At 43.7% G+C, this 62,891-nt stretch overlaps 3 protein-coding genes and 1 long non-coding RNA gene across 7 annotated transcripts; all 4 read left to right on the top strand.

Annotated features, from left to right (window-relative positions):
* Window positions 1-12,399: 12,399 nt before the first annotated feature.
* Window positions 12,400-13,647, top strand: LOC144383795 (uncharacterized). Its single transcript, XR_013451242.1, has 2 exons — window positions 12,400-12,554; window positions 13,221-13,647. It is a non-coding gene; the product is annotated as an uncharacterized LOC144383795 (long non-coding RNA).
* A 5,360-nt stretch (window positions 13,648-19,007) lies between these two features.
* Window positions 19,008-25,439, top strand: skor1b (SKI family transcriptional corepressor 1b). Of its 4 annotated transcripts, none has more exons than XM_040164056.2 (8): window positions 19,008-19,284; window positions 19,754-21,516; window positions 21,805-21,898; window positions 22,020-22,124; window positions 22,220-22,279; window positions 22,639-22,713; window positions 24,348-24,422; window positions 25,027-25,439. In XM_040164056.2, the coding sequence occupies exons 2-8, from the start codon at window positions 19,771-19,773 to the stop codon at window positions 25,119-25,121; spliced, it is 2,250 nt and encodes a 749-aa protein (XP_040019990.2). In that variant the 5' UTR covers window positions 19,008-19,284; window positions 19,754-19,770; the 3' UTR covers window positions 25,122-25,439. The 4 variants fall into 4 exon arrangements, with proteins under 4 accessions (XP_040019990.2, XP_040019989.2, XP_040019991.2 ...); XM_040164055.2 differs by having other exon boundaries at window positions 25,024-25,439; XM_040164057.2 differs by lacking the exon at window positions 22,220-22,279 and having other exon boundaries at window positions 25,024-25,439.
* A 945-nt stretch (window positions 25,440-26,384) lies between these two features.
* pias1b (protein inhibitor of activated STAT, 1b) lies at window positions 26,385-34,818 on the top strand. Its single transcript, XM_078083425.1, has 14 exons — window positions 26,385-26,455; window positions 27,806-28,238; window positions 28,396-28,480; window positions 28,645-28,692; window positions 28,864-28,954; window positions 29,061-29,195; window positions 29,300-29,405; window positions 29,753-29,826; window positions 30,492-30,652; window positions 31,686-31,819; window positions 31,906-32,083; window positions 32,205-32,344; window positions 32,894-32,931; window positions 33,031-34,818. Exons 1-14 carry the CDS (start codon window positions 26,411-26,413, stop codon window positions 33,391-33,393), a joined length of 2,031 nt encoding a protein of 676 aa, XP_077939551.1. The 5' UTR covers window positions 26,385-26,410; the 3' UTR covers window positions 33,394-34,818.
* A 2,141-nt stretch (window positions 34,819-36,959) lies between these two features.
* Window positions 36,960-41,534, top strand: morf4l1 (mortality factor 4 like 1). Its single transcript, XM_040163623.2, has 12 exons — window positions 36,960-37,150; window positions 37,871-37,917; window positions 38,017-38,084; window positions 38,169-38,255; window positions 38,599-38,676; window positions 38,799-38,824; window positions 38,931-39,022; window positions 39,231-39,332; window positions 39,777-39,865; window positions 39,959-40,131; window positions 40,895-40,979; window positions 41,063-41,534. Exons 1-12 carry the CDS (start codon window positions 37,111-37,113, stop codon window positions 41,145-41,147), a joined length of 972 nt encoding a protein of 323 aa, XP_040019557.1. The 5' UTR covers window positions 36,960-37,110; the 3' UTR covers window positions 41,148-41,534.
* Window positions 41,535-62,891: the final 21,357 nt, after the last annotated feature.

The raw sequence follows: 62,891 nt of genomic DNA, 5'->3' as shown, positions 1-62,891 counted from the left end.
TTGATGCCATCACTGCCCTCAGAGCGCGTTTAACCCCCCCCCCCCCCTCCTCTCTCCTCTCCAAATCCTATCTGCAGTTTTAAAGCCATGAGTGGGTTTCGTTAACGGTCTCTCCTGTTTATGACACCATAATTAGAGTTGAGGAAAGACACCTAACTACCACGGTTCCACCATACTGAGAAAGTCAATAATGCAAGCGCAACAACTTCTCACACAATTGAGCCCCGTGGAAAATCCATATGCTCTGCTGCCCTATGTCTTTATGGTGCTGTGTGAGAAGAAGCCACCTGATTTGTTAGTGTTTTGTCTTCCACTTTTAACTAATCCCATAGAATTGATTAGTAACAACAGCAGTATCATTTAGCTTCCAGCAGCCCCCACAGAATAGATGTGAGGGATGTGTCTTCGTGCGGTGACACCATGTTTAGAACGGAACGCGAGGCCGGGCCTTGTGGCCATTTACCCGCTTTATATCATTTGTTTTGTGCACCACCTCGTGTACATGCAGAAACTCCTGGAAAGACCCAGCGAGGTTGACCGCTACGCCTGGCTTGTTTGTGTGCAGCAGGTCGCGGGGGATATTACATTAGATTGCTTTCCAAGAAAATAATTCTGCCACGTGGTCTATTGGGCTTTTCTCCGTGTATTTGTCAGGCGGGATCGCATGCGGCAGCACGGAGAAAGAGAACTGTTTGAATACACACAAATACACCCTGTTTTCTTTTTTTTTAACTCACCCATCTGTCTTTTTAATTAAAACAACAACAAGAAACCGCTATGGGAGTCCCCGTGCTCGAAAAAGAGTATGTCGTTTTGCAGGCTGCACCTTAGACGATGAAAGAAATATGTTGCTTTATTTTACAAGCTGGTATCAACTGAACATTTGATCAGCGGGAACGTAAAGTCTATCGTTCAGGAACCACTCCGACACTTCAAAATAATTTCCCAGTCTGGCACTTGTGTCAAGCTCTTGATGTGTTCATTGTTTTCTCTATAACAGGTTGGTGGTGTTGAACAAAAAGAGCCTATGTGGTCTTTAAACGCTCGGCAGACGGTGTTCCTTTCAAATAGAAACATGTTGGGTTTTTATTTTTTTTTCCAGTGTAGAGGAAACAAATTCTGAAGTAAGATAAGCCCCTTCTCTCCGGGGTCACGACTGTCATCTGATGGGTGCTTTAGAAAGCACCATGAATAGTTGATGTCAGAGTGTTCGCCGCAGCCCGGACTTGAATGTAAATAAGATGCAGGTGACCGGGGCACCGTTTCAAGGATCAGGCTCACTCTGGGTCTGTTTCACGTGGCTTTGCTATTTTTCACATTTCCCGCAGGCTTTAGGGAAACGAGACGGCCGTATTCAAACCGCAGCCCTGCGCCCAAAAAGAAGTGGAGCCATCTCACTCATTCGAATGTGAAAATGTCTCCGGCAAAGAAAGAGCAATGTTGCTCGACGAAAGAGTTGAAACTTTGCTGCAATGCGAGGCACGTGCGTGAAAACAATTTGTTAAACTTGTTGTCTCTGTGTGCAAAGGAATTCATTGCCGCTGTAACTTTCCAAAGCTTTGACATAAATGTCTCATAGTGTTACAAGTATTGTTACGTCCCAAACTCCCAGGTGTGTTGCTCGGACTCCAACCTCCCGGATCAAATTTCAGGTGTCACTGGTGTCTGTAGCAGTAAGAAGCGAGCTGAATGGCTGCAAACCGCGGCATTCTTAGATTAGCATGCCACCATGCTAACAATGTTAAGACGGCGATATGTAGCCGGGAATGTTCATGGTGAGTTGAGCATGCTTGAGTTTGCTAATTACTTACAAATAACCTGTATTCTAAGAAGCATCCTGTCTTGATGATGGCTCCAGAGGACAGGATAGCAAGTCAGTAGGATGCATCCTCCTGAGACAGCCAATGTCTCCAACTTAATTTGCAATCCATCCAATAGTTTCAGGGCAGCGCGAAAAGCTGTTGACAATAATTCCTCTTGATTCCTCGAAATGCTAATCGCCCTGCTTCAAGTTCTACCTTATAGGTAGTGCTCTGGTTGCATTATGACGCCGTGTTAATGAGGCCAGGAAAACATGTTGAGATGACAGCAGTCTAATGACTTCATGACAGTATACAGGCACTGGTGTAATCACAACTAAATGTCAGACACCATAAGGCCTGCTGCATAATGGCTCCAGATTGATATCTCCCTCTTGCTTTAATTAAGAAATGCATTTTTTCTTCTTCTCAAAAGGTATTGATTGTAGTTACAAGAAAAAGCAACCCATCAAACTAGGAAGTAAAGAGCGGACCCCGGAGTCATAACAGATTGAACAGCGTGGGGGGAGGAGGGTGGGGGGGGGGGGGGGGGTTTGCTCTAAAAAAAAAAAAAAAGACATGCAACCACAAGCTGTTTGCATACATTGTTGTGTCTTCCTTAAGATGAAGCAGAGGTTAAGTAAGCACTGTAACCGTCAGGGCTGGGTTGATTATCAATTATGATAGTCTCCACTCAGGGGCAGACGTTGGCCATTAATCAAAGCGTGCAGTCTGGAACCTGTGAAGCATTTATCTGAGTAACTGTATCCCCCAGAGTGAGGTGCGTCACTGACTTTGCCGAGCAGGAGATGAAGCGGTGAGGGTAGCAAGACAGTGGATAGTTATATATCATGAATAAACTAGGCCTGAGAGAGTAGCGACAGGAGGCATAGCTACGCACAGCCGGGATGGGACGTTTCCCCCCGCGCGGACCCTCTGGCCGGCCTTCCAGGGAGATTAAATGTTACATCCGACGCGTGCTTCTGTAAGCGTAAACCAAACTTGGCTCATATCACTTCGCCCTCGACTGGAAACCTAACCTCAGTGACTGAATGAACCGCTATCATAATTAAGTCATCAGCGCTTCGCTTTTACCGCGCCTGCAACCCTAACCACAGCAGGGGAGCGGTAAGAGGAGCGCGGCTCTGCCGGGCCGCTGCTGACAGTGTAACCGTGAGCTCAGTACCTCCAGTGTATGGTGGAGCATGGCGGGAGCTGGTGGGGGCAACAGCCACCCACCTAACACCCACTCGGACCTTATCTGGATATCTGTGCTATCGCTCCCTTAGTTACTCCTACATTGTCCTTACTTACCGCGCTGCTTCTTAAACGTTGATCATCACCTTTTGAGAAGGCGTTTGCAAATATCGTTGTGAGCCATTTACCTTCACGTTCTTAAATCTACACCAGCCTTTCTAATGCCGTCAGATAGCGAAGCATCGTAAATCCCTGCGCTCCCCAAACACACAGCGCTGTTCCTGCAGAGACTCACAGTTCTCTACGTTACTCTGTTGCACTGCATCTGTAATGACTGTGGAGCTATCAGAGCTTATCCTGTCCAACAGAGGATATTAAGAGGGGGGCAGTTACAAAGGCCAGACTTTAATTTGACCTCTGCGTGCCCTCTTCCCCGGCGAGGTGCCTCGGAGAAGCAGGCCGGTGGTTTGGCCGCTCGGTGATGAATGACTGTATTTGGTGGGCAGATTGTTACAGTTCCACACTAATTGAGGGGTCAACACAAAGAGCAAATGTGGTAATTGAGTCACTTGCTTGGCTGTAGAGCTTAACACAGCTCGTTTGACCCTTCAGCTTACCGTGGAGTCAACAACAGAGGACTCTACCGTCGCCTGTTTTCATTGTGCTTTCCAACGGATATCGAAACCTTCTTTATTGTTTATTTTCAGGTCTTCGGTCTCAATCTACCAGTAGCTTTTTTTTCCACGGAAGTCACTCTTTAAACACGGTGTGCAGCTCAAGGATTCACCGTCCTTGATATTGTTTAACTGTTACATCAATGAGCAAACCACAAACACAACCATAATAAATCTAAAGTGTTAATGTTCTGCTATTCACCTGATTGCCCTGTTTAGGGCCTTGCTTAATAATTCATCAATCCAGTTCCCTTTCCACTCTTACCGTGTCTGTATTATGAATCAACTGCTGCAACTAAGGATTCTTTTCTTTACCGGTTAACTTGCCAGTTATTTAGTCTAAAAAAATCCCTGAATTGTTTGTGCTAGAAAACATCTGAAAATGCTTGTCGTGATTCCCAAACGTGTCTACTTGTTTGTTTGACTACAGTAGCGGTTTCTTGCCAGTTCACCTATTTCCCAGGTGCATAGAAATAAGGTGTTCTGGTATAAGCTCAAATAACACTTGTAGGATTCGGTTGACCAAAAGCAGGGGAGGAGGACAATTATTTCCTACAGTGTTATGCTTAAAGATATTTTGTTTTAAATAATGTAAAACAAATCAGAGAAGTTGAAATCCAGAGAATTGTTGCAATTTTTTTGCAACAATTAATTATTAATTAATTACATTTTTTTATTATAATTAATTAAATTAAATTAATATAATTTATTATATTTATTTATTTATTTATAAAATGTATTTATACAATTATTATCTTTTGGCAATTTCTTTTCTCTTGAACTGAAAAAAAAGAAGATGCTTTTTCCTAAGAGTACTAATAATGATATGGCACAGTGTATTCAGTGGTTGACCAAACGTGTGTGAGCCTCATACGGGTGTTCGTGCACCAAAGAAGGTCACACACTGTTTCCCCCCGTGTTACTGCGTTGAGCTCAATAGATCTGTTGGCCTCTGCATTTGCTTTGCTGCTGAAAACATGTGCTCAGCTGAGAACGCCATCCATTTACACCTGATGGCCGTCGCCTTTGAATGTGCTGAGTTGTGAGTGAAAAGCTACAAGGACAAATGCATTCTGCATTCAATGAGTGTGGGCAAAAGGGAACCTGGGTAGTTAAAACTGAGAGTTGGCACGACTATTTTGTCCCTTGTTGCTTGACCTTTAAACTGCAACATGTCACGAAACTACTGCGATGCTCTCACAGATGTAGAGGCCGCAGTCCTGTGTGAGTGCGATTGATGGACCACGTTAAACTCTGAGCTTCATCCTGCTTAAATGCTTTTGCACTCTAAATCTTTTCTGCTATATCACTGTGGGAAGACCACACACTGGGGGATTTATCCATGAGATTGTTGGATTGTCACTGTATATTGTTGATTATGTGGGTTGGCTATCACCGGCAACGTGTGTGTGTGTGTGTCTATTCATGTCATGGAATGCACCCGCTTGAGATTTCTTTGTGTAGCCCGCGCACATCCTCCCTGCAGTCCGTTTAAATGTCCACCCTTCTCCCTAACGCTCCTTGCTCCTGACTAAAATTTGATTTTTTTTTTTTTGTGCACCAAAATGTGGATGTTGTAATTACCATTTGCAAGCAAAAGACAGCAGCTTCATTGATATGCTGCCGCTGATAAGGCAAGAGCTTGGCAGCGAGACAATGGTGGAGGCCACCAGGGGCTCGCCAGCAACCAGGGACACGGGACCGTCCTGCCTTCTTCGTCAATGCAGACAACCAACAAAAGCGGCCTGTCATTCACCCCACACTAGCGTTTTTAATTAATTTTCAGTCGGCTCTCCTCGGAGTGCCTGTGTGGTGACGTTGACCCTTAGATCCGCTTCATGAATGTCGCTTTCTCCTCAGCCGCGGCTGTCACCAGGTCAGCGGTGCAGGCTCCCCGAGCACCAGGACCTTTTTCTTTGCTGCTGGACTCAGGAGGCTGTGACCCTCGTCCTTACAAAGAGGGCAGATGTGTTTGAGAATATGTATGTGATTGAGGTCAGGTAAGGGAAACGGCAGTTTGGACTTGTATAAGGCCGTGGTACAGATGATGATGAGCATTGTTTTTGTATGTGATGGCTTTTCAGTAGTGCTTGACCCCTATTTTGTCAGTTGCCATGGTAATTGTCTGCATCATAGCTGAAGTTACTGTCAAAACCAATAACCTATTAAGCTTCAGAAGGACGGAATAAGTTGTCACATCCTCGAGTTGCACCAACACTCCACTGTGAGGAGTTCAGTGCTGCTCTTGCTCTCTATGCATGAGTCCAAATCTGTGTGGCTTGCAGATAAGCCGGATCAGAGTTGATCAAATTGCTATTGTCTTAAAGCCATTCTAATTTGGATTAATCCACAGGAGTGGTCACACCCGCTTGGCCTGTAAATCTAAAGGTCCTTATGTCTCCACCTGCCCCCCTGCCCTTTGTGATCTGCGAGGTTCTGCAGGATGAAAGGAGGTGGGACTTGAATCTTTGTTGACAGTGTCAACTGTGTTCAAAGGGGCTTTTTAAATAAGTGCCCTTGACTTTAGGTTTATCCCAGTCTTCATGTTACCCCTCTTTTGTCTCCATAGGAAGCTGCATTTAATCTGATTCACTAATGGCTAAGATGTTATTAGAATCGAGGGTTTTTGAGGGACTGCAGAGCTGTCCACAAAGCTTTGTCGTCATGTTGATTTCTCTGTTCGGCTTTCAAGCAGGAAATTAGGCACGTGGTTATCTGCCCATTAAATCTCACTGACGGATATGAAGTGGTTTTTTTGGTTATATACTCTTCTTTTTTTCACTTTTATTACACCTTTCTTTCTTTTTAATGAAGCCTAACTCCAGATTTAAAGGAATTTCCAAGGTACATCCACTGGATATGTATTTGGTGTACCTTAAAAAAAAAAATCAAACATTGCAGGTAACATTTTTGGCTAATCTAGGATGGCACTATTTCAGCAATCTTTTGAATTTGGCCGCCGCGGCTGGGTAAGATGTCCTCTAATGGTGGACCATTTTGCTCACAATTAATAGAGCTCCCCAAGAGACCAGGAGCCTACAGACTTGTGGAAATACTGTAGCAGCCTTCAGGCAGCTGGCTGAATGTGGCTTTCTTCCCCGTCACTCACATTTGTCGTAATGGCACAAGAGCCTCACTGGCTATTCCCCAATGCTGTGTGTATGCATGAGCGTGTGTGTGAGCCCACTGCCCCAAGCATGTCTCATTTCAAAGTGCTGTCACTCCCTGCTTCCTGGCATCTATTAACACCCACCATTATCATGCTAATCTACATTGTATGATTACATAAAGTAATTTATGCACAGTTCTATTCCACGGCTGCACAGCGATGCATGCATCTATTGTTGAATGTTTTAAAAAGAAAATGTTATGATCATCAGGTTTCTTTTATTGTTTTTTCCTCCTTGAATTTGGTCTGTTTTGCTTCCTTGTACTTTTTGCACTGGTCTTCTTACTTTTCACATACATAATCCGTTTAAGCTCTAGCAAAGATCGGAGCGCATCTGCCTACTGAGAAAATAATAGCTAGAATCGTCAACTGAGCCATGCTGCTTTGCTCATGAAGAGACGATGAGTTGAGATCACTTTCCTCACAGTACTCTTTAGCACCATATTGGAAATGGTAAGAATGTGTTTTGTGTTGAAAGCAGAGGGAAAGAGATGAGCTCTCGTCCTCATTTATTCACAGCTAGTGGAGTAATTAGGAATGCAGAGGGCTGTTGAATTAAAACTGAATTGCACTTATTAACATTTTAACTACCAACCCCACCCTCTTTAGGCACTAAACAAGGACGGTTTCAGCTCTAATATGCCTGAAGAATCCCGCCGAGGGGACTGTTTATGTGTCTCTACAACAAAGACGTCCTTTAAAGTAAGATCTCCCTTTTGTTTAAACAACCGGGCGTTTAACATTCAGTGTAATATGCCAGCGCTCCCTCCATGCTGTCAGGAGACGCACCGCAAGAGCGTCTCAAACTCTTTGCCTAATGGAACACTATTTGTGGTCAGATTGGAAAGCTAATGGTGGTCCCTTTGAGGGTAACTCTCCAAATTAAATAGCATGGATTCACATCTGTCAGACAAAACCAGGAGGCTCTTTGTAATCAATGACCCAAACCAAGAGAGGCTCCATGGGGGGCGCCTCCGCTACGATGGCAGCGAGCATAAGGAGCCACCAGGGATGCAGGCAGCTCACCTGCACTAACAGCCACTGTGCTGGGCTTGTGTAGCAGGCTAGAACCTGCAAGGGAGCACCAGCAGGGTTAATGTACATTTATAGAACAGGTCAAACTACTTAGGCCAGGCACTGATTTATAATGGAGAAGTGTGACTAAACTGTAAAGGGAATTCTTGTTTTTCTGTGCAAACATTGCCGTCGGTGTTGTGTTAAAATGTTGAACCCCATTAATTTTATCACTCCCCCTCTCTTGTTTCTCTAGGTCTTTAAATTTTGTTTGGAGGAGAGACTAGCAAGGCCTCCCGCTGTTCTGGAGAATTTCCTCTCGTTGTTAATTTTCCCTGCTCCATATGGCGCCACAGACACTTCACCTGCAGGCTGTAGCAGGCCGTGCGGCAGCCAGCACACGTCCTCCGGCTCAGGCTGTCATTTACACAGGCCCGTGCATCTGCCTGAGCAGTACACGGCACAATAGGACAGAGACAGCTCTTCCTTTCGCCTCACAACGAGTCCTGCACCATTCACCAAACAGAAATGAGATAATGTTTCTAGGAATGATGCAAAGAGGAGGAGGCAGGTTAACACAAGATCTCCATCGAAAGGCTCGCATCCTCAGACATAGTTTTGGAAAATTCCGGCTGAAACGTAGCCAGAGAGATGACACCAGACGTCCGTGTGTGTGTGTGTGTGTGTGTGTGTGTGTGTGTGTGTGTGTGTGTGTGTGTGTGTGTGTGTGTGTGTGTGTGTGTGTGTGTGTGTGTGTGTGTGTGTGTGTGTGTGTCAGTCTGAGCAGTGTGCACATCCGTGCATGTGTGTATATGCGTATCGGGGGGCTTGAAGTTAGCCTATGGCTGAGCCATGGAAGAGAGGGTTTCATCCTGGCTTGTCATTGATTAGAGAAGGGTCTAATTCCATCCCACCCCATGTTGTGATTCATTTGCATTCTGTGTCAGGAGCTAATGGAGTTTTGCTCCACACTTTGCTTTGAAAATCTTGAAGATGAGGTCTAATGTGCATGCAGCCGCTAGCAAAGAGCGTTCTGATTTATTATGTCTCTTGTGTTTGCTAATTTGTCCCCATCTTCCTTGTCTTGGGGTAGGACTTTGTGCTCTCCAATGGGACGCAGACTGGAGACGTGCAAACACTTAATCCAAAGATATTTGTCATGATTTTCTCCAAACTAGATTTACATTTAAAACATTTATAGTTTTCTGTTCTGTGTATTATTAAGACAAATGATGTATATTTTCCACTGCAGTCCATTGCACAATTGCAAAAGATATTAGTGGGTTTTAGATTACAGTTATTCATAATTTGGGAACTTGGAAAAACTTTTCAAATGTACCTTTTCATTTTTTAATACAAAATGATATTGTAATCTATTAGGTTGTAAATTTCTCTGCAAAAACTTCCGTGAGCACTCAGTGTGGTCATTCCAGTAGATGCCCTTTTTTCCCATAAATCTTAAAAGATTCCTGCTCACACAGGTCTTATTTTCCTATTATGCCTGGGATGAGATATGAGGTTAGGGGACGCTACATTGGTAGGGCTGGATTGGCTGCGGGTTGGCCACTCGGTTTGGTTTGCCGAGCAAAGTTGTGAAAATGTGGTGATAAAATTTGTCAACCTCTGGGGGAGGACGCGTTCAGGGTCACGGCTAAATCCGCGTGCCGCGAGCAAAAGGCTGTAGCCCATAATTCCGGGACAGACGAGCAGAGAGCTGACCTCCGTACAGCTGAGGTCAGGCTGCACTGATTTCTGCCCACCTGCAGGATTGTCAGTAGGATAACAATGAAGGCGAGGGGACAGAGGGACGTCCCTGTCTCTCTCTCTCTCTCTCTTGTCTGTGGAGACACCTGAATGTCATTGCACGCTGACCGCTTGCTTTTCTTCATCGCCCCTCAAAAGAATATTGCTGGTCCCACACAGAAGGCCACTTTTGCCTAAACGAATACAGACAAACACTTAGTCTGTCACAGAAATAATACAATTAATATCTAAAATGACAAGAATTGCGCTGCCCCTGCTGCTTTCCATTTTCACACACATTCACATTATATTAAAGTGTTGCATCAACATTCAATCGTGTTAATACAGCTTACCTATTGTGAGTCATGGCTCATTCAACTGATAAATATGTAAATGAAAATGTTTTATTTTTGATAGCCAACATTAATCTCATTTGGATGTGTTGATCTAAATTAAATGAGAAAGTGTAGCACACGGCGGTTTCAAAGTGGGCCGTGACTTCATCTCTGAATTAAAAAGGAAACGAGCAGGGAGCAGAACTTTCCCTTTTTTTTTTTTTTTATTACAAATGTTAATGAAAAATGTTATTGACTTGAACAAATGGAGAATACACCTGAAATGTATATTAAAACCCTTTTCAATTTCTCTCTCTGCGTAGTTTGCAATTATAGTTATTTCGGCAATAGTGGGGGAATTAATTTTGCGTGCAGACTGATAATGTTACCAGTGTAGGAAGAATGGATATTGCGTTGGATAGGGGGGTCTCTAGGTATTTACAAGAAGTGGAAAGAGCAAAGCTTTATTTAATTGAAAGAATGAATCAATAACAGCTGTAGCCCTTTGTCAGAGAAGGCCTCGCAAAATGAGCACGTCATTTAGCGTGGACAAACCGAGGCCCAGTGGACGGCTGATTGAAGGAGTGCAGATGCATGCAGGTGTTTTAAGAACCCGATGAAGAACAAGGATTGTGCGCTTCTGCGGACGGTTACAGGAACCAAAGTCATTTGTCAAACACTACGGTGTTTTCTTCTCATCAGACGATGACAGACGCATTGGGTATTTCTTCCCTCTCAAACATAAATCCATATCGAAGATTAAGCGCTTTTCATTCTCAAGCGATCCAATCTGATTTACATTAACGATGAACTTACAACCCTTTAACGTCTTGGAAGGTTTCCAAAGTTTTTAAAGTGACTTTTGCGTTGTTGTATTTGTAGCTTGTAACTGAACTGTGCATCGACGCAGACGGAATTGGCTTTTCCTCGCTGGTTACATCTTACAATCCAGTTTTTCATCACTGCTGGATGTTGGTAAATGTTTTCTCAGATTTCACGTATCCAACATTGCTATCACGCCGTCACAGAGATCCTTTTTTTCATACACAAATCAATCTTTAAGGTAAATTACTGTCTGTGCACACTGGCAGCCATCCCAGTATGTAAATTCATGTGCTAATTCACAACATGATTTCATTTCAACTTCCAAGCAAATGAGATTTTAATTGAAAATCTTCCATAGAATCTCTCACTGGAGATGTGCGGCAGGGGAATGATACTTTTCACAGATTGTTTTAAGAGACAAGGAGCCTTTTTTCTTCTTCCAAGCCATTTACAAAAAAGATTTTATGTCTCTCAGCCCGCCGTTTCCCCGCAACCTGAAGGTTAGTGAAAATGCTCTGCGAAATTAACATTGTGCTTCAGCTCCTCTTCGGTATGAGGAGGCGGGCTATTAACATTTGTGTATTTTCATTATGCTAATGTTCTTAACAAATGCCCACAGATTGCCACCAGTGGTGCAGTAATTTTGTCTTGCTGATCATAAAGTGTCCGAGTGGGTCATTTTGATTATGACATGCTAATTACATATTGCTTCGCCTGTCTGTGTATCGCCCCCCAACCCCACCCCCGACTCAGAGAGACCCACAGCCTTTAATAGTTAGCTTTTATGAGTTGGAGGAAAGAAAATAAAAGATCTCTGCCTTTGTTCCTGACGGCTATGTAGCACGCATGCTTCACTGCTTCCCTTTAAACTTCCTAAATTGTGTTTCACAATAAATAGATGCCCAAGCCTTTAACTGCCAGTATTAGATTAGATACCATTAGATGTAATAGAAAATTCTCTCCTTGTAATATTTTCATAAGAGTTTGAGGCGTTTGATTAATCTGACCACATTTTATTGCATTAATGATTTTTTTCCCCTTCCACTCTGCTGTAAAGACATTGTATACAGGCTAATGCTGTTTTCTCTCCCCTCACTCTCATTCATCCTCAACCGTTATTGCAATGCATTGTTGATGAGGTGAGTCGGAGTCTTATGTGCTTTCACTCCTAAAGTCATTCCTAATGGAGTGGAAACCTTATATTTTGTTTCCTAATGAAGCACAGGAGTGGCAGACAGCTCCGCTTGGGCTGTCCTGTGGCTGCCTGCAGGTTGAAGCCATCGGCCCGAGCCAAGCTGCTCTGAGGGAGCCAGCAGGGGATGTTGGGCCGCGGCAGCAGACCGCTTACACATGAACTTATGCACAGGCTGAGCAAGTCTGAGGACATCGATCCAAAAATGTCTGATGGTAGAGGAAGTATTCCCGATATGTGCCTTAGTAAATAATCATTTAAAAATCCTACAAAGATAGGCATCAAAAATGTTGACGCAAAAAAAAAAAAATATATATATATATATATATATATATATATATATATATATATATATATATATATATATATTGTTTAAAATATGCATAATTTAATAACTATAATTACTTTATAGTTTACAAACATCTGAAAATAATAATTGTGTCTTTGTTATGTTGAGTTGAGTACACGAGAGAAGTTTCTGTTGGTGGCAATCAGCAACCTCATCGCTATGCTGCAATATCTCCACGTTAGAGAAGAACAGCATCACTCTGATAACTGTACGATGAGCATGAAGCTACGGCACAAAGACTGGAAACTGCTAGCCTGGTAAGTTGCTGTCAAAGTGTAGGCTATGATCAAATAAACCACAAGTACTTAACTAAGTATCACAGTCATCGCTCTGTCAGCACTTGAATAAATGTACTTTGTTATATTCTTCCTCTGAAAAGGGGGCCAGCAGTCATAGTGTCTGTTCTCCCACAGTATTAAAAATCCAGCAGCATTTTTTTCACAGCACCACAACTGTATAAATAAGTCAGTCTATATCAAGAAATGTATAAAGATATTATAATTATTGAGATCGAAATGTGAGGAGGTCATGGCCCTGTTTACTGGTGATAGTTCTGTGCTTTGAGGGTTCACCGGAAACTATCTGAGCTATTCTGAGCTGAGCCTCTATACAGCAAGGTCACTTTTAAAACAAAATGTCTCCTCTGCTATGTAGGTCAAAGCACATTCTGCTACTTCCTCCGAAACGTCCCTTCTTCCTGCCGCCGTTTATAATTAAACACACACAATTATCCCAAATTTAATGGGATTCCAGAACCAGGCCTTTATTTAAGAGGTAATGAATACTATTTTAATTGCATATGTAACTGTGAGATAGAAATGTGCTTCTCCCATCACGTGTAATTACTACACTTTCTTCTAACTGTGAAACTCTGAGAATGCGATCAATAGCTGATGAGTGTCTTCTTTTTTCTTCATTTCTAGGGTCACTGTGTAACGGTTACTAATTGTGGAGTCATCGAGTAGGGGAGGAGAGGGGGCCTAAGCACATTTTAAACATATGGCCTCTGTCCTATTGTTTATTGATGTCGGTAATTAATGATATAATGCACGCCACTGAAGTAGTTTGACCTCTGAACCGATCATTATTCAGAATGTAGCAGCATCAATCAAGCTGTGCTTTTCTCACATGTATTTCTGTACACCCCCTGAGGGACAGGCAGGGCACCCACTGTATCCTCATTTGTATTCAGCTGACCAAGACCATATATGAATGATTTAGAAGTGCGTATCAGACGTGGACTGAAGGGAGAAGCGGTAATATGAGATTTTACAAGCTCCTGCTAAAGTTGATGAGGACTACGGCTTCTACTTCTGCGCCTCCAAACTCCAAATAAAGTCATTTTCTTTATAGGATCATGGTGTATTTACTGCTTTTTCTCTCAATTCCACCACAGAAACATTGTGTACTTACTTGTCTTTGGGAGATGCATCCAGTAATGACAAGCTCAGCGGCGTTATTCACCCTCTCCGCATCATAATGACCATACGAGCGTCTGCCTTTTGGATGGAGTGCCGGCCAGATTGTTCGGGCGATCTGGAGGGAGCGACGCGCATCGCTGCCCAGCCTGAGGTTTGGAGGTGGTGTTGATGTCCCACTCCACCAAGCATCCCAGGCTCTCCTCAGGACGGGAGTATTAGAATAGGTCATTTCATTGTTAATTTAAATGGCTTAATACATCACTCTGAGGTAACAGACTGATGTGTGAGCAGCAGAGGGAGATGGTGTGAGAGATGCCATGGGCTGTTTCTGTAATACCAAATGAAATGAACTCCTGCATTACCTCACTTATGCAGTTTCTCAAGCAGCTCCCAGGCTATTAAAGGAGAGCCGGAACAGGATTGGTTCAGTCTTTGGAATCTTTAATTTCACCGCGGCCCCCCAAATGTTAGGTCTTTGTCTCATTGCTGATCCCTGGCTGATCTATGGTGTTGTCTTTATCCCGCCCGCGGTCCACTGCGGCCGTGTGTTGTGTTATTGGGTCAGGTGAATCTATCAAGGACAGAGAGCCTGGGCAGTTCACACACCGGGGGGATAATTACAGGGTGATTGGTTTCCTCGCGCTCTCTGCTCCTACTATCTGTGTCTCCTCTCTGTTAGCCGTGCCCTCGCGTAGACGCACTCAGCATGTCTGCCAAAAAGCCGCCTAGTCCCGGGGACCTCGGCCCTCCTACCTGTTCTGTCTTGGGGGGCTTTGCTTTTAAACAGCTGTGTTTGTTTAATAGAAAACATGCGCTGCATTGTTTACAGATTGTTTGCGGGTTTATTCACACCAGCGCGATTGGCTGGGACTCAGAAGACGGCTAGCTTTAATTTGCCGCCACCGTTTCTACTGCTATTATTAACCTAACCTTTTGCCATGAATAATTCATCACAGTTACCGTCTGATCTCACACATTTTCTGTCTCATTTGGCCTTGAATCGTCTCATCTGCTGGTCCGTTCTGGGTCATAACAACACGTTCTCACAATCAGCTGGTTCAGAGGGAACAACCGTTATTTTATAAAACTAGTTACAGATCATTTAAAGGGCTATTTTGACATTTTGGTAAATACTCACATTCCTTCTCGTTGAAAGATAGTTGGGAGAAGCAATGTAAATGATATCTATTCATCTCTAATACAGATCTATCATCACATACACACTGGATCTGATATCAGCAAAAGAGTCAAAACGTCTGTCTGAAAAAACTCATTTTCATACATTTTTGTTATAAATCCTTCATGACATAAAAAATCGCTGATATAATATTCATGTCTGAACTAAGTTGTTTTGTATACAGTATATCCTAGCAGAGGGTCAGCTGACCCTCACCTCGCACCCCGCAGTTCAGGCCAGAGTTTATAGTCCTTATGCTAAGCTGTAGCTTCACATTTAAAGTGACACATGAAGTATTTTCTCTAAGCAAGAAAAGACATTTAGCAAAATGCTAAATTCTGAGCTATTTCTTTAACTCTTTAAATAGATGTTTGAAACATATTGGACACAGCTTTCATTACTGGGAGCTGTTTGCTTTTGAAAGCGTGTAACGTATAACCTTGTTTTTTCTTCTGTTTTTTTTTTTTTTGTTGGAAGGGGGCTTTCACTTGTTTATGAGGCACTATCGATCCCTGGTGCTGACAAGTATGTTACACAACCTCTCACCTGCATGTGATCTTGATGGAAATCTCTGGTCCTCCTGTTCACACTGACCGAGAGGCACCCAGCTATTTGCACCTCTTGACTTTGAAAGCTGTCAACGGAGCAGCAGAACTACTTTCAGCGCTCTGGACGGTTCCTCCGCAGAGACCTGCAGGGTGTTCCAACTGGACACTCTCACCTCAGCCCAAAGTCTGACAGGGGACTCCAAGGCCGAGTCCCACACTGAGATTTGCCTCTTGCAGACTATGGTGTGTGTGTGTGTGTGTGCGTGTGCGATGAGTCCACGGAGTCGACCAGCCCTTCCCCCGCGCGCATCACACACCCAGAGCCATTCTATCTGTATGGAAATTTGGGCTCCACAGCTGGAATCCTACAAAGCACTGTCATCTACTAATAGTTATTATCTCTTTGGCCTGCTCCCTCACAAAAACCCTGCAATACAAGCACATTGCATCTTTATGGTAATGCCCCACAATATAGCCCCCAGCCATGGTGCATAGACCTTTGTTATCATTACGATAATTCCCATTCTCACTTGACTCCTCATTACACCACTGAAACTGCTCGGGGTTGGATATGGACAAATTCCTGCATCTTTCTTTATTACACTGATAGTGTTTATACACAAACTTAAACTCTCCAAATAAACACAGTGAAGCAGTCGGTGTGATGACAATTAAGCAGAAGATTTGTCATTATGAATTAGCAATAGAAAGGGCCTGTGTGCCGATTCTGTTGTATGTTTGTGGTATGGCTAAATAAAACTGTAATATAAATATAATGTTTTTGCAAATCTCTTCATTAATGATTCCATACACTTAAAATAACAGAATGCATTGAGCTAACTTACTGTGAAGCACAATGCATTATTTCTTTTCTTTTCAACAAATGCAAGAAAATCTTTACTCATCTCAGCTCATCGAGATGGTGAAATCTGACTGTCTTATTTTCAACACATACTTTGCATTCTGTTTAACGTATCCTCTGCTCTCCGATTGCATTGCACCCTATGTGAGGGTGTTTTCCACAATCAAATAGTCAGGGTAGCAGGTGATTTACTATAAATATAAATATATAAATATATATATATGGAGCGAGCTAAGGGTCCGCTCCATGTAAGAAGCGAAGCACAGAGAGACACGGACCTCGCTGTGGCTGCTCGTGTCCTTGCGTCTCCCCATGAATGCCCACACAAGGCCTCCGGATTGACACAAAAAAGTAATTGCGGAGTGATTGGCACAGCTTGTCCCGTGCAGCCTGCGTCCCGCACTTGAAGGCTCTCCTCGGAGCACCCTCATTGTCACACAGCCTTTTAGCACCTTTGTTCCTACCTTCCCACAGGACCTCACAGCTCACCATTGGCAGATGAGTCCCTGCCTGTGACAAAAGGGTCCCTGGGCTCAGCCTCATTTGATGCAGGGAACAACTCCCCCCCCCCCCCTCTCTCTCTCTCACACACACACTCACACATACTGCACACCACCTTCTGGGAGAAAAAAATGTTCCGTTTAGCGGTGGAGGATAGGGGGGTCAAGACCCGGGGGTGGGCTTTTTTGGAGGCAGATAAACATCGGAGGAGTAGAGGAGGGATGTCTTGTTTACACATTAGCAACCATTTAGCAAGTCTCACTGTTTTCACTGCCTCTCAAACAGCTGATCTTTCTGTTTTGTTAATCTTTGAGTTGATCTGGAATAGAATCTGTGATCATTTTTATCATCCGCAAACACGCAAACACACACGCGCACACACACACACACAAACTGCATCTTTCTAATACCATCTAATGAGGTGATGACCAACCACTTGTTATAATTGCTTCAGTCTCCTTTTAATTTTCAAGCTTATTAATCATATGTAGAGTTATTTAAGAATGCATAAATTAATCTTAGATTAAAAAGCCTATCAAATCCTCAAAACAATTAAAGAGTAAGGTAAGATTTCCCCTGGGCTGGGACTTTTATTTTAATAGAGTGTTCAGGTGATTATCATACTTTGATGCAGCACTGTGATTAATGCAGACACACTTTTAAATGAGCTGTTCTCCCTTGCAGAAAAAGGTAGAATAAGCATTAGCCTTATGATGACCTTACTGAATTCTTGGGTTACTTTTCTCACTTATCCGTACACCTCTCATAGTGACTGAGTCGCTCTGAGTTCATTCGGAAATATGGATTTCAAAATATTTTTAATTTTAAGGTTATATTTGTAATCCTGTCAGCTGAAAGGACATCCGTTCCAGTTGGAGTGTTTACACTGTAAAAATAAAGATTTGAATTGATCTGATAGAAAGCATTACTTTTACTTATGATGCGATGAGAATTAAGGTTTACCAGGTCGTACTGTTCAGTAATCAATAGATGGCTTGATAGCTGCTTTATTTGAATGTTAACATGTTGGATCACAGTCTGGTCATGTACCTGGGCTTTTGCTTTAGAGCCAAATGCGTCGCCACATAATATTTACACGGGGTGGTTCTGAAACGTGTGTCATCCTTAAAACAAGTTCTTTATATTATCTTACAAGTCGAATTTAAATCATTACCTCTTTAAGGTTTCAACTCATTTTTCTATACAACATTATTGTTATTGCTGTAAAAATGTGTTCATTACCATCAACATGTTTTACGATGAAATTCATTTTTTTGGACCAAAATGTCATTATTTTAAATTCAGCCATTCACTGAATATATGTAGCCCAAGAACTTAAATGAACAATATGCTCATTTCCTCTGATGAGTAAATACTGATGAAGTACTGGTCGTCCCTGCTGTCCAGCTCCGTCCCTCTGGAGTCCATCGGACGGAAGAAGTGTCGAGTTTCCTTCATCAATATTCCATCAGTGCTCGGGGCGAGCGTGCAGCCAAATAACAACGATTCGCCAAAAGCTTTTTGGACTCCAAAAAGTTAAACGCACGTCGCTCACGGTGCGGGCTTGTGCCGGTTAGTGATCTTCCTTCTTTTGCAGAAAACAAAGCGCGGACCACAGAGAATGACCTTTAGAGCAGCTGGTTATTGTCAAAACGCATGTAGGGGATGTGCTGCTTGTAAAGGATGAATCCGTGGGAACGCAGCACGTGTTGGAGGCCTGCACGCCGCATCCATCAGCGGGCCCCGACTCCGTGCACACAACAATGCGTCCGAGGGTCCCTGCTGGTTTAAGCGGCGTGTCAAATCCGAACGGCAGCCTCCTCCGTGCAAATGATCAATAGTGATGTTTTTTCAGGGAAATGCAAAATAATTGATTAAATGTAAGGCTGTCGACAGACTGCTCGGCAGAGTAATTGCGGATTAATGTTAATTTGATTTATTTTGGAATACATTTGAACATATAGGCTGCATAAGCATCATGTTAAGGTAACGTTTTTTTTTCTTCTTTTTGTTTGATTATTGTACACTTCCATAAACCATAAAACGTGTAGAGCTGCAGGCTGCTAAAAGACCCTCGATCCAAACCGTCTTCATTGGTCCTGAATCCATAGTTAACGCAGACTGTGTGTGTGGGTGTGTGTGTGAGGAGGGGGGGGGCTCGCCACAAGTTTCTCCGTCACTTGATTGCCGTGTGCGTCGAGGAGGGGGGGGGGGGGGGGGCTGTACTTCAGTCTGCACGCCATGTGGACACCGGTGCTGCTGCTGCTGCTCGCTCATCGCAAACCACCCGCACGCACGCACGCACGCACGCACATCGGAGCAGTGTGAGGGGAGGACGGTGCTCCACGGACAACTGCGTCCCACTCCTGAGAGCAAACATCTTTTACGACCTCCAGCACCGACTTCTGATCGCATCCGACTTTCACCCGATCACAGCTTTCTCATTCACGGCGGAGGGGAGCTGCGCGGACATTTGAGGTGAATTTCTGGAAACTGATTTCGACGGTACAGTCTGTTTGTGTCATGACTTTAAAGCATCTATTAGATTACCAGAACAAAAAGAGGTGACGCTACATCGGTTTGAATTATAACGTGCAATTATTCCGAATTAAAACCTCTGCTGACAGTTAAAAGGGGGGAAGTTGCTGGCAAGTCGTATATTCCTTTGGCACGCGGAATATATCATTTGCACCTTTTTAAAATAATGTTTAAAAACGAGCTGCTTTACTCTTGTTTGGTTTCAAAATGTAAAAAAAAAAAAAATCTTGTTAATGCAATTTTCTCAAAATGTAGGCCTGTAATTTTCTATCCTCTCTGTTGTCATGTTCAGCAGATCACGGAGTGGTGACCTAAAAAGCTCCGTTAATGGTTTATTATAAAAGCCTGACTTGGGGCTATTATATTGCTGCAATCTGACACATTTTAATAACGAACGTCGCCTGTGCAGCTTTCAGGCCTCCAAGGATGGACTCCATACCTGCGGGACGAGACGCCAGCTCTTCACCAAACTCCAAAGAACTTTCCTACCCGACCACCAAGAACCTGAAGCCCAACCAGGTCGGAGAGACGGTGCTGTACGGAATACCGATAGTGTCTTTGGTGATAGATGGCCAAGAGAGACTCTGCCTCGCACAGATATCAAACACGCTGTTGAAAACCTACAGCTATAACGAGATACACAACCGGCGCGTTGCGCTGGGAATCACCTGCGTCCAGTGCACGCCTGTCCAGCTGGAGATCCTGCGGAGAGCCGGTGCGATGCCCATCTCCTCCAGGCGCTGCGGGATGATCACCAAACGCGAGGCCGAGAGACTATGCAAGTCCTTTCTGGGAGCTCATGCGCCGCCTAAGCTCCCAGAAAATTTTGCTTTCGATGTTTCCCACGAATGCGCCTGGGGGAGTCGAGGTAACTTCATCCCGGCCAGATACAACAGCTCCAGGGCCAAGTGCATCAAGTGCTTCTATTGCAACATGTATTTCTCACCAAATAAATTCATATTTCATTCGCATCGCACCCCTGAGTCCAAATACACTCAGCCGGACGCAGCTAATTTTAATTCTTGGAGGCGGCATCTCAAGCTGTCCGATAAAGGGAGCCAGACAGACATTCTGCACGCGTGGGAAGACGTCAAGGCCATGTTCAATGGGGGCAGTCGCAAGAGGACGCTGCCCGGCTGCGGGTCCGAGTCCGGCTCTTCCCTAAAATCACATGGACACAGCCGTCCCCGCGAGTCACCCGACGTACCTGCAAAAATCCTCAGCAGCGAGGACAACCGGGGAGGCATGCCGAGCACGCGCAGCTACCCGGTCATACCCGTGCCCAGTAAAGGCTTCGGGATGCTGCAGAAGATCCCGCCGCCGCTCTTCCCCCACCCGTACGGCTTCCCGGCTTTCGGCCTGTGCCAGAAGAAAGACGACGGCGCGCTGGGAGAGCAGAGCAAAGCGGGCCTCCCGGGCGTCCTGTGGCCCGGTACCAAGGACAGCGCCTATCACACCTTCCCCATGTTCTGGCCCGCGACGGGCGCGCTGCCCATGCCTCCGTACCCCCATGCTCATCAAAAAACCCCAGCAGAGCTGCTGTGTCCTCCGAGACAGACCGACATGGACATCTCCGAGCACAGCGACCGGAGCACCAACACGTCCAAAGACAGCATGGTGGACAACGACCGGTGCTCCAGCACCCAGTCGGCGCGCAACGAAGACGACAAGTCGGGAGACGAGGCGAGGCCGCTGGAGGGGATGCCCCTCGCGCCCCGGAAAATCAGCTACGTCTCCGCGTTCAGACCCGTGATTAAAGACGCCGACTGCATCGCCAAGCTGTACGGCAACAGGGGCGCGTACAACGGGGGTCGGACCGGCTATTTATCACCGGATTTTTTGAGCGAGAGCTCGAGCTACAGGTCCGTGTCCCCCTGCGCGGACAGCGAGGGCGAGCCGGACGTGGACGTGGAGTCCAACAAGACCCCGGAGGAGGAGGAGGAGGAGGAGCAGCAGCCGGAGGAGTCCCGGCCGCTGCTCGCTGCGTGCTCCCGGACTCTCGGAGGCTTGGCTCACAGCGTCTCCCCAAGCGGCTCAGACTCCAGGAGCCTGCGGCAGAGCAGTCCGCTCGATTCCCCGAGAATGAGGCTCCTGCACGCGGCCCCGACGTGTGACAGAGAAGTGCAGAGCAAGCAGATCTCAGAGACCCACATGGCCGCGTCTTTCACCGAAGTGAGTGACTTAGAACCGAGAAACGCTGCGGTAATGTGACGATCCGCAAATGGGTTTCTTTCCTTGGCTGTTTGTGTGTTTTCAGCAGATGCTTCCGTGCTCTTGTGGCAAAATGTCTTTTATGTTAAAACAGTGAAAAACAGTAAAACTTTATTTAAATAAAAGTGTACACACTGCAACGTATAGAGTTTATTTTTAATTATTATTTTTGTTTAGTTGTAATTTAATTTTGCGAGACCTTTTTGCCATTTGAAGAGTTGAAAGAAGTGGTGATTGTGTCTTCTTCAGGTGTACACAGCGGAGAGGGCTGCGCTGCAACAAAGGAGCAGCCCGTATCACTTCACACCTGCGAATTACAAGACGGCAGCACTTACAACAAATGGTTCGACTCTTTTTTTGTTTTTGTCAAAGTAAAAAAAACAACATTTCGCTGTAAAAAAAAGAAAAAGAAAAAAAAACACGAAATAGAGGTTTCGAATTACGTCCATTTATTTTCTCTTAAGATGAGAGTGCAAGTAAAGAGGAGCCGTCGTCCACAGTGGGGGAGATCGAAACGAAATCGTTTAATGAACAAAGCAGTGATGAGAACCAGCGAGAGCCAGATGACGGTAAGTTACACCAAGGTTCGCGAGTTTTAACAAATAGAATATGGGCCCTACCTTTTGCAGATAGAGAAATATGATTTATTTTTTTATGTATTCAGGCGAAGACGCGCCAGCTAGAGCTCAGCCGTCACAAAGAGCCATAGAAAGTCTGGCAAAAGGTAAGACTTATGTCTTTCCTTGAGATTAAACGATTGACAGATAACAGTATTATTTATTAATAATACGAATATTCACAATATTTATAATTAATATAATTAAAAATATAATTTGTCAATAAAATGTACAGTTACAGATTATATTGTCCTCTCTCAGCGTTGCCTTGAGGCAGATTATTTGGCATCCGTCCCCAAAATTACAAAGCTTTTTTTTTTATATACAGGCCCAAGAAGACCTGCTCGAAATACTCAATATAAATGATCTCCCCATCAGTGTCATTAAGAATAGGAAAAACTGTCCCAAGGAATCCTGCTGTACCTCTTCTCCTCCTCCAACGTCCTCTATTTTGTCTGCTTTTTAGAGGAGCTACAGAAGCAGCTGTTAGAGCAAGTTGAGCTGAGGAAAAAGCTGGAACGAGAATTTCAAAACTTAAAAGGTAAGCTAAATTCATGGAAACCCTGCTCTCCGACTATCTTTATGGCTTTTCTTGTAACCAGACTAAAAAATCCCTCTGCTGTTAAGTGCTGCTCCCCTGTCATGTTTGTGAGTCAGACCAAAGCATCATGCTGCCAGGACCAAATCCACCTCAGTGGAATGCATGTGCTCCTCTCTGCAGAGAAAAACATCTTTTAAAGGGTGCTTCAGGAAGGAGCTCCTTTCAAAACCTTTTAATCCTTCAGCAATGATTTTGGGGGATTATTATTTTTTTTTATTAACCTTCCGAACACAAAACATCCGTGCAGCTTCAGAAACAATTGAAGAAAGTTCAACGTCAACAACAGAAACCAGAAGTTGTTGGCATTATGAATGAACAGAACATTAAAAAAGGGAGGGTAATGTGAAAAAAAGTTACAAAATATCCGTGTTGACATTTTGGGATCACACTGCAAAGTGTGACGAAATAATTCTGTGGGTAATAATAAAAGTAAGTAAAAGCAATTGGATATCTGCATTTGTATTCATAAAAACTCAACCCCGGTGCTGTAGAGATCTCTATTCTTAATATAGAAACTGTAGCCACATCAGAAGCTACATGTGAATCTCTTTAACTGACCGTAACTCTGTCATAAGGGAAACACTCCTTGTCAAATGTCAAATGTCATTTATCTGTGCAACATGGGGAAAACGAATGACTCTGTGTTGCGTTACAAAGGTATTAAAAAGTATTTCTCAAAGGGGTCCATGTAATGCGGATCAGTCTTCATCGTCTTTTGAACGTACACCTAAACAAGGATCATTTAAACAAAAATCTCAAGTTTGACCCGTTTGTTGTTTTAATATATTTGGTTCTCAGCAAATGAATCTCTCTTAAGATGGATTTGGGGCTTGGATCCCTTTCTAACAAAAGTAATATCAGTTCTCTCTGATGCTTAATTCAAAGCTGATTTAACATGAATATTATAAATATTACTACTTTATTATCTTTTTGCATTTTGGATTCATTGCAGTTTGATGAACACAAAGCATGAAAAGACATCTCATATCCTCCGTTTTATATTTGTTCTCTTTTACTCTAAATTGCCAACAATGTGGGTTATTATGCACAAAAAAAACATTTAAGGATGAAGGAAAACTTCAGCAAAACTGTCTCAACCGGTCCTGGACATATTCAGATTGTGTTTATTTTGAATAGAGGATAGAGGATTAGAATAGACCTGCTTTTACAAACTGTTTAAACTCTTCCTGCGCAGGTTTCTTAAATTTAAATTGACTGAAATTGTTCTAAACTTAATTGTGTTCAAACATTCTATTTGGCTGTTTCCACACCAGCCTCTAAAGTTGTTCTTTGCGTCTTCTTCTTGAGAACAGCGCCCTCTAGAGGCGGAGGATCATTGGACCGGATCAACGCCGTTTATCTCCTAGAAGCAATATTCCTAAATTCTTCATCCAACTAACCTCCCGGTCCTTCAGTTTATATTTTCATATGAGTGGACTGCTCATTAGAATTATTATTAAGTATTCACAGTATAGTTGAATTAACGACGCGTGTGTACGAATGAGGCTTTAATGGATGCTTGCGGTATTATTGCTCACCGCATTACTGACCAAAATGTGACATTTGTTTCTCAGATAATTTTCAGGATCAAATGAAGAGGGAACTTTCCTACAGAGAGGAGATGGTTCAGCAGCTTCACATCGTCAGAGGTGAGAGAAATAAAGCAGAGGGAGCGGATGCAGCAGTGTGGATTCACCGATTTACCCATGTGATGGATGATGGGATTTATGCTCAAAATCCTCTGTGTATATTCGATATCAAGGATTGGCCTGAGTTGTCTGCCGGCTGTAATTTACTATGCAAAATCCGTTAAATAAACGCACGAATCACCCAGCATTTAAGCGGAAAATAGTCTTTTTACATTTGATCGTGCTCAATTTGCTTAGTTCCACTTATTACATAGAGGCATACATTACCATGTTAAATACAGTCATGAATCTACGTGATGCAAATTTCTTCTTTCATTCCGATATTGACCTGCAGCTCCATCAAAGATTTGGACAAGTTCATAAATCATTGTAATCAGTGGATCAGCAGTTTGGCAGATTATATTTCTGCAGCATGCAGAAGATGATTCTAGACGGACACCTGTCAGTGCACATTAGACAACATCAAGCAGCCCATTATTGAAACAAGATGCCTTATCGATGCAATATTCAAATCATCAACACATGTGTGTTTACAGTTCATCACACAGATTTACCATCACCTGCAAGTACACTATTGATTGTTTTATCTCCTTCTCCATAGAAGCTCAGGACGCTTTACACCATTTTTCGTGTAAGATGTTGACTCCTCGCCAATGCAGCGGATCCTGCTCCTTCAAATCTCCTCTGTTACCGCCCTGAATCAGATTACTCATTAGAAGGAAACAAAAGACTCCTGTCAGCCCATGGAAAACCTCCAAGGAGTCAAATTAAAAGAAGACTAACTTGTAATTATTTGTAATATTACAAAATGTGTATCACCCCCATCAGTATTTATTTCAACATCTTGCATACATTGTAATTTGTTTTCCTGAAATTATACCTTGATGATATGTATTATTTGTGGCAAAGTGCAATGACAATATATCTCGTAATAGTTCTAGGTTGTGGTTTCGTTATGGTTGTTGTTGTTGTTGTTGCTGTTGTTGTTTTTCTTTTCAATAATGATGAACCAATTAATTGCTCCTTGTCCTCTCAGTAATTAAGCCTCATTGCTGTATTCTTCTTTGCAGGCAAATAGTTTCCTTTAGATGTAATGCACTTTAAACCAATGATGGGAATTACCATTAAAAAAAAACATGTGCATTTAAATAGGTCTACATTGTAGTGGTCAAACATGCCCTTTTGTCTGAAAACATTGAAGTTCTAGGCTGAGGATCACCGGTGAACTAGCAACGTATATTTGAGTAACCTATTTGTTCATGTAGCCTAATAGTCGATTTAATCACTAATAAATATATTTATTTAATAAAGAAATGTGGATTCTTGCCCTCAGCACTTAATTACCTTTCTTGAGCTGAAATGATAATATTTTAACAATTCTATTCTCTAAGGAGAAGCGATTCGCTTCACCTTTGAATTTACGCGAAACGTTCACCTTTGAATAAGTGAAAGTGATGATTCGTTTGTTTAGCTCGAACACAAACACGAAGCTACCCATGAGAAACACTTTCATTTAAGCGTTCTTTTCTGTTCCACTGGCCATCGAAAAAATGCAACAATCAATTATGTTTACTGTCTAAAAGCTATTCATTTGATCAATTGATTGATTAGACAAAATATTGTTCAGACGATAGAATGTCAAGAAGGAGACAACACAAGTTCCGAGACGTGAAATCTTCACGTTTTGGGGGGGGGGGAATTCGTGATTCAGGGTTAAAACAATCGAGAAAAGTATCTTTACAGTCAGGGAAATAGCAAATATAAAAATTGCATGAATATAATTTACGAGCTCGACCTGCAGTCCGATTTTTGTTGTATCTCTTTTATACTTGCAGGACCACATTAAAATGAAACGGTATATTTCAGCCTTAGCCTTATTCCATTGATGCCCCACAGTTGTACGTGTGGCGGCAGCGCCCCCTTCTGTTTCTAGTGAAGAAGTGACACAAATTTGAATTTGCGCTCTCCCTTGAGGATGGCTATTGCGCATGCGCACCAAATGTAACAAGATGGCGGACAGTGCGGAACTGAAGGTAATGCGAGTCCCTTCATTAGCTTGGCAAATAGACGTTTCATATCGTGAGAATTGGATTTCGAGCCACAACACCAGTGTAACTGGACAATAGAGACCCAGAGAATTTCGTTAACAAAGCATATAATACCAAAACAACAGAGCAGTGGGGACCGGCAAACTGTTAGCTGGCTGGCTAGCTCGTTAGCATTAGCTTTGTTATTGTTGCCGACGTTCCGTTAGGCTGCCTCTGCTGTGGGACTCACCTGCAGATAAGGGCATATATCGCTTTTAGAAATATATTTTAAAAATACACATAAGTGGCAACCTTTTCATCCCGCCGACGCTGTAGTGTTAGCCAAATGACATTGTCAGCAGTTCCCCAAGTGGAACATAAAGTCTGTTTTTAAAATCGGGCTCTGTCTATTCCCTGGAAGACAAGAGCCATTTAGCATTCATTAGCGTTAACGTTAGTTCTGATATGATGTGACTATGGACCATGAAATACAGCTGCTATCCACAGTCTGGTTGGTGGTTATGTAACCTATATGATGGATTACTAATCTAATACATGAGATTGAGTGTATACTGTACGATTAGGGTTTGTTTGTCAGTTTACGTTGAACCGGCATCACACTGGCGCTGCCGGCTAAATCTACGCTGTCCACGTTAGTCTCTAAAATGTAGGCTATTGATTAATACATAAACGTATTAAAACGCTCATTGTTATACGTTTACGTTTTGATCTGCTTCCTTCTTCGACAAATCTCGGCGCTGTTGACACTGTTCTCCTCATATGAGCTGTTCTTCGTCCATACAGTGTGAAAGTTCATCTCTTTTATCAAATACATATTATTGCGTCACATTTCCTAGTATAAAAACCCCAGATTTTAGAGGCTAGTCACTGTTATTCACAGCACGTTACACTGGTTGAACATGGGTACGTTTACAACCTGAATGAAATGACCTCTGAGCATTCAAAATGTTTTGGTTTCATCACAAAGGCGTTAATCTGGTCATTTTAAGAATTTGTGTTGTTAATCTGATTATCAGCGTTACACTGTACTGTCGCATGTGTTTGGTTGAGAATAGAAATCCTGTGCCATTAGCTTGTTGATGATCCACACACTGTGTATTTTTACTTGCTTACTTATGTGCGGTCTAACGCCAAAGAGCATCTCAGCCAAAACTATCAGAGGTTTTGTTTGTCTGTTAAATATAAGACACAATGATGCTTTTAATGTGTGTCTTTTTTTTATAGATACTAACTGGACAAAGGGAAAAAAAACTGAATGAATGAAGGAATCTTGTTCTAAGAATTAGGGTAATTCTTTAAACTGGTTAATTAAACCACTTTTTTTTCCTTCACCAGCAAATGGTAATGAGCCTTAGAGTTTCGGAGCTCCAAGTGTTGTTGGGGTATGCAGGACGGAATAAGCACGGGCGCAAACACGAACTCTTGACCAAAGCTCTGCACCTACTCAAGGCCGGTTGCAGTCCCGCAGTGCAGATGAAGATCAAAGAGCTCTACAGGCGGCGCTTCCCAACCAAAATGGTTTCGCCGGTCGACCTGGCTCTGCCCAGCGTTCACTCTGCCTCCACCCTGCCTGCTGGCCTGGCCCAGCTGGGATTTGACAGTCGCGGTTCTGCATCGCCTCTACTGCCTGTTTCTTTACTTGGGCCTAAACAGGAGCTGGGTTTGCCTCACCTCCCCTCCGCCCTTCACCCCGTGCATCCTGATGTCAAGCTCCAGAGACTGCCGTTCTACGACGTACTGGATGAGCTCATTAAGCCGACCAGCCTGGGTCAGTTCACCACTTCGCTTTGTAGTAGTAACAGCTCGCTTTTATCTCTACATATTGATGCAGCAGTATGACCTGCTTAGTAAAAGTCTGTCGAGAGAGTTCTCTGCGTGCTTTCCTTCTGACTGTTCTGTTCTGTTTCTTGGTATTTCTTTTGTAGCTTCAGACAACAGTCAGCGGTTCCAGGAAGCGTGTTATGCTTTCGCCTTAACACCACAGCAAGTTCAACAGATCAGCAGCTCCATGTAAGTGATGTGAGAAAAGAAGAAATAACACTGTGAAAGAAACGTTTTAATGTACCGTTTACATGGTTTTGAGAGCAGGTACTTTCTAACACAGCAAGCAATCCGAGTTAATATGTAGGTATTGGATTGATCAGGTAGATCTGACTTCTCTCTTAAATCTTTAGGGACATATCTGGGACCAAATGTGACTTTGCAGTTCAAGTTCAGTTAAGGTATGTCTAACCCCTCTTATACCCAAGAAGGCTATCTTGTTAGAGTTGGCTGCATTTGACACAACTGAAATTGTAAAATAAGCCTCGTGTCAACTAGAACCACATTTCTTTTTGACATTTGTCCCTCAACATTTGAGCTTCCACTTCTTTAATGCTTTTGTATTTCTTCAGATTTTGTTTATCGGAGACGAGCTGTCCTCAGGACGATCATTTCCCCCCTAATCTCTGCGTGAAGGTGAACGGCAAACCCTGTAATCTCCCGGTAAGTCCAGACAAATTCTTGTCAGACTTCCATGTCAAATGTTCTGTGTAACACACCAACCGTTAGTGAGAATCAAGGTCACTGATGTCTGATGTTTTGTCTTCAGGGATATCTTCCTCCAACCAAAAATGGAGTTGAACCGAAAAGGCCCAGCCGCCCCATTAACATAACTTCTCTTGTCCGACTCTCCACCACTGTCCCCAACACAATTGTTGTGTCATGGACTTCAGAAATTGGGAGGGTAAGAAAACAAAAGCAAAGTGTTAAGAGTAACTTGTCATCTTCCATTAAGGAGGACACTCTCCGGTTTAACTTGTTTCCCTCCTTTTGTCTTTGTTTTGCCAGAGTTTTTCTGTGGCTGTCTACCTGGTAAGACAGCAGTCGTCTGCCGTGTTGTTGCAAAAACTACGGGCCAAAGGAATTAGGAACCCTGACCACTCCAGAGCTTTGAGTAAGTTTCCTCAGGAATTTGCAGTGAGAATATAGAACAGGTGTTGCCTCTACATCTTTAGTAGAATAACATTATATAACTTTGTTCATGTAGTGAATCCTGTTCATTTGTGTTGGACCGCGTAGTCTCCAGGATTAAATGTAGGTTCTGTAAAAGTATTCAGTTCTCGAAAATAGCCAATTTTCTTTTGCATTACCTGGAAAATGCAATGTTCCTCTTTAACTTGGTGCACGCTATGTAGTTAGAGGATTATTTGGGGTGTAGTTTGAGATCCTAAAGCACAAATTAATGTTTGGATTAAACAAAGTCATAATCACTTTGTTGTGTGTTTCTTTTTCTTCTCACAGTCAAAGAGAAATTAACAGCTGATCCAGAGAGTGAGATCGCCACCACCAGCCTACGAGTCTCCCTCCTGTGTCCTGTAAATACTTCTCTGCATATTCATCGTCGTTCCGTGTTTCCCATAGGTTTACAACTTCAGCCGACGGGAATAGTAGTCGGGTGAACGTTTGTTTCAGCCGGGGTGGGGGGTTGTACTCTGTCCGCAAACAGACATATTTGTGTACGTGTCGGGTTTTTTTTCACACTTTTCTGGTGGGGTGGGGGACACTGCACATATCGTTCTCATAGTCATTTTGAAAAGTTTACAGAGTAACCTACGAGAAGAAGCTGTGCTGGGTTTTTCCTGTGCCGATGTGAGGGTTTCGGGACAGAGGATGTTGCATGTGCACAGACTGTGAAGCCCTCTGAGGCTCATTTGTAATTTGCGATTTTGGGCTGTACAAAATGAAATGAATTGAATTAGTATATATTCAATACATCTACAGTACCTGTCAAAGGTTTGGACACACATTCTCACTCACTTGAATCAAAGTGTGTCCAAACCTTTGACTGGTACTGTGTATAAAATGTATTCCTGATTTTAATTGTGGATTCGTTATTAAGTGTTTAACAGCTGTATTTCATTTCACTGACAGAAGGACAACATTTGCTCTGCTTTTCACCATATACTGTATTCTTAGATGGAACACTGTTCCGTTTACCTTTATTTATTTTGTTTGTTTGTTTGTTTTGTTTTTGTTCAAGCTGGGAAAGATGAGGCTGACGATCCCCTGCAGAGCGTTGACATGTTCTCACCTTCAGTGCTTCGATGCTACACTTTACATCCAAATGAATGAGAAGAAGCCGACCTGGGTGTGTCCTGTCTGTGACAAGAAGGCGCCCTATGAGCACCTCATCATCGACGGGTGAGACAACGAGTCACACATTCCTGCTAGATTACTGTCTCAAGTTTCTTTTGTCTATTTGGTTTTCCACTGCGGGTGGGAAGCCCCTTAAGGCCGGCGCGTGCTTCTGCGTTTTCGTTTGCGTCGTTGCGTCGACGCACTCGTTTCACTTCATGGTTCTGCGTGTGTTGCAGAGCAATTCACCGCCAGAACAACAGGCGGAGTTACGTGTTTTGTTGAAGACGACCTAGAGAGTCACGTCTATTTATTTATTTATCGTAGACTTTATTGCCCCGTGCATCGCCACTGCTGCTTTTCATCGCGGACACATTTGTCCCGTATTTTCCTCCACAACTTTGTTCCTCTCGACCGGCAAACCGGCGTTTGCGGCGATCTCCCTCCATTAATCCAACCCGCTTCTACAACCCGCCAATTGTAGGTCATATTTACACCTTTCTTCTGACAAAAGTTCTTCAATCTGATCCGTTCTCTCGTAAACATTCTTTGTTTTAATAATGGCGGTATCGGGCTGTGAAAGCGGAAATGTGAGACTCCGTAAAGGACGTAGTTAGCGGACCAATCGCAGCCTGGTGCGCTGCGGGAGGCTTGCGTCGCTTTCGACACTGAGGAGGAGAGAAGAGGAGCAGGAGGAGGAGGGAGGAGGTGTGAAAAGCGACGCGAGGGACACGCAGGGGGGTCTTGCGTCTGCGTCGCTCTGAAAACGCAGAAGCATAAACTAGGCTTGAGTGGAGCCGAAATGTAAACTTCGGCGGAGACTTTTTTGTTGTGTTTGCTAAAACCAAAAACGAAGATAAAAAATGATTCATCATTTTTGACAGAAAATCCTTCTTTTTGAACTTTGATAAGGCACAACCTTTCCTGTAACATATTTCATCTCATTTGTATCTGAAAGTTAGAGAAACACATCTTAATGGCATCTTTATAACGTGCCACTGATACTGTATTTTCAAAACTAAGTATGATAGAGTACTAAAGCCATTGTACTTATGGTTGCAAAGTTGTCAAACTGTAAATACATCTTCTGCTTTCACAGGTTGTTCATGGAAATCTTGAATAGCTGTTCTGACTGTGATGAAATCCAGTTCAACGAAGATGGAAACTGGTCCCCCATGAGGTCAAAGAAAGAAGTGCAGGATGTGTCGGCTTCGTACAACGGCGTAGACAGCGGTATGTCACCAGTGGATTTCAGGTTCTCCGAGTGCAGAAGTCATTGAGAGCTGTGAGCAAAGTGTGAGTTAACGGTTCCTGTGTAGATTCGTCTCGGACCGATACGCATGTGCAGAAACGGGGATCGTCTCATGACAACAGCAGGAATGTTGATGTGATTGACCTGACACTGGATAGCTCCTCAGAGGAGGAGCTCGATGATGAGCCGCCTTTTAAAAGGCCCTGTCCCTCACTGTCCCCCGTCTCTCCACCTCCGAGCAAGGGGTAAGTCTCTAAACCCTAAAGAGGAAGTTAGACGCAGATAAGCATTTTGGAATCTTGACACTCCGCTCAGTTGCATTATGTTGTATGTATCTAACGTGATGTGTCGCTGTTTCCTCTCAAGAGTACTGAACCTACACAGCCCGTCCCCACCCGTGAGCAGAGCCCCCAGCATGCCAAACGTGGAGACCAGCTACATCCCTCCCCCTCCGCCTCTCATCCAGGACTATCGCCACTATTATCACACAGCCAGTGACCTGCCAGGTACCGCTGTCAAAAATACAACAATGCCCATATGAACGTCGAAATTATAATTGATCACCGTTTTCCTTTTAAAGTTACCACTGTCTTGTTCCTGAGATGGGCTGATGTGATATGTCCCAATAGTCACGTGTGACCCTGCTGCTGGGACCCACTTGATTTAATTAGCTTAATCTGCTCATTATATTATTAACCTTAGCTAAGTTTTGACACGGAGTGCTAACAAGGTCACCGATCCCTTTCAACTTTAGCAGTCAAAGCCACTGCGCCACCTGGTAATTGTCGTAGTATAGGGTAGAGTTGTGTTTTCAATGAATCCTACCGTAATCTCCTCCATAAGCCGTGTGTCATAGTCACTGCTGCACTCTAGCTGCTGATGGTGTTGGTAAGGGAACCAAACTATAAGGCAAGAATCTTTCCACTGTCAGTACGGACAGGAGGAATGATTGCAGCAACCAATGATTCGCTCAATGTACATAAGCCAATCAGATTTGTTTGTCAAATGTTAATTGGAATGGAAAAGGGGAATCAACTTTTTTCCTTTTCTTCCAGATCTAAATTTCTTCTCCTTCCTCCAAGGCGACAATCCGGTAAATTGACTCAAGCACATACACATTTGCAGCATCGTACTGAGGTGCGTTTTTTTGTCACGCTGTTACATTATTCCTCACTCTTTTCTATCCTGTTAGCATTACAACATGGTGATGGCTGCTGCGGCAGCTGCATCGGCATCCGCCTCAGAGGACCACGACTTGCTCCTCAACCGTTTCCTGCCCTACGGCTCCTCTCAGATGCTGCGGGAGCAGCCGGGCACCCCGGGCAGCAGCACGCTGGCAGCCACCAACGGAGGCAGCAACAGTGGCAGCACCAGCAGCTTGGTGTCTTCGAGCAGTTTGCGGGACCGCGACAAAGACCGAGAGAGGGACAGGGACCGAGAACGGGACCGGGACCGGGACAGCCACGTCATCTCGGGATCGTCGAGGTCCTCGGTGGAAGCTGCGGCGGCGGCCGCTATTTATGGCTCCATGTCGGACGTTATCTCTCTCGACTAGATCCACAAAAAAACAGAGACATGGGAGACCTGGAGAACAGTTCTTTGTAAATACGGAAGGGGTAGATGAAAGAACACAGTGCTATGTACAGAGAGGAAAATCTATTTTCAACTTATGTGTATATAAACTTCGGACACCGCTTGTCCAGTGAGTGACTTCAGTTAATATTTTTCTGTGAATACTGAAGGCCTTTTCACATTTCTTCATGTGGTCCTTTGATTATATTGTACCTTTTGTACCTGGTTTTTACGGTTTTATTTCAATATTCCATGTCAATTGCATTATTTCAGTATATGTGCACAGAACCCAATGAGGTGACACCTTATGTAACGTAATATTTAAAGTATAAAGAAAATGGGCATTGTTATAGATGTACAAACGGCAAGTCACAGCAAAACAGGAAAATGTCTAACACTTTATCTTCTAATAAGGCATTGTTTCTGTCAAAACGGCTTTGACAGCAGAAAGATGTGGCCGTTTCTGCCGTCACCGTAGAAGACAAAGATGCTGTGGTCATTTTATTTTTCCAGGAATTATTTATGATGTAAGTTATGTTGTATGTACGCTGTTTTATAAAGAAGCATTCCTTATGCCTCTAGGAACTGTTGCCACTAGAATCAGAACGCTACGTCCTCCTGTTGTCACATCTCTGCACCCTTTTCGCCCGTTTCATTTAATCAAATGCGAGCCGAGTTGTATAGTTTGGACTATACCTAGAATACATATGCATTGGGAGTAAGTCAGTGTTGTAAAATCAGGCTTTTTTTTTGATGGGCACAAGTCCAGCAAGCCGCTGCGTCTGTGTGCTTCATCTAAAGCACACCTGTTTTATTTAGAATACCACAACAGCACAAGGGTTTGTTGACGTCTTTCAAGACATCTAGTTTCATTTCTGTCAGTTTTAGCACTTGATCTTTGTCTAACGGCCGTGTGGAGCAGTGGCTCTCACTGTTTCAGGGAACACCTCCAGGGTTGTGTGCAGCTGTGTATGTCCCTGCAAGTTGCCTGATCGCTCACCTGTTGTGTGCTATGCAGCTCTGTGCTGAGGATACAGGATGCATTGCCTTTTGGGCAAGTCTCTGCGTCAGCCTGTGAGAGAACAGGGATAGCTCATTCTTTTCATTGTACCACAACATGCATTCTGGCCCTGAAGTTGAAACCATTGAAGTTATTAAGCACGCATCCTCTCCCTCTACTTTCTTGCCTTGTGCTTACAATTGGGATTATTTATTATCATATTTTAAGCATTTGTTTGATTTGTGGATATGCATTGCTGTCTTTGTCACATGTGATATTTCTTTTGTAATTATCTAATGAATCCTATTTAAAGATGTCATGGCTGCTTGACATGCATTGTAACGTTTTCTTGGTTTTACTATCAGATGTCAATAACTCAATAGAGGCTTTGATCATTTTGAACCGCTACGAGGTGTACTGTGCTGTTTGATACTACCCTCTTATGGGAAGGGCATTGAGAACACCATGTTTAACGCTAGTTTAGAATTGGTGTCATATTACAGTTTTTTTTCCCCAAATCCAAAAGTTGTTGAAACATCTGACTTAGAAGAGCACAAACGTCCTCCTCATGTTAATGCTAAAGGGAAACATAATCTGTGAGCCATGAATTTCTATCCGTCAAGCAGAAGACTTTTTAATTTGGCATCTGAATCAGAAATTACAAAAATAAGTAATGGTGCATAGTTATTCATTCATTTCAATCCCAAAGTTGTTGGACAATATTTATACCCAGCCCCTAAGAGGACACCTAACAGGAACGCAGGCCCCACGGCCTACACACACACAGACGCGTCTTTCAAACTGTATAACCTGTATATTACACACTGTGCTAGGTTTGCAGTGAAGTATATTGTCTAAATATCTGTGAACTTAAAAACGTACCAATATCGAATGATACAAGTAGTGTCTAGCAAAATAGGTCTTGGTTACAGTTCAAGGAGGACCAGCCTGAGTAACACTCAATATCAATGTTTCCATTATAGGTAACTAAATTAAATTACAATTGACCAACGGTCATGCATGTCTGCTAGTAATGACAGTTTTGAATACATATTATGTACATATCAGGAATCAGGAAACATTTATTACAAAAACATGTCAGACATTGATGGAATTTGACTTGGTGGTTGGTGCATAACAGCAGACAGTTAGACAATGGACAACAACACAGATAAGACAAGATAGTGCAAGAGGAATGAAATAAAATATAAGGCTATGGGTTAGTTTAAAAATAAAGGAATAAAAATTCAAAATAAATAAAGTGCATACTCTACACAACTGCGTTGTGGGTGTATGTGCATGTGGAGTGTGAAGGGAGTGACCGGTGGGATGTCAGAGTCAGTCAGTGGGGGACCGGGCTCTGTTGATGATCCCGACTGCCGAGGGAAAGAAACTGTTCATGTTGCAGGAGGTCTTAGTCCTGATGGACCTCATCCTCCTGCTAGATGGAAGGGCCACAAACAAGTTTTGTCCAGAGTGAGAGGGGTCTGCTACCATCTTTTTAGCTCGCTTCAGGGTCCTAAGCGAACAAGTCCTGCAGGGACGGCAGATTGCAGCCGATCACCCTCTCTGCAGAGCGGATGACACGCTGCAGCCTGCCCTTGTCCTTGGCTGTGGCTGCAGCGTACCAGACGGTGATGGAGGAGCAGAGGATGGACTCCATGATGGCCGTGTAGAAGTGGACCTTCATCGTCTTTGGCAGGTTGAGTTTCTTCCGCTGCCTCAGAAAGAACAACCTCTGCTGAGCCTTCTTGGTGATGGAGCTGATGTTCAGCTCCCACTTGAGGTCCTGGGTGATGATGGAGCCCAGGAAACAGAAGGAATCCACAGTGGTGACGGGGGAGTCACACAGGGTGATGGGCGAAGGTGGGACTCCGTTCTTCCTGAAATCCACAACCATCTTCACTGTCTTCAGAGCGTTGAGCTCCAGGTTGTTCTGACTGCACCACGTCACCAGATGGTCAGACTCCCACCTGTAGGCAGACTCATCCCCACCAGAGATCAGTCCAATGAGGGTGGTGTCATCCGCAGACTTCAGGAGCTTGACGGACTGATGACTGGGGGTGCAGCTGTTTAATGAATATCAGAACTTAACTATTTTTTTCTTTGCGAGAGAACTTTCCCTTGAGGTGTAGAGATGCCTTTGCTGAAGCGTGACTCATAACCTCTGTTTTTGTATGTAATCTGCACTCATCAGTTTTTATCTATGTAATTAAAATACCACTAAAATACCGGTTTGTATGAATGAAATGTTAAATGTAAAAATTGAAAAAATATATAAAATGAAAATGAAATGATTAAATGAAAATTCCCTTCAATAAATATGAAAAAATGTATTTAAAAGACAGTTGTTTTCACTTGATATACTATTATGAGATACTACATCTAATAGTTACATCTAAAAGTAATGAGATCGTATACCACAATTATAAGATGCTAAGTCAAAATAAGGAAATGCTCAATTGTTAGACAGTTTCTCATTATAATGATTTCAGGGATAGTTATGTTGTTCTTCAAAATGTCTGAAATGGGCTTCCATAAAGGGGAGGGACACATAAATGTTCTCTGCTTCCGGGCGCATCTCTGGTCGCGGTGTTAATGCGTCACTGCGCTGGTTATGACGGTTTTAGAGAGCGGCACCGTTTCAGACTGGAATGGAAGCTAGCAATTTCCCCCATATTTTGTTAGTTTAATCCGTGAATGGCGCCGAAACAGGACCCGAAACCTAAATTTCAAGAAGGTAACAAGTGGTCTGTTCTCATTTCTGGTAGATTTCTGGTGTCTGTCAGTGCTGGAGCCTTCGCAAAGGTCCGAACACTTAGCTACCTAGCTTTAACACTGCCGCCACCGAACCGCTAGCGCAGCCTTCATTGTCGTTGCATGTAACGTGTAGAGACTTTTTCATGACGCGTTAGTTATTTACTTTACAACACAGTGTACTTTTAGTAATAGGTTCGTATGACGTCAAAGCCATGGGTTGCATTCTTACGACATTTACGGCTAGCTAAAAGCGGTAGCTTCATTCATGCAGCGTTAGCTCCCCATTGATTTGACCGTCCACCTCAGAGTGAATGGTTAGCCGAGTCCTAGCCGGCTAACATGTGGCTAACTGCTACTGTTATTCTGCAGCGGCACATGACAACAAATCGGAGTATTGAAACTAGTGTTCTGGAGTGTGTCAAATCAACTTTTTGTTGTTAAAGTTAAAAAATAACGAAATTGTGTTACTTGATCAAGTAATGAATCGTATTTGTCATTAAATCTTAATTATAAAAAATAGTTGTTTTGCCTTCATTTGAGTTCTGCTGCTAACTTTTTTCTGACGTGTGTGTGTTTTTTTTAATATTGTTTTTTTGTGTGTTTTTTGTGCCTCAGGAATAGTTTAGTCAGCTTTACAATTTCATCGTGTTATACTTGGACTGCTCTCATGCTGATTTTAATTGACCAACACTCTGTTCAGGTGAAAGAGTGCTGTGTTTTCATGGGCCATTGCTCTACGAAGCTAAGGTAGGCTGCAGTAGTTAGCCTGATGCTCTGATCATGTGATCCTCCTCTGCGGCTCTGATATGGCGTTTCTTTTGACAATGCTTTTTTCTTTCTTTTCAGTGTGTTAAGATAAACGTCAAGGATAAACAAATCAAATACTTTATTCATTACAGTGGTTGGAATAAGAAGTAAGTTTTGGTTCAGCTGAATATAATATTCAAGAGTGCAGTAAATGTGTGCTTGATTTCTTTCTTTGTGTATTCGTATTCCAGCTGGGACGAATGGGTTCCTGAAAGCCGAGTGCTGAAGTATGTGGACAGTAATCTGCAAAAACAGAAAGAGCTTCAGAGGGCAAATCAGTAAGTCTATTTTTCCCTTCTTTTTTTTTTTTTTTTTTTTTTACAAACAAGTGTTTACAGATGCCGTTATAAAAAAATCATTTTATAGATGTAGTGCAAGAAATTATGACAAAATACGGTTTCTTAATTTGAGCACGAAATGGATTGTTGTGCGATTTAACATTGTGTTTAACAAGTTCAGACACACAAAACAGTCTATTATGTGCGTAAACGCTATAGGAGCCACAACAAATATGAATAGGTTTTTATTATTTTTCTGCCATAAACTGTAGTGTAATGGCCTTTAATCAGTCTGACTGTAGTTAGAATAATCTATTCTTGTATAATTGTTTTTTTGCTGTAGAGACCATTATGTAGAAGGGAGAATGAGGGGAGCTGCGCCAAATAAGAAGATACCTGCGCCACCGCAGAAAAATGATGTGTGAGTAATTTATTTTTCTGCATGTCAGCTGATGTGATGTCTCGGTTTGAGCCGTCTGATGCATGTTGATGATCACTTTTGTAATGACTATTTTAACACCTGTCTTTTTTTGTCTTTTCCAGGAAAACCAAAAAGAACAAACAAAAGAGTAAGCATTTGTGTCATTTTGTGTAGTTGTATAGTAGACCCCTTTTGAATCCAGGCCCTCCAAAATCAATCCACTTCTTTTAAGATTTTATTTTCTGACTTTGCAGCTCCTGGTGCAGGAGAAGGGACAAGTTCAGGAGGAGACCCAATTCACCCTCCTCGAAAGAAGAGGGCACGCGTTGACCCAACTGTTGAAAGTGTAAGCTTCCAAAATAGTATCATGTGCTAATCAGTGCTTTTTAGATTTATTTAGATAATGTCAAATGTTACTGAGCTGAATCAAAAGCAACTCCGTAAGAAGTTTAATTAGTACATCAGGTATATATCGGAGGCTCAAAGGACCTTCTATGCGTAAACGTTCCGCGGAAAAAGCTTCTTCCGTCATAAATGTGTTCCTGTCTGCTCAGGAGGAGACCTTCATAAATCGAGTAGAGGTGAAAGTAAAAATCCCAGAGGAGCTGAAACCATGGCTTGTGGATGACTGGGACCTGATTACACGACAAAAACAGGTTAGTAGCCGAAGCAATCTTCCCGCATTTCATTCATTAATGTTATCGCATGTATTTACAGCATAAGTAGGCTTCCTGCAGATTTCCTGAAAGGCATTCGATGTAAAACCCCTGCATAAGGAAGGGACGCTGGGGGAGAGGGGTGGAGTAATTCTTTTAATTTGGTGCAATATTTGAGGAATTGTTGGTCTGTTATTTTCTATGATTTGCTATAAGTCACAGTCAATATGTCAAGAACATAATCATTTTCAGCATGGGATAAGCATCATATTGTTTGTATACATGAAATGAGTTTATTAATATTGTCATATTTTCATATATGGACATTTTAAAATAAATACATCTATTTTAAACTCATGATCCTAAAGAGATTATTTCCCCTAGAGCAAACATGTTTTATTAAAGTTATTTATCTTTCATATTCTCTTTGTCTCGTGTCTTCAGCTTTTCCACCTACCTGCCAAAAAGAATGTTGATGCTCTCCTGGAAGATTATGCAAATTACAAGAAATCCAGAGGAAACTCTGACAGCAAGTAAAATGCGCATCACTTTTACTTTGTATTATTTGTTTTTGTTTGTATTTGTATTTTCATAACTATAACTTGTTTCCCCCTCCCACTTCTCAGGGAGTTTGCTGTGAACGAGGTGGTTGCTGGTATCCGGGAATATTTCAGTGTTATGCTGGGAACACAACTTCTGTACAAATTTGAGAGGCCGCAGTACGCAGACATCCTGGCCAACCACCCGGATACATCAATGTCTCAAATCTACGGCGCCCCTCACCTACTCAGACTCTTTGGTAAAAAACACCCACACAACATTTCTCTGCTCTAGTATTTATTTTATTAATGCATTGCTACTTCAAACATCTGGAGCATAATCCCAGTAAAAGTGGAATTGGATAAATTGGGTATTAAATCACCAATGGACTCATTTGTTGAGGTGTTACCAAAGCAAAGGGTCGCTTTGGTAACTCATCTTGACAATAAGCTCTGTCATTATCACGGTTTGAATTGGTATCGGCATTAAAGTCACAGTAAGTCGGGCGTATAATATTATTATTATTATCATTAAGAATAAAAAAGAATGTAAGTATTGCTCCCTGCATGTACAAAACAAAAAAGTTGTTTGTGTCTCTGCTTTTGAAAGGCTTTACTGATCACTGAACTGTAGCTGCTATATTGTAAGCAACGCTAAGTTGGCAAAAGAACTTCTGCCTTCTGAGAAAAATATCTGACTTAAATCCTGTAATTATTGAAATGAACATTTCAAACATCAAATCAGGGAATCTTTGTACAATTGAAGCCTTTGATGTGATTTGATGTGTCCTTATCTGCTATTCTATTATCCTCTTGTACACTGAAAAAAAACAAATACACTTATAAGCCCGGTCAACTCCTAATGTACAGAGATGTTAGAAATAAGAGTGGACTTCTGTATTCAGCTGCATCCACCATTGTGTTCTGTGTCACGTTAATAACGGTCAGTGTTAAAATATTGCTTGTCATCATTAATAAAGATGAAGTTTGAGGCTGAAGTTTGACTTTGCTCTGTCTTCAAAGTGAGAATTGGAGCTATGCTGGCGTACACTCCTCTGGATGAGAAGAGTCTTGCCCTGCTGCTCAGTTATCTACAAGACTTCCTCAAGTGAGTATTCACAAAACCCTCATTGATGCAGCTCCTATTGATTCATCCACCGCAGTGATAAATCCCGTTTAACTCTATTCCAGGTATCTTGTAAAGAACTCTGCATTGCTCTTCAATGCAAGTGACTATGAAGTAGCCCCTCCGGAGTACCATCGCAAGGCCGTTTAAGGCTTTTTACTTGAGGATCCGAAGCCTTTGTGTGTTGACGTTTGGCGGCAACGTTCTTACACGCCGAAGGGATGTGATTTCACTGGAGGCCTTCGGAGAACTGATTGTGGGAAATCCGTTGATTTATTAAGGAAGGTGTCACACTAATCCCCGGACAAATACATTTTCTTTCATGTGGAAAGCTGCTGAGTACGCTCTTCCTGTATTGGTATGTTTTTGAGTACCACTTTTTAGTTTCTATGATGCTCGTTTTGTCCAGTGGTTTACAAAGCGCTTTTGAAAAGGAATTTCATCATTACTTTTTTTTTGTTCCATGTCCTGGTTTAGATGCTGGCAAAATTTGTCTTGTAGGCTGTCATCTTTTTCTAATAAAAACCTCATTGTCAAGCTGTTTGTTTATCTTTGATTTAAACCAAATGTAAGACCAAGCTCGAATTATGTAAATAAAATGGCAAATAAATAAATGTTGGATTGGAAATAAGTCAAATAATATGACCCAAAATGTCATGGGGGGGGAAAAGTAAGGAAATATTAGGTGGGGAAAGTACGTATGTTGGGTTGGAAATGTGGAAAAGTCACTTGTGTTCGGTCACAAAATGTCTTTTTGGGGGGGTGGATTTAAGGTAGAAAAAAAAAAATATGGATTGTCCGGTGCGTTTAGTAACAAATGGTGAAAACTGTCCCCTCAGTCCACTGACAGTCCAACAATCCACCTGATGTCCCCTTCTGTTACCTGTGCAACCTACTTAGCAAAGACAAATACACCTGTATCTTCTGATTTGACCACTAAACGATTGTTGGGATTGGCAGAAAGACAAATCGACAACCCAGAATGATTCTTCTCCAAATAATAATGTGTGCGCTGACGTGAGGTCGTTCAACGAGCAGGCGAGCGACAGACCGACGGGGACAAAGTCTATAGACGCAAAGTGCAAACCGGTGACTCCAGATGTCCCCTTGTGGCAGTTTTATCTTTTTATTTTTTTAAGTCTAATCAGGCCTGTGGGACATTTGGCGTTGACACACATTATAAAATGCCTGTTTTAACCGTTTTGTTAGAATGTCTTTCTTACTGTCCTGATCATCCAAGCTGCTGCGGCCTATTTTTATTAGTTTCTCCCTTTCTACACACTTCTGTTCCATCGGCTTAATTTTGTTCACATGGGTTGTTTCGAGTAGCAACCAAACGTGCACTGCAGCCTGCATTATTTCCAATTGTGGCTTTGTGACTTCAGCAAAGATATAATCCTTTTTTTTTAATGATGAAACCCATGATGTACTACGAGTTGGACAGGTGGTTTACATTTAACCACTTAAGAGAAACATTCTCTGCGCGGGGGGGTTCTGCCTGAAAGCTTTTATCATTCCACCCTTGTTAACTTTATTTCAAGCAAAGTGGGGGATGTGCCCAAACTATCATGTTACAAATATACCCATGAGCCTTTTCCTCTTATATTGTCATGGATTGTTTTCCTGCTCTGAGTCTTCAAGCCAAGTTCTCCTCCTGCCAGCGATGGAAGAACATCCTGCTGATTGAAAGCATGCGGTGCAGTCGAGGGTATTCTGGCAAAGAAAATAAATGTAATAGCCCATTGAAACCAGGCCACAGCCCCTCTCCTCCCCGTCCTTCCCTCTCTGAACTTAAATGTATTCAGCAGCCCCCCCCCTTCCACTCTTCTGCTGTGACTTGCTTGACATGAAAAAAGAGGCATAATATTGGTCTCAGGCTGATTTGTGGTTTTGTCTGTCAGCTGCTTTCAATTGTTACGGCAAGAACAATCCAGGCCGTTTCAAGAAGAGTTTATTTAATCGGATTTCCCTCTTGGCCTCAACCGGTTACCATGTGTTTTCACTGGAGTGTGTTCCCCGATCACAGCGCCCCGATGGCTTTAACCGGCCCATCATAAAGACACACACACCACTCTGCAGTTCTGTTGAGGGGGACGCCTCTGGGCCTGCTCCGCCGCCATTAACACTTCACACCCGGCGTTGCATGCGGGGTCACCAGGAGGCCTTCTGCTGACCTTAGCGACACAGAGCCTAAGTGCTTTAATTACCCCTCAGAGATGAGAGGCCGATGCATGATAGCGCCACGGCTAATGAGGTTAGCTATGGTCCCGTTCCCCCTCCATTGTCCCTCCACTGAAATGTCCCCACTTCATTGCTGTTTGGGGTTGATTGTAGGATTCAGCTGCATATTTTAGCATTCATGGGGTGCCGTTTTATATATTGGGCTAATAAATATTCTACAACTTTTGGGTATTTTACAAGTTTCTCTCATTTAGACGCGGCTTTATGCTTCTTCAATAGAATTACATATCAGTGAGTGTAATATAAAAATGTCTCCTTGCGTTTTAAAAGCATTAAGACTGAAAATGGCAAAATAGGCAGACGTGTAAAGCAAAAATCCACCGACCAGCGCCTGCAAAACTCTGTTAACCCCTCATGTCTTGTCTGGTCTATGAGTGCAAAAGTGTGTAAATGACGAATCAGATTCCAATCTATTACTGCCGTTTCATCTTTTAAATTCGTATTAAGAGCTTGACAGCAGTTTCCTATTTAATAATTCATTTTCTAAGCCTGTTTACATCCAGCAGGTAAAGTGGAATTATCATTCAGTTGGACTTGAGTCTCTGAATGGAAGTCCAATATCCACCAGCACCGAAGAGACGCCTAATGCTGAACCGTGTGCTGCGTTCACCAGCCGGCCGCTCACCTGACTTCCCCGTTCGGGCTGAAAAGAGTGAGTGAGCCTAAAGAGTAAAGCTGCAGGCCCTGGTTAATCCTTCACAAAGCAGATGTTCATGATAATTAATGAATTCATTAATCTGGGGTTTCATCCCCATTGACCTCTTTCTCATATCGCAGTCCAGTTTGATTTGTTTATATGATGAAAAAACAAATTAAAATGATTTTAACTGAATGATTCCAATTCTTTTTTTCCACCACCGAAAACAATGTTTTATTTGGTGTAATAGTGTGTGATAGCCACCAGGGGGCAGGACTGTACCAATAAACTGAAGATAAGACATGGGGGTTTTATTGTCGTTGACAACAACAATAACAAACATGAGCTTAAAATGTCATGTGTATCTGCCTTATTAATGTGAGTACCGTGATCGATGGGACCCGACAGGTTTGATTCATCTTCATTATTATCAGTATTCTTTCAGTAATTTGTTACTTTTAAAATGACTACATAAGAGACTAAAACAGTCATCCAATCCGTCTCGCTGTTCTGCTGAGACCCCCCTCCCCACCCCCCCATGAGACACCAAATGTTATCACTTGACTGACGGACGGATGGAAGTTATTTTTCTCTACGCGATTCCTCCTGAGCGAATCCATCTGCTTCAGACTCTCCGAGGGTGAAAAACCATCCACGTTTAATGTGGTTGTGAATGTTTCCCCAGACTGGGAGTTAGTGGTGGACTAATTACACTGTGGGCATGCAGCCCCCGTAGCACCAGGCTGCCAGCGCCTTGTGTGACTGGATGTCATTAGTATTGGAAAAGGGCCGCGGTCACTCCGACCCATTAAAACATGAAAGAACGTACCCCGATCTTCTGGAAAAGGAATTTGCAAGACATAAACAGCCTGTAAAACGGAAAACTACATCTGTGTCCATTTGTTTTCCTGAAAGGTGGCCAGATTTGGTAATTCTTACTGAAATTCTTTCCAATAACAGAGAGCAGTCCGAGTAAAGGGGGGGGGGGGGGGGGGGGCTGTTTGATCCATCAGTTTTCAACGCAGCTTATTAGTGGTTTTGTGCATCTTGACTCGGTGAGAAACGAAGACATCGCTGAGGCCTCAGAGCATGTGGGGGCCTTTGCTCAATTTACACTGTGGGTCCCATCCTGTGTGCAGCCCCCTGCAGCGGGAACCACCAGAGAGGTGGTGGCAAGTAACCACCAGCATTTACATTGACACTGTACGCTCCATTTTATTTGTGCTTCACCACATTTAAGGGGTAAATATTGTACTTTTTACACCATCCATTGTCAGCTGTGGTATTTTGACACATTTACCATCTGTGATAAACACCGACCATCTTCATAGGACATCCGTTCAAGTTTCTTTTTAATTATCAATCCCTTGGATTCAATGTAACGTATGACAGATGAGTGGTTTGGACGACCTCATTTTGTGTAGATTATGTTTCACCGTGGTTTTATTCTACCTTTACCTTACACACCACTAAGTACGAGTGTTGGTTAGGGTACAGCTACAACTGTTAATTGAATCTACAGAGACCTCCCTATTATTAGACTTAACCTTGGCAGAAAATTGAGCTTCCTTTTGATGCTGAGAGGGGATGAAAAAGGCTGCGAACTAGTAGCTCTGAACATCTTAGAAGATCACCCTGGGTCTCATTAGGCTGGATACTGAGTTAAAACACCTTTTCATGTCACCTTAGTAAACAGCTTAATGCGTAACCTCTTTCATCTGCTGTTCCCCCGCGTCTCCCCACAGCTTTGATCCACTGTCGGTACGATTGCGTCTCTCTGCTGTAGATTTGTCTCTGTTAGTTGAGATTTTCAGATAAGACATTTTTGAAAGCTCCCCTAACAAAATCAATGCAGGGCAGGAGCATCATTTAGCCTTTGACACCTCTTGAGAAGGTTGGATCATCTTCCCACGATTTTTCAGCCTCGTGATTGGAAATAAAAGAGCTTTCATCTCAGGCAACGATCATTCTCACAGCCACATCCATCGGGAGGCTCTCGTAGTTTCACTTTGTCACATGGCATAGGAATATAATGTTTCATAACTTATGATACAGATGGAGTCATTTAATGAAATGTAGAGAAGAAAATAGTGCTAACGGAGTGTTAAGAAGGCTAAGGAGAGTATTGTCTTTGATAGCTTTCTCTTTTCTTTCTATTAGGTTGATAGTTTTTCTATCTGATCGTTAGTTTGGTTCTATTGTTTTCTTATCTTTGCTTAGTGAGATTAAAACGTTATCGGTGGACTTGTTTAATAAAAAGATGTCTCTAGGCAACACAACATCGGGACGAAGTAGGATATTCAGGATCGAACAGAACCAGAGTGCACAGAGCTGATCGTCTACGATAGGAACGACGTGGACAATGTTTTAAAGTCTTAAAGAGTATGACTTTTTTCTTTTAACTCTCAATGACAAATCCTAAAATAGCTTGTCGCGTTGTTGTAAGTTGTCGCATTTGCGCCTGCAGAGGGCAAACTCAAGCGAAGAGGAGTAGAAGCTGCACTATTTCCCTACGGTATTATTTCAGTCTGCAATGTATCCAACCTCATGAACATTTTTGCATTTAATAAAACAATTATCATATTGGTATTAACTTTTCTCTGATACACATTAGTGAATGAAAGTTAATTCCCCTCAACAGGACAGGCAGCCGCACACTTGTCCCGCTGTCGGGAACGTAACGTTGATATCTCATTAGGAGGCCTGAACCGTGACAGTTACGTCTCTTCCAACTGTGCCGTTGGTCAGCTCGTGGTTGAGTGATTGCTCCCGACCTCGCCGCGCCGCGCCGCTGCCCTCGGTGCTCCAACTATCCGCGCTGCTTGTTGACAGCAGCTCCCTTGTGGGGCTTCTGCTGACCTCCTGCTGGTGCTCTGGAGGAGAGGGCTGAAGACGAGTGGAGTAACCAGGGGGAGACGGGGGGGTTTCTCGACAGTGTTTTGCCTTTGATACACACCAACAGCGCACACTTGGCACAGTTAACCTGGGCTTTCCTCCCCTGGATTTCAACTATGTGAGTCAAAGGATTGTGTTCCTTTAGTAAATTGCTACTTTCGTTTTCTTTTATTTCCAGGTGTTTTTCATGAGATTTAATTAGTATATTTTGACGGTTGTTATTTAATTTGTAAGCTGGTTTAATGCAGTAAGAGCTGGCTTTGTGTCCGATGGGGTGTGTTGACTGCAGGAAGAGACAGAGCAGTGTGTCATTTTAGGGGAAAATGATAGGTTCCTTTCCACGCTCATAAATAGTCTCGCTATCATCAGCGAGCAGCACATGACCCAGTGGAGCAAAATGAACCCAGAATTGCGTCGCCTAGATCAAAACAGAAATATGGCAGACGATCAATTAATGATTAACAGACCATCTGTTGGTGGTGGCGTTTGGAATATCAATGCGCCTCCCCTCGGATGTTTAATCACCGGATGCCATCGTGTTGGAACACAACAACAGAGCCTTCGGAAGTGCTGTAGTGTCAGCCCGCTCAAACGTTTTGATCCACCTCCACGGCGCTGATTACATGTTCCCCGCTCCGGTGTAGAAGCGTGTCTACATGCAGATATCTGCTCCGTGTCTGGGGCCGCTGTCGGAGATCCCACCCAAGGCAAGGCTCCGTTCATGCTGCAGCTCGCAGGATGTCATGGATATGACCCCCCCCCCCGAGGCCTGAGGAGGGACAGGAAACGGTTGGCTCTCGGTTGGACAGAAGTGGTGCCTGGGACTTTCCCCACACGCCTCGGGATCCTCCTCATTCAGCCCGGTCTGCGGTCGGAGCGTGTTGTCTGCACCACTTCACACCAGGAAGGGGAAAGGGAGGGTTGGTGGTGGGTGGTGCTTGTCGAAGTCGGAGAAAACTTTTCAGAGGGGATTCATTGCCCCTTAACTGAGAGAACGGCATAAATTATTTGCGCTGGCAGATGTTCACAGACCCAAATATGCATGAATTTGTCGAGCTGGCAGGCTTCCCCTCAGTCGAACGTACTGGTTTGCGCGATGCGTGCAGGAGCAGTTGTTGTTCTGCCTGTTTTACAGAGAGCATTAATCTGGGCTGTCAGCGCCACCGACCATTTTGCTGGAAATGATTTCACTCCTTAATAAGGAAACTCTGGTGCTGCGTTACACACGGCGGTCAGGACAACATTCTTGGTGGGTCTGTCATCGTGAAGCTGTTCTCCAACAGCAGGCCTTCTGTGTTTGGCCTGCAGCACCCGCTGTAACCCAGAGATGAAAAGAATCCACTAACTAGACATTAAATGAAACCACTCTCTCACATCCTCTCTGCTGGTGGAGGGGAAGGGTACCTCCGGCCAGGAAGAGGGGGAAATCCAACATGGTATTAACTTGCCTGAATTTCTGTTAGTCGCTAAGCTGAAAACGTTATTTTGACAACCGACAGTTTGCCCAGTGGCGGCTGGTGGATTTTTTTTTTTTTTGGTAAGGCCAGCCAGTCAGTTTCAGTAAAAATCCCAGTATGATTCAATGCAAAAAAAGGGTATCAAACACAAATTATTACTTTGCAGTTAAATATTTAACATTTATTCCAACAGTTTAAAATAATAAGGACATCTTATTCAAACAAAAATATAAAAATGAACAATGCGATATAACTACCATATCGTAACATTATAAATATCCAATATAAATATATTTGTATAAAATCTAATATTGTGTGTCCTAACCGCAGTCCTGTGTGCAATGTTAACTTAAACACGGCCACGTGACGGAGTTTATCGCTGCGGTCAACCGCCCTCCACTTCCAAACAGCGGCAATATACGGCGTTAGCATGTAGCTAACTAGCTAGCTAAACCTGTCGGTGTAGAAGTCTTTACAGAAGCGTCGGCTTCCCTTTCACGCCGGTTGTTGCCTGATTGTGAGGTCAGGCTGGTCTGGGTCCAGCTGTTTTACCTCTCCGGCAAAGTTCTTCTCTCGTACCGAGTTCGGGTCGGGTCTTCTTGAAGGACACTGCCGGTGGTCTCGCCCCGACGAGAGCGCAGCGCAGGGCGGCGAAGGGCGAGCCCAAATCTCAATGCATTTTAGGACGCTGAAATTACAACTTCATCAGTGATTGGCTAACTGCTTGTTAGACCCGCCCCATTGGGACATGGCCCGAGCCCAGCTGAGACAAGCGGACCTGCCATATTTTGCGGAGATATCTTAATTTTCAAATATTAACGGGTATATAATCCACATTTCAAAAACACAAATACACAAATATTGATTATTTGTAAAATGTATTTTTAATATAATAAACAGAAATTATGAAAAATTTGGATTTTTTTCCCCGTCGCTCATGGTGGGGCCACGCCCCATTTACCACAAGCCGCCACTGAGCTCGCCGTTGCTTGAAGGAAGCACTACACAACCAATCTAAAAGTTTAAATACAGAAGGGTTTTTGAAAAAATAACAAACCTCTTACAGTATAATGCTTTCCATTGTATTAAAAACGTACACATTTAATTCTTGCACTTCTGACAATGTAAATTGATGGGAGGGATGTCATAGTATAGTGAAATAACCCAAAGATGTTTTTCTGACCTGAAGTCCTAAATGGATTAAGAAAATACCTTTTATCTTCACGCTGGCTGAGCAGTGGTCATTATACGGCTTTTGGTGTGCGAGTAGTAATCTGATCTTAGAACTATTTTTCAGTGCCTTTTTATAGATATTAAGTCATAATTGTGTCACACCTGCATGCGAAGCACATAACATTAGGCGTTGTATAATCAAGCCATCATCCGTGCTCCAAGGTGCAAACAATAATAAAGGTAAAGTGAAACGACCTGTAACCGTCCCGCTGCATGTAACTGCTGAGGGAGAAGTGACTTGGCCTTTTCTCCAGGAGGGCTTTGGCAGACTGCCACTTACTGTGGTCCCCCCGAGGGCTCTTACTGAATCAAAGAAAATGGGAATTACACATATTAAAGAGGCTAAACGTCAGTAATCACAGCTCTGGGAGGATGCTCAACGACTCATCAGGCCCGCTGCTGCATTTTTTAGAGACCCTTGTTTCAAGGAGCCACGTTGTTTAGCAGCTGACGGCACCACTGCGACGGGCAAAATGACACGCTTCAGGATAGGAACCCACCTGTGAGATCCACCGTCAGCACACCAGTATTTACTCTCTAACCGTCCCTTATCCACACACGGATGGCGTGTACTACAACGACAACAGCATTTGACCTCCCGATCCGTGAGTCATCCGCCAGCCTGGTCGCGTTACAGCCGGCCGCGTCCGTCGTTGTCTTCTGTCCATCGATGTTTCCAGGTCGTTTGTCGTCCTACTCGGATTGCCTCGCTGTCCCTGACCGCGGCGTGCTTTGCAGTTTTGACACGTAAAAAAAAGTCTGTTGGTTTGTCTGTCTGGTCTACAGAGGTCACGCAGCAGTATGTTTGTTTGCCGGGTCAATTGAGTCCACTAACAGAGGGGGGCCTGTGAGGAGAAGTGGTGGAGGGAGAAGCACTCGTCCCCGTGTGTTCCGCTGCTGGTGGAAACGTCCGGACTACCAGGCACTTCAGCCTGACTTCCAGATAAGATGGAGTCGCTCCACATTACTTAGTGCTGTTGGTACTTTGACAGAAAGCAACCCTCGAGGGAAACTCAAGGAACCATAAATATTTAGGCACCAAAGAGCTTCATGGAGTTTGTTATAAAAGGATTTATAGCAGCCTGGGAGGCGATGCATCAGTGTCAGAGGGCTTAAAGCGGTGTTTACAGCGTTGCATGTGAATCCTCCCACAACTCTTGGCCGAGCCCGGAGAACTCAACCAAACAAGCACTTCAGCAGTAGGAATGCAAACATCAAAACCTTTCCAAACAGGTTTGAGAAAACAGGTGTGAGCCTGGTGGCCTCTTGGGTTAAAAATGCTGATCGCCTGCAGAAAAGATTCACAAACAAGACAAGTCAGTGGCCATATATGGACCCATTTGGAGATGATGGTTCTTGGCCTCGGGAGGAATTGATACAATTATATGATCTATTAAACGCCACGAAAGAAAACAACGAAGAAAGTCAAAACAAAGTTACAAAGCTTGTAACAAATACAATTGAGGGCAGAAATAAATGACTTGGTTCAGCAGTGTTTGTAAAAAGTATCATTTGACGTTTTGGAAAAAGTGTGTGTGTGTGTGATCACTTGAATTTATTATTGAGTTTGCAAATGTTTCTAACAACTGTCTGTGAATTAGGAAGCTACGGTAGCAGTCTGTAGGCTTAGCTTAGCATTAAGAACGCAAACAGGTGAAACCAGCAATTGCTGGTGAGCATTTTTGAAGTTGATCTTGTAAACTTTAAAAAAAGCTTAAAAGCAAATTGCGTATTTACACATCCAGCCGGGTCAAATATATTTGTGTACAAATGGTCAAAGATTCACCCTCCTTAGACAAATATCTTTTAAGCTGCTAATTGCTCCACTAACTTTGTTAGTGTGCAGTTTGGCGCAGGCAGTGTAGCGTGGGTCTTTAGATCGGAGGAGAGGCAGAGCAGTAAAGTTGTTTGCTGTAAAACCAAAAGCTAAAAGATACACCGAAGTGAGCTGCAGAGTTGGGTGATCATTCATAGTTTGCTCACACAGGGAACTTTCAATCCATCTTTAATAACTATAATACTAATTGTAGCCGCCGTACAGCTGTTTAAATGTTGCCTCAACCTGTGAAATGTGTATCGCACGCACAGTTATTATCTCCTAACATCTGCACTCTCATCCTAAACAAATTCCTTGCAGCACCAGGGCGTCTATGCAGGCTCCACCAGTGCTTTACCTCATCAATGTTACATGAGGTGTTATCTGCATCCCTCTCATCTCTGCCTCCTGCGTCTATCTGGGCCCCCCACTTTCATCTCTATCCTCCCGGGCAGCCGGACATCGCGGGCCCAGCACGCACACCACCACTGCCTCCGCCGTCCTCTCCGCTCATCCTCCCCGGCTGCCCTACTTCTTTCCCAGCGGGGTCACGGGCCGACTTATCGCCGGAGGATCAGGATTCCTCATCATGCTGTTAACTGTACATTTATCTGACAAGACAGGGGAGCGAGAGTGACCCCCGGCATCATTAAGCTTTAATGGACGGCCCAGAAATGAGGGAGAAGCCATAAAAAGCAGAAGCCTAACCAGAGTCTCTCTTTAATGTCTCTGATCGCCCTGACAGGATTATTAATCAGGAACTAAAGGAATTTAAAACCTTTGCTCTTGGCTTTCTCACTTAGAGTCTTTAGCTTGCACCATTACATTGCAACCCGAGGTCAGAAGGTCTGCAGCTAATTGGTTCTACAGGGTTTTGAATAACAATGAGCTCAGCCCAATTACTGAACTACAGAGAGGTGGAGATGATAAGAGAAGGAGGGGGGACCCAGTGGAACGGCAACATGGGGGGGAGGAGAATGGGAGGGGGGGCGGTTGGGCACTGTCTCTCTCCTCCTCAGTGTAAGGATATTAATGAGATCAGTAAATGAGTGCTGGCAGAGACGGGGATGTGCTCCTGTGCAAAAATAGCCGCCTTGCCCGTGCAGGACAGCAGCTCCCCATTCTCTGTTCCATCGGACTCCCCAATTCACAAGAAGTACGTGCACCTCATTCTTTTTGTCCCATATTTTCCTTTATCTTTGTATGTTAATTTGTTAGTGATGTATTTTTTTTTCTTTCCTCCGACACAGGGGATTGGTTTTCATTGATTCTACAGTTCCACTGCATTGCAGTCTGTCTTACAGGGCCTTTAATGCCGTCTCGAGGGGTTTGTAGTTAGCAGTGACTAATACAGTTAGTCCCAGCAGGTCCGAGGCAGTTTGGCTTTAAATACGTGCTCCATAGCTGTAATGGCTACTGATTGGGCCTTATTTTTGTGACCACTGCTGCCTCGGTGGACATCAAGGCTTGTTTTTCATCTTCTCACTTATACTTATGCACATACTTATCCAGGATTAAGCTGTGCAGTATCTGCACAGTGCCTCTTCGCTCATGTGTGGCATGTATTGTGTCCCCCTTGCCCTGATATTGCTGATGAAACAGGTTCGGATGAAGGCATTATCAGATTTGGAGAGCTAATTTGTTCCAGCGGCAGAAAGGCTCAGTATTTCTTCTTTTTGTGCTCTTAAAACGTTGCATCAATATTGAGCTGTAGGACTTTCAAATTGATCTCTGCTTAAATAATCTCTTTCAAATTCATGAATTCACATCGAGCAATCCCCTCTTCTGAGCATTCATCACTTTCAATAACCCTAGAGAAGCTGTCATTATGCCTCAACCTCCTCATCCTGCTCTAAACTGCTGTTCAAGGGCTGCAAATTGGAAATGTGATTTAAATATTGCTTGAAATGGAGAACTCATATTCACCTAAGCCCCCCATGCCAGGCTCTGTCATGCGATGAAAGCCGGGGATGGCGGCTGATGATCACTGTACTTCCTGCACCATGAGTCAAAGACATTAATTGCTGCCAGCAGAAGGTTTAGCCCTGACCTTTCCAGATCACGAGGCAAACAAAATTCTCTTTAGGCCCGCTGCTCTGCACGCGTTTGTCCCTTGTTCTTCACGGTTGGATTTCTCAGAGATGAGTAGGATCCTCTTTGCTTACACTTCAAATCGGCTGTAGAGTAGAGAAATAGTGCAGCTGGAAGGAGGAGGAGATAGATGCCCTTACTAGACTGCAAATGAACTGCAAGTCCTTGAGCTGGATTGCTGTTCATTCTTCAATTATGTAAGCCGCCATCTGTCTCCTTTTTCCTACTCAACGGCGTCAGTGTGTATACACAAATATACTCTTGCCCGACAAGATTTATAATCTCTTTCGTGGCGTCAGTGTAGTTATTAGAGAATGAGTCTGTTTAGCAGGTTTTTGCAAAGGCGCTAAATTCAGAATTTAGAGCATTAACATGGTAGCAAAGAACGATTTTTGCAACGGAAAGATATACAGAGAAACGATTCACACTCCCTATCGCCGAGCTTCTCTGTGCTTTTGGTTTTTGTACATATTACCAGTCTGTCGGCGCCTGCATGTCAGCGCACGTGTGCTCCAAAGGCTATAGCTTATATGGCTGTTTGCTTTATTCTTGCCGTTGGAACTGTTGGCCGTCGCCATGGTAACCCTCACAGTGTTCCCCTTTTTTTGTCCCGTATTTGACAGACGAAAGTGCAGAAATGGGGGAGAGGGATGGTTAGGCCATCGCAGTGAAATGTACGTAAGAAGTGGACGTTGTCACATCAACCAATGCCGCTCTGAAGCCTTAAGTTCGTCATTTAAAACTGAACAGACATTTTAGGGTTCCAAAGCGGTCACGTGGACGACGTCGTAGCAGAGAAGCAAGGTCGTCACCATTGGAGTTCTTTTTGCAACCAGAGGAGCCGCCCCCTGCTGGCTGTTATGAATAATGCAAGTTTGAGTCACTTCTGCACCTACTTTACTTTTTCACACCCGGGGGGGTTGAGGTTCGGCTCTAACCAAATTCGGCTGTCCAAGCACTCGTAGAAACAACGTTCGAAGCAAACATTGTGCAAGTAAAGCACTCTCTTCTCACCTGAAAAAGAATATTCATCACTATTGATTTGATTCGTATAAATTTTCGCACGGCTGTCTTGCAAATACACTTTTCAAATCCCTCCTCGGCCGTGTGCTTGGAACTGGATTATGTGATGAATCTCATCATTTTACAAATGCTTGTCAGTGCCATTCATGCCAAACAATCCTCTGAGCCTGTGATGTATTCTCAACTCTTGAATCTGCATATTTGCATTCTGTAACAGAGTTGCAGCTGTGGTCTCAGAAGAGTTTATCATTATTTCACATTTATTTTGTCTCCCTAATTACCTAATTAATTCTGTTGTTTTGATTGTGGTGTTTACCGTTTGCTTTATGGAGGCGTAATCCTGTTCTATTTGTCTGTTTGAAGAAGGAGCAGCCTCACTGAATTATTCATGCTGCGTTCCAGCGACAGCACAGCCGTTTAAATGATGAAGGCATTCGTGAAATCCTCGCTCTCTTTCTCTCTCTCACACACACACACACACACACACTCAGTCTTTCTCACTCTCGCCTCTCTTGCCCGGGGCGATGGAAGTGGGATGTAAGGAGGGGAGAGGATTTCACGAGGCTCACAAGCGCACCTCAAATGAGGCGATGGGAAAACATGTCCCTCTAATGTGTCTGACCGAGACTCGGAAAGGGACGGACTCAAAGCCGTGTCTAATCTGACACCATAATGCGACCTTTCATCTCCTCTCCTCACAGGAAACATTGCTCCACCCGTTGCATCGTACATGCCCCTGTCACTGAATGTGTGTGTGTGTGTGTGTGTGTGTGTGTGTGGGTGTTCCTGGCCAGGCCGAGCGCCCACCCGGCAGGAATGTGGACACTTGAGACGACACAGACCCTCTGGAGTGCTGCTGATGTGTCAAAACGTGTTCACTGATTGGATATCGCCGTGTCATGTGGTGGACGGGTGTCCACTTCACACTCTCAGCTGTGACTTGTTCCAGTGTCGAGAATCGAGCACAAGTCGGTAGGACGGATGGATCTATTTGGGGGGTTACTGGCATCCGGTCTGGACTCTTTTTTAAAAAAAAAGTGCTGTGTCTTTACCCTCAGTGTGGTCTTAATAATGGTGTTCTCCCTCAAAGAGCTTTTCCTTTGGGAGGAAGAGGAGGAGGAGGGAGGTGATAGCCCTCTCCGGGGATTGTCTGTTTGTAGTGTTTACTGCAAAACCCTTAAGGACTTCAGGCACTTTCATCAACACTACATAGCACTTTCCCACCCGTGTCCTTCAGTTTTTAATGTTTTACTTTCCTCTCAAACGCGCATTCACATTCGCAAAACAAGAACGTATGAGACACCTCGTGTCCCAGGTGGTACTTTTGTGTGTCTGTAAGGACTGATTGCTAGTCATTCCTTTTATGCACACCTAACAGCATCCTACAGCAATGAACATCAATTGTTCCATTTTTCTCTCTGGCTTTTCCTCAGTGCAGCGTTGTCCTTTTTAAAATGCACAAATCAAAGCCAGTCGTTCTAGTTTCCCTGATTTTCTTTTGATGATTGCATGCTTGTTTGGACGTTTTCAGTCGCCATGACACCAGGCTCAGAGAAAGCCTCAAGCATACAGTATGTATGGTTATATTAAAAAAGAAAAAGAAAAAAAAGAAGATGAATGTGTTGTTTTCTCTCTGTGGGCCTTTGGATTTTGCATTCTATTTGATCTGCCCTAAACATACATCTTTAATCTGTGCTGCAGGCTGTGTGAGGGAGTGTGTCACTGCCTCTCAACCGAGGCTTTGGGCCTGCAGCCCTCGTGGGGGGCCTCCAGAGGGCAGCATACCAAACACAGCATCGACCCCCCCCACCCACCCACCCACCCCCTCCCCCCGTACAGCAGCTCCTTAACACCTGCACCAACACCCCCACCGCAACCACTACAGATATCTTCATTAACATACATCTTCATTAACTCACTAGAGGAAGTCGGTGGAGAAAAAAAAAAAAAAGCAAAGAAACACAACAGACTCAGAATGAAACCATCATGGGCCCGCGGGGTGTTCTACTGTTTGCACTGACGCAGAGGACGAGTTATGCTAATTGAGAGTTCTTTGCATAATTAGGGGGAAAAAACTTTATCATTATTATTAGTGGAGAATAGCCAGACAGAGGGTAATTTCAAGTTTCCCAGCAGGGTGCTGCCAGAGAAGAGAAGCGAAAAGGACACACTCTCAATGTTGTTCCTGCTGCCTTTTGAAAGCAGGCAGCATAATTCATCTAAGATACTTAGCCCGAGTGCGCTTTAATGATGATGACTTTTCCCAATGTGATTTTTCAAAGCGTTTTAATGTATTGTCTTCATAGCAGATGTGTTTGCTGTGGTATTTTCGAGGACTGCATATTAAGTTATCCGCCTAAATGAGTTTTTTCCTTCACGTTTAATGAGCCTTCCCCTTTTTGCCACTTTGTGCCGACGTCTTCTTGCTGCTCCGTGTGCATTGTGGTCGGCTATGCGTAGGAAGTGAGGAGTTTTGGTGAAATCCCTGAGAGAGGTGATGCGGCTGGCCGGCCGCTCTGTGAGTAAGTGGGCCGAGGTTAGAACGGGCACACGGGGCAGTTGCAACAGAGGGCTGAATCCATTAGTCTCTCGGCGGGGGTATCAGCAGGTCATTAAGGTTCAATTCCATTCCGTGGTTTTCCTGTTATACACCTTTCCTCCTTCACCTGAACGTGATGACGCTCCAGCAGTTGTCTCTCCCTCAGAGCACACGGCCTAATGTGCTTGCGTTAAGGCTGAGAACGATGACTTTATGCCGCAGTAAGTATTCCTTTCAAAGGCTTTACAAGGCACCGGGGATTAAGAGACTGTACCACACTCATCTCATTTATGCCAGGGCCAGGAAAAAGAAGCACTCTAAATACACGCTGTACACCAATAAGGCGCGCGGGGTTGGTAAGCGGAGACCGGGGGCTCTCAGATGTGAGGGAGAAACATTGCACCTGCCCCAGTTGTACTCCACCAACGCGGCGTCTGCTCCACGCATGCAGGGGAACATTCCCCTCGCTTCAAAGGTTCACCTGCTTATTTCATCTCCGCGCTCCAGCCCACGGCCAGAACCACGGATTAATATTTCAAAACATGTTTCTTGCCTGCCACCCCCCCGTCCTTGCTCCCCTCCTCACTCCATACCTTCCTTCCCCCCTTTGCCCCCATGATTGAACCTCCCGACACCATCTCTCTCACACAGCCACAGCCTATTCCCTGTTCACCACTTATTCTCCTACTCCCCCCCCCCCCTTGTCCGCCCACCGAACCTGCCTGCCTGCTCGCCGAAATGTGTGATATTTTCCCATACCTCATGTTTTGCTGCTCCACTGCTTCCTTCAATCCAATCACCAGCGCCGTATGTTTTATGGATTAATAAGAAATGATCCTGGAAGGTCCAGTCAGGCAGTTGAGGAGCCAAAAGCAGAGGGATGAAGCGATGAAACGAAGGGGAGGGCGAGGGGGGGGGGGGGGGGGGGGGGGGGGTTGGGGGGCAGGGTGTCGTCTGCAGTCGAATTTTAATGAGTACCAAGGGGAATATCCTTTTTTTTTGGGGGGGGGGGGGGATATCCTTCTGGCGCATCGCTCTGAATCACTGTCACACAAACAAGGTATTTCCCATCATGCCTCTGGTCGGGCTGTGGTAACTGTGTCATCCAGGCGCCTTACCGGCACACCTGCTCTGCTATCCTAATTGAACAGATGATCTGCCAATTTGTCATGTTTATCTTCAGAGGCGTTCTGCCGTCGATGCCCTGCTCTGCTCAGCCCCCTCAGAACACAGTGCAGATGTTAGCAGAGGGTTTTTTTTTTATGACAGATCGTGTAGTCATTACTGAATAATTCATGGCTGCGTTCATGTCTTTAGATAGCATCTCCGGCATCTTGCTCCGATTTTTTTTTTTGGCCCCCGTCTCTTTTCTTCCTACTCCGGCTCCTCACGAGGGAAAACTTTATTATTCTCTCCACTGACAGCAAAGTATACGGATAAAAGATAATTGCCTGGCTTGACTTAGCCATTGATATGAAAATAGGATTGAAATTATTCACTGTGGTTTAACCCTCCTATTACCTTTGGGGTCAATTTGACCCCATTCAATGTTTAACGTCTCTAAATAATATATTGACATAATTTTTTTTGCTTCATATTTCATGACTTTTCCTAATTTATTGGGGACAACTGGGTAAACATAAAATTAACAAGAAGATATGTTTTCAATTTCCTGTACACAACTTGTACGCATCGGTGTTCTTCGGGGTCAATTTGACCCCAAGCTGTTTTCCACTGTGTAAAACATAAAAGAAATATCAACATGTTTCACACATTGGTTCTGGTTGTTTTGGATGATATTGAGGTCACTATAACAAACAATTGTCTACAATCCAGGCCCCCACGTGACTGTGGATGAATGTCTTGTTGCATTTCGTGGCCGCTGTCCCTTCAGACAATACATACCGAGCAAACCGGCCAAATACGGTATCAAAATATGGGCAGCATGTGATCCAGCTATGCCTGGAATATGCAGGTGTACACTGGTAAATCCCCTGGGCAAGCACCTGAAAAAAATCAGGGCATGAGGGTGGTACTTGACATGGCTGAAGGACTGAATGGTCATAACATTACATGTGATAATTTTTTCACATCATATGCCCTGGGTGAAGAACTGCTGAAAAGAAAGGTTACCATGTTGGGGACAGTGAGAAAAAACAAGCCAGAGCTTCCCACTGAGCTGCTTGTGATGAAGAACACGGCGGTAACATCTTCAATGTTTGCCTTCACTGACAGAGCCACTGTCGTCTCCTATTGCCCCAAGAAAGGGAAAAATGTCCTGCTGATGAGCACCATGCACAAAGATGCTGTCCTGAGCACCAGAGAAGACAGAAAACCACAAATGGTCTTGGACTACAACAAGACAAAGGGAGGGGTAGATAACCTGGACAAGGTCAGAGCCACATACAGCTGCCGACACATGACTGCCCGTTGGCCCCTTGTAATTTTCTTCAACATCATTGATGTGAGCGCCTACACTGCCTTTGTAATATGGAGTGAGATAAACAAGGACTGGAACAGCGGAACACTGACTCGAAGGAGGATTTTCCTGGAGAAGCTGGGTTACGCGTTGGTGAAATCTCATATCGAGAGAAGACAGTGCCTTCCAAGAACATCAACTGCTGCTGCAACTGTTGTGAAGGACATCCATACAGACGCACACTGTGCAGCTCCTCCAGTGGTTCAAACTACAGGCAGGAAACGTGGTTGGTGCCAGGTCTGTCCAAACAGAAATGACTCCAAGACCAGTAACACCTGTCTGAAATGCAAGAAATACATCTGCAAGGAACATACATGCACTCTCTGCACATCATGTGTACAGTAGTGCAGACCAAAGGCTGGAAATGTACCTTCTGGTGGCCTGAAGGAAAGATAATATGCTGTTCATATTCTGTCAAACTAATTTTAGTGACTTTGTTTTTTTCACTATCTCATGCAAAACTATTTGCATACATAGCACTTAGTGTAGCATAGACCAATCTCAAATGTACTTTAATACTTGTGGAAATAAATACCTGTTATGTATTCCTTAGTGATGTTCTGATGATGATGATATTCTGTTTTACAAATCCTTCTAAATTTCTGAAATTGTGTTTGTTTTTCCTGGGGTCAAATTGACCCCGAACATAATCCATGTTACTATTCTTGATAACAGAAATTGTTTTTCATTCCAAATAATATAGATATAAAAAACATGTACTTAGACATAATATAAAGCCATTAAAACACCAAAAATATATCTCTTTCCAATTTTAGATCAATCAGTGAGATTTTAATGGTGATCTGCATATTTCGCCATAGTCGCAAATATTCTGGATGTATCAGGGGAGGGGGGGGGGGGGGTGTATTTTTATTTATTTAAAGGGCTATTTAGGTAGTCAACAAACAAACAAAGTACCTGACACTCAAAATCAGAAAAGAATATTAACTCTAATCATTTTCTGAAGGTTTAAGTTGTTGGGGTCAAATTGACCCCAAGGGTAAAAGATGTTAGTAAATTTGAAGGTAATAGGAGGGTTAAAGGTTAGTTGAAGGTTATTATTCGGGGGAAAGCATGGAGGAGAAGAGTGTACGCGCAGTCTGCTGCCAGGCCTGACAAGACATCCTTGAAAGGCTAATATGCTGCGCGTGCTGCAAAGGCCATTCAATGAATAAACTGAAAGGCTCTCCTGAGATCTTAACACAGGAGAAGTCAATTATTTAGCAGCAAATTACGGCTCACTCTCTGCATAAACATGATATGCTCCAAATAATATTGTGAGCTTGATTTTCAACACACTCCAGTATCTTTTATTCAGATTGTTGTTGTCCTTTCATTCAGACGTTCATGCATGGTGAGACGTCATATAAATACTTTAATGAAGAGGGAGAAGACGTTGTAAACCAATTTAAAGTATTCGATCCGGGGCGTGCTTATGGGATTGCTACGGTTCAGATGGACTTTGAACACGGGCTTAATAAACCACCTCCGCCAGCAGTCCTCTGATGTTTCTGCCTAAGAGCCGCTCTGATGTCTGTGGTTGGCCCGTCACTACTTACGCCAGTCTCCATTACCATGGCAACTGGGAGGGGGGGGGGGGGGGTGGATGCAGGTAGCGTGCTGGAAGACGTCATGGTGTGCTGTTTAATAGCAGCTATACAGCAGCAGACAGCTCTCTCTATCAGTCTGTCTGCAGGCGGATTTGCCGCCGAAAATTGGTGCCCACCAGAACATGTTGAGGCATTCAAGTGTTTCTTTGCAAAAAGCTACAGGCTCATTTTGTTTTCCTGTGATGCCTTTTATACTGAACCATGTTTCTGTCTTGATGCACCCTCTAAAACGTTCCTATTCCTCTTCATTTTGTTTTTATGTTGTGAGCAGATCCACTGTTGAAAATGTGGTAATTTCTTTGACAGTTAATTGTGATGTAAAAGCGTGTAATAGACTTCGTGCCGTTTTCAAACATTTAAATGAAAAAAATGTCATGAGATTCAGATGAGTCTGCGTTGGCGATACTTTCACTTGAATACATCAATGCTAAGTGAGATGAGAGGCAGAGATGATCACACTCCCCGAGATGGTTACAGTTCACACCTCCTCCTCATCTGTATCACTCACTCCATCCAATTTTCTGTGGGTCAACGTTCAGCGCCTTTATCCAAAGACGCGGGCGTGATCATTCACCCGCTCATTGTTGCTCAAAACCAACTGTGAAGCTAAAAAGAGCCGACAATTCTTCACTCTTCACATGGGTTTGTGAAAAGCCATTTAACTACACTGATCACGTGTTAATGGAAACGCATGAGTGCACGTTCACAAAGCATTCCATCTCTTTAAAAAACAGGAGAATTTCAAGAATGCGACGTCCCGTCCCTCAGTTGGCTTTCATTTCTCAGTGATCTGCCGCCTCGCTGATGCTCCTTTTGAAAATACTGATTGAACCAAGCTTATCTGATGGAATAATGAAAGCATTTGTTATTGGAAGGCGTGCTAAATGATTCAGTGAGGATGAAGTCTCACCGAGGATACGGGGCCCAGTGCTTGGACCTCCAGCACGATGACAGACCGCGTGCTGTCGGTGTTGGCCCGGTCGGCCCTGGAGTAAAGATCACTGACACCGTAGCTCTCTCCCTCCTCCTTCTCAGCGTCAGGAAATTGGATCATGTCCTTAAAGCTAAACACTAAAAGAAGACGTTTTTTTTTTTCTGATTCCCCAAGCTGCTGGTGTTATTACAGACAGATCGATTCCTTGTGGTGTCCCAAGCCAGCTCACCCTGCTGGCACAGGAAACGATGCGATTCCTCCGACTCTGACATTGACAGGCCCCAGAGAGGCGACAGCCTCACTTACTAGAAGAATGCTCTCCATTAGCGCGGCTGGGTGGCTCCGTCCTGTCATTGTTATGCTGGCGAGGCTGTGACATTTATGTTACGTGGACGGCAAATGCCTTTCTAATCATCTGCTCGCGGCGCAATTTGAATTTTCATCAACTTTGATGGACAGCTCCTGAGTAATTATCATTAAGAATGAATGAAATCTTCCCTGACCCTAAATGCCACGGCCGCTGCCTCTCCCCGACGGCGTCCCGCGGTGCCGGTGACAAAAGCTGTAGACGGTGGAACAGCGGCTCCCCGAGGGCTGCTGCCCTTTAGCCGCTGCGCCGCGGTCTAGAGGTTAAACCCTGTGACTTTTCTCAGAGGCCTGGTGATAGGCCGTGTCCTTTCTCAGGGCCTTAATAACGCGGACCCCTTCGCCACGGGTGTGGTGCTTATATCACAGCACAGCAGCACTTTAGGGCACATTTATTTTATTTTTTATATGGCTGAGCCAGCGTCTCTTAAAGCCAAGCACTTGTATTGACCCTCCATCTCTCCCCCCTCTCTCTCCCTCTCATCCCCCACTGTTTCCTTGTTTGAAACAATATAGCCTGCCTGTTGTTATTGATTCCAGAAGATTGGACCCTGGTAAGTGCTCCTTTGAGTC

The sequence above is a fragment of the Gasterosteus aculeatus genome, chromosome X, assembly GCF_964276395.1.
Source record: "Gasterosteus aculeatus chromosome X, fGasAcu3.hap1.1, whole genome shotgun sequence".
Taxonomy (NCBI): domain Eukaryota; kingdom Metazoa; phylum Chordata; class Actinopteri; order Perciformes; family Gasterosteidae; genus Gasterosteus; species Gasterosteus aculeatus.
Note: the sequence above shows the minus strand (reverse complement) of the source record. Positions and strands in the feature narration are given on the sequence as shown.

What these genes read in the sequence shown, in the direction of transcription:
- skor1b (XM_040164055.2), top strand. Translation starts at nt 19,771, where the DNA reads ATGGACTCCATACCTGCGGGACGAGACGCCAGCTCTTCACCAAACTCC. An exon ending in TGGCCGCGTCTTTCACCGAA is followed by an intron (nt 21,517 to 21,804) that starts GTGAGTGACTTA and finishes TGTCTTCTTCAG; the next exon opens with GTGTACACAGCGGAGAGGGC. An exon ending in GCAGCTTCACATCGTCAGAG is followed by an intron (nt 24,423 to 25,023) that starts GTGAGAGAAATA and finishes CCTTCTCCATAG; the next exon opens with AAGCTCAGGACGCTTTACAC.
- pias1b (XM_078083425.1), top strand. Translation starts at nt 26,411, where the DNA reads ATGCGCACCAAATGTAACAAGATGGCGGACAGTGCGGAACTGAAG. An exon ending in CGGACAGTGCGGAACTGAAG is followed by an intron (nt 26,456 to 27,805) that starts GTAATGCGAGTC and finishes TTCCTTCACCAG; the next exon opens with CAAATGGTAATGAGCCTTAG. An exon ending in GCAAACCCTGTAATCTCCCG is followed by an intron (nt 28,955 to 29,060) that starts GTAAGTCCAGAC and finishes TTTTGTCTTCAG; the next exon opens with GGATATCTTCCTCCAACCAA.
- morf4l1 (XM_040163623.2), top strand. Translation starts at nt 37,111, where the DNA reads ATGGCGCCGAAACAGGACCCGAAACCTAAATTTCAAGAAG. An exon ending in GAAACCTAAATTTCAAGAAG is followed by an intron (nt 37,151 to 37,870) that starts GTAACAAGTGGT and finishes CACTCTGTTCAG; the next exon opens with GTGAAAGAGTGCTGTGTTTT. An exon ending in CAAAAAGAACAAACAAAAGA is followed by an intron (nt 38,825 to 38,930) that starts GTAAGCATTTGT and finishes CTGACTTTGCAG; the next exon opens with CTCCTGGTGCAGGAGAAGGG.